This window comes from Squalius cephalus, assembly GCF_949319135.1.
Source record: "Squalius cephalus genome assembly, chromosome: 9".
Taxonomy (NCBI): domain Eukaryota; kingdom Metazoa; phylum Chordata; class Actinopteri; order Cypriniformes; family Leuciscidae; genus Squalius; species Squalius cephalus.
In genome coordinates this window covers 1,342,537-1,414,625 of record NC_137130.1, presented here as the reverse complement: position 1 = coordinate 1,414,625, position 72,089 = coordinate 1,342,537, and the positions used below count along the sequence as shown (strand labels likewise).

Below are 72,089 nucleotides of genomic sequence, written 5' to 3'. Positions count from 1 at the left end.
GCACAGCAACACACAAACATGGCAAAAATTAAAATGAAAAGGATTACAATGTAAAAGATTTGACCTCGCGCACGAGCAGGTCCGCTTGCGCTCTGGAGACGCGTTCTGTCTTTCCACTATCAAATTCCGTCATGTAAATAGCGAATCCCCCATGGCGCGCAACTGGCATTTAAAGGGAATGGGAGATGAGACTCTGATTGGTTTAACGCACGTAAACCCCAAAACACACGCATTACTCATTAAGAGAACAGAGACGACCCTTTTAGACCAGCGCCGGGAGCACCGACCATTTATCCCGTCGTTAAACTAGCAAAAGTGGATTCGGACTGCGCTTTAAACCATGCACTTTGATCGTTAAAATAGGGCCCTATATCTAATCAAGTTTAAATTTAATATTTATATATATAATATCTAATCAAATATGCCATTTATATTTGCAAAAGAATTGAGGTATTGCAAAGTTTTACAAAAGAAAAAATAAGTATTGAAAACTTTTTTTTGCAGAAAAAATGAAGTATCGCAAAGAATAAATAAAATATTTAAGATTTAAGAATGAATTGTGAAAATCAACGACTACTGTAAAAAAAGGTTTGTTGTGCTATATGAAAAGTGTCAAATAAATACACATTGCTAAGGGGATGTTCAGTTATTGAGCTCTCATGATCTCGGCCCAGACAGGAACAGTGTCGGCCCAGATGCGGCCCACATCTGGTACACGTGGATTATTTCGTGGTTGCTAGGGTGTTCCAACTGGTTGCTATGGCTTCGTTAGAATGTTGCAAGGGTGGTGGTTGCTAGGGCATTGCTACAGAAGACTGTTGCTAGGGTGTTCTGACATCTAAACAGAAAAGTGAAGTCTGATGTTGTAAGGGTGGATTTCCTGCAGGGCTTCAGGCTGCAACTCTGCCGAATGACTAAAGAAACGCTGTCAGCAAGATGGTAGAAAACTGTACATTTCTTGTCTATTACCACTGCTACTTATACCAAAGACAGAAATAAGCACAGTTACAATAGCTTAATATGTGGGAGAGCGTTGCTATGGAGAGTGACAATATTGTATTGCAATATGTTGCACTTCAAAGTCAATACCAAATCAAAACTAGTTAGCAAATTAGTTGTAATTAAAAAGGTTTAATGACAAAATATGGTTATGGTTACACTTAAAATAGTTACAAAATAGATGTATGAGATGATAACTTATACCATTAGATAGAGATAGATAGAGAGGGGGGAGGGATATATATATATATAGAGAGAGAGAGAGAGAGAGAGAGAGATGGGGGGGGAGGGGGGAGGGATAGATAGATAGAGAGAGAGAGAGAGAGAGAGAGAGAGAGAGAGAGGGGGGAGGGGGGAGGGGGGAGGGGGGAGGGGGGAGGGGCCCAGAGAATAAAAGAACCAGAGCAACAGTTACAATCTTGTTTTATCCTTTCCCTGACCATGTGACTAAAACCCAAATGTGAGACGTTCAAACTGACCAATCAGATCATGACAACTTTCCCCCATTATACTAAAGGTGTGACAATTCATGACCCCCAAAGTAGGCCTACACACATCTTGGCCTACAGGCCTTGCTCACTATCAGCCCCTCGGTGCCTTTGGGAACTCCAAATGGTCCTTGTGGAGGAAAGAGAAGATGGAAAGCAATAAAAACAAATGTCTTTGTTCATTTTGGATAAACATCTTGGATTATTTTCAACCCTACAATGCTGTCACTGGTCTGCATTAACATGCATGTGTCTGCAACTGTATCCAGATCAGCCATTAATAATGGATCACTATATTAACAGAACTAGAGCTTTATTATTTCATTTTCATACATTATTTCAGTCTTTAGCAGAAAGTGTCTGACTTCAGTTTAGTGTTAATGTGTGTGTTTCATGACACTGAAGACTGGAGTAATGATGCTGGAAATTCAGCTTTGATCACAGGAATAAATTACACTTTACTATATATTCACATAGAAAACAGCTGTTTTACATAATAATAACATTTCACAATTTTTACTGTATTTATGATCCAATAAATGCAGTGTTGGTGTGCAGAAGAGACTTTTACACAAAAATAAAAAAGATGTGAACAGTTTTGACAATGAAACCCAATTCTTGACCCCCTGAACATACTTTGAATTTGCATCTTAACGTTGACAGGAATCAAATCTCGATAATAGCATAGCACATAGAATAAAGGTGATTTCTTCTGTTTCACACACAGTTTGGCGAGTACAAGCACCTTTCGTCTCCGAACGCCCTGTTCCATACGACAAAATGTCAAGAATATTTCCAGGAAAGACAGAGTAATTCCTCAGGCTAAACGACTCTGGCAGGTTCTGAGTGTCCTCTGAATGAGGAGAACAGCAGAGCAGAGTCTCTCAAAGGTCAATCACACACACACACACACACACACACACACACGCGCGCGCGTCGGTGAACGTAAACGCTGAGACTGTAATCGAACAGGTGAACACAGTGACAGAATGATGGCCTGATCGTGACGTCCAGTGCGGTGATTCACATCGATCTGTTTGATTCTCCGTTCTGCAGAAAAACAGTTGATGTGGAGGAGTATTTTCCTCAGACATTTACATTCCCAAAATAGGATCTCTCGACATGTGCTCGGACGCTCTCAGCTCGTGTTTGTCTTCCTGAGACGCAAGTTAGAGGTTAGGTAAGATAATGGCCATGTCTACCTCTCTCTGGTTCTCTAAAGCTCCCTCACACACACACACACACACACACACACACACACACACTAATAACAGCTCAGCACCGGATGCGTGTTAATTATAGAAGCCCTCATCTGTCATTTTAGTGCTCACTAATGAGTGTTGGTCTGCTGAAGACTGGAGAGGAGTGAAGCGCAGACCTGTGTCGCACACAGGAGAAACAGCTGTCAGGTGTGTGTCCGGGTGACTACATTTGGAAGAGTAACTGGTCAACATGACGTAAAACATCTGCTATAAGTGTAATGTGTAAATGTTCATGAACAACAAATAAAATAATGCATGCAGTTTGGAATTATTCAGATTGTTTTGTGGAAAACAATGAATTTGAATGGCTGAATGAATGGCTGAATTTATTTTATAAAAAAAAAAAAAAAAAAAAAAAAACAGTAAAAATTTTGAAATATTATTACAATTTAAAATAAATGTTTTCTGTGGAAGCTTGTTTCCGCCACAGAATAAAATAAATTAAAGGTTATTGCGACTTTTTATCTCACAATTGTGAGATATAAAGTCGAAATTGCGTGTTATAAAATCAGAATTGTGAAATATGAACATGCAATTCTGAAAAACTGATAAACTCGCAATTGTGAGATAAAAAGTCGCAATTCCCTTTAAAAAAAATTCTGTGAATATATAGTAAAGTGTAATTTATTCCTGTGATCGAAGCTGAATGTTCAGCATCATTACTCCAGTCTTCAGTGTCACATGATCCTTCAGAAATCACTCTAATATGATGATTTGATGATCAAGAAACATTTATGATTATTATCAGTGTTGAAAACAGTTGAGCTGTTTCAGATTTTTGTGAAAGTCCTGATATACTTATTCAAAGGTTTTGGCTAAGTAAGATTTTAAAGAAAGACAGAAATGAATACTTTTATTCAGCAAATAAATGCTGTTCTTTTGAACTTTCTATTCATCAGAGAATCCTGAAAAATAAAATGTATCACAGTTTCCTCAAAAAAATATGACAACAATCATAAATGTTTCTTGAGCATCAAATCCTCATATTAGAATGATTTCTAAAGGATCATGTGACATTGAAGACTGGAGTAATGATGCTGAAAATTCAGCTTTGTTTTAAATTGTAATAACATTTCAGAATTGTTACTGTATTTTGGATCAAATAAATGCAGCCTATTAATATACACTCACCTAAAGGATTATTAGGAACACCATACTAATACTGTGTTTGACCCCCTTTCGCCTTCAGAACTGCCTTAATTCTACGTGGCATTGATTCAACAAGGTGCTGAAAGCATTCTTTAGAAATGTTGGCCCATATTGATAGGATAGCATCTTGCAGTTGATGGAGATTTGTGGGATGCACATCCAGGGCACGAAGCTCCCGTTCCACCACATCCCAAAGATGCTCTATTGGGTTGAGATCTGGTGACTGTGGGGGCCATTTTAGTACAGTGAACTCATTGTCATGTTCAAGAAACCAATTTGAAATGATTCGAGCTTTGTGACATGGTGCATTATCCTGCTGGAATTAGCCATCAGAGGATGGGTACATGGTGGTCATAAAGGGATGGACATGGTCAGAAACAATGCTCAGGTAGGCCGTGGCATTTAAACGATGCCCAACTAAGGGGCCTAAAGTGTGCCAAGAAAACATCCCCCACACCATTACACCACCACCACCAGCCTGCACAGTGGTAACAAGGCATGATGGATCCATGTTCTCATTCTGTTTACGCCAAATTCTGACTCTACCATCTGAATGTCTCAACAGAAATCGAGACTCATCAGACCAGGCAACATTTTTCCAGTCTTCAACTGTCCAATTTTGGTGAGCTCGTGCAAATTGTAGCCTCTTTTTCCTATTTGTAGTGGAGATGAGTGGTACCCGGTGGGGTCTTCTGCTGTTGTAGCCCATCCGCCTCAAGGTTGTGCGTGTTGTGGCTTCACAAATGCTTTGCTGCATACCTCGGTTGTAACGAGTGGTTATTTCAGTCAAAGTTGCTCTTCTATCAGCTTGAATCAGTCGGCCCATTCTCCTCTGACCTCTAGCATCAACAAGGCATTTTCGCCCACAGGACTGCCGCATACTGGATGTTTTTCCCTTTTCACACCATTCTTTGTAAACCCTAGAAATGGTTGTGCGTGAAAATCCCAGTAACTGAGCAGATTGTGAAGTATACTCAGACCGGCCCGTCTGGCACCAACAACCATGCCACGCTCAAAATTGCTTAAATCACCTTTCTTTCCCATTCTGACATTCAGTTTGGAGTTCAGGAGATTGTCTTGACCAGGACCACACCCCTAAATGCATTGAAGCAACTGCCATGTGATTGGTTGATTAGATAATTGCATTAATGAGAAATTGAACAGGTGTTCCTAATAATCCTTTAGGTGAGTGTATATTAATGTACTCCGCTTCTAAAATGACTCTTCACCGCCATCACTTCCTCATATTTTAATGTTTATTTTGCATCATAATATGCAGTGTTGAAAGAAGTGCCTCGATCTCTGCTTCGAGACCCCGTGGGTGTGCAGAGAGCCCAGATAATGATGGCTGGATGACAGATGATCAGTGTGTGTGTGTGTGTGTGCAAGGATTCAACCCCGTGAACTCTGACAGATAATGATGGCTGGATGACAGATGATCAGTGTGTGTGTGTGTGTGTGTGTGCAAGGATTCAACCCCGTGAACTCTGACAGATAATGATGGCTGGATGACAGATGATCAGTGTGTGTGTGTGTGTGTGTGTGTGTGACAGGATTCAACCCCGTGAACTCTGACAGATAATCGATGAGAAGTGCTGATCGCTTCTGTTCAGGACTCACGGTGAGGTGAAGCGCTGCATGATGCATTAAAACACACAAAAACACAGAGGATTTAAAGGACCAAAGAGGACCAAAAATTACAATTCCCTCATTATTCCCTCATTACTATATTTCTGAAGAATCTGAAACCCTTTCCATTCAACAACAGTTAAGTGACCGCATTATTTACACTGCATTTCTCTAAACCTTTAAACCTTAAAGTCTGAAGACCCCTCGTTTAAGTATAAATGAGTAATGTTGAGTCTTATCATGTAGTTTAATGAAGGATGATTCACACTGTCACGATGGCTGAACTTCCTCTGAATCATGATTGTGTGGACAGTGAGATATGTGTATCGAATCGTCACATGTTGTGTTCCCAGCATCCTCTTCTCTCAAGGTCCAAACGCTTTGTAAGGCTATTATTCACAGAAAACTAATTAAATTGCTTTTGCCAGTGTTTTCAGCCACAGAAAATCATGCATATTTAATCAGGGACGCTCTAATCGTGACGGGAATGAGAAAAACGACAAGATTCTGACGTATCACGCTTACCGTTTCTGCCGTATATCTTTATATGAAGCATTGTGATATTCGTCTGAATTCAGAGACTCGCTTGTTTCCTTCCTCAATGAATCAGTTGTTTCTGAGCAAATCGGTTGAATGAATGAATGTTGCATGCTTTCATTCAGTTACTCATGATTCAATTACTCACTCATCGAACGGACCAGCATTTTAAATAAATCAGTTCAATGTGTCACTCATAAAGACAGACACATGTGATCAGCATTTTTGAACCAATCGGTTAAATAAATTATGAACAGTTTAAATTATGTAACCTGCATTAGTCTATGCATCTTATTTTTCAATGCGGAAGCTTGATCCGATTCTCAAGTCACTTTAGGTATATATCTAAGAATAACAAAGTAAGGTAAGCAGAAAACTATTTATACTGCAAACCAGTTAGTTTATGATTATGATAATGAATTAAAATAATATAATAACAAACACCAGTTTACAATACAAGACTATTTTTGTACAGGAAGTGAAAGACATCGGAAAACAATATACAGCTGATATTGGGAATAGAAATCCAACACATATCATCATGGCAAAGCTTTCATCTACATCTCATTTTTTCAGTAATATTTCAAATATAACTTGTCTATGAATGCTATTAAATATTAAAGGTCATGATAACACACTCATTGCTGGACCAGCCAATAATAATAACTGCAGCTCCAGTAATAAGCAGAGATTGTCAGCATGACCTTCCTCGCTGGAGCTTCAGTTTGGGTAAATTGGCCAAAGGGGAAACGGTCACTATTTTAAAACCTGCAGCGAGATCAGCATCTCACATTAAAAGTCTTGCTTTGCTGAATTCGGAGGCTCGACAAAAGTCAGACCGAGAGATGGATGCATGTGCTGTATCTTCTTTATCATGAGCATGCAAACGCTGTCCTGGATAGTTCAGGAGAACATGCATCTCTAATGCTCATTTGACAGTGTTTGAACTCTCCAACTGGTGTTTGATTTGGGTGTATAACCTAACAAATGCTCATATTGACGTACTATAGCAGGAATAAACAAAGTCAGGCCTATCACTATCGCAAAATTATCATTGAGACTCTCACCAGATAACAGGGAATGTTCTGGCAAAGTTATGAACAAACAACATAGCATTTCTGAAACATTTAAGTTGGACGTTTGTCTAACATTTTTTAAAATGTTCCTACTTCTGTTCAGAGAGCATTCAAAAGTAACTCATAAGTAATTCTCATAATGTTTGCAAAATGAAAAAAAAAAAGGAATGTTCCTTTAATATTTAAAGTGCCCTAGTCAATCATTTATTAATCCCTTAAAACTCATCTTTGATCCCCAAAATTACATATTTAAAGTTTTTTCCTTTAAAAAAATATGTCTTCATGCATTAAAATAGCTTGAATGTAACTCGACACCCTTGCCTCATTTAGTATGCGTGGTTCTATGAATATGCAAATGAGCCCCGCCTCCACTCACTCACTCAGCTCAGAGATCCACTGGTTGACGATCACACGTTGATCTGATTGGTTACAAGGTAGTTTGTGACGTCAGAAACACCAGCGATTTCAAAGCGTGTTTTTGAGACTGTCTTTGGTTCACTGCAGTTTTAAGGAGGAAATACTCAGCAATGCTGTCGACTTATGAACTTACACATGCTTTGTCTTAAAGTACATTAAAAACACCACATAGACATAAACAACATTAAAAGCTGGATTTTCACCATAGGGGGACAAAAAAACAACAAAAAAACGAATTCACAAATAATCTTTAACCTGACCTTCTAATCATCAAATAGAAAAATTTTTTAGCTTAATTTTAATTAACGTGAAGCAAAGCATCCAAATAACGGCTATATGACACTTGCTGCATGATGAGATAAATGCAAATGCTGATAGCTTAAATTATATTTGTTTGCTTGAATATGAAGTATATAGATATGCATGTGAAGACAACAGTTGAGAATTTAACATATACCGAATATGATTCTTTTAAAGAATCAATTTGTGTGCATGTTTAAATTCACTGTTCTGAAAATCGAGCAGCAGTTTCTGTTGTAAACATGAGCTGGTGAAACACATCAAGTCTGACAGGGAAACACACGAGCTGAAGAGAGACTGACTCAGTCCGTGTAGGCGGACGTGATCAGAACAACTTCAGTCACAAAACAAGGATGAATCAACCGACGCACATCAAGCTGAACCAGCAATATGTTTTTACCATCAGTGTTCACGAACAAACTAACAGCACAAACACTCATGAATTCGTCAGATCAGATAATGATACTCACTGATGTTTGCCTGCCAATGATGATGTCACTTCCTGCAAGATGATGTCATTCAGGAACTGGCTTTTATTAACGTAAAGGGGTTTTACACAAGACTAACAGGGAAGGGAATATTAAAAAAAAACTATAGTTGTTTCAAATACCTTTGTGTATTTCTTAATTTTGTTTTGTTTAACTTGTAGTGAAATAATCTAAATAAACTCAAACTAATAAAAATGACAACAAAATTTGTGAAAATAAAGAAAATCTAAAACATTTAAGTCCCCCTGTGGTGAAAATCCAGCGTTTAATGTTGTTTATGTGTCTATGTGGTGTGTTTAATCTGCTTTAAGACAAAGCATGTGTAAGTTCATAAGTCGACAGCATTGCAGAGTATTTCCTCCTTAAAACTGCAGTGAACCAAAGACAGTCTCAAAAACACGCTTTGAAATCGCTGGTGTTTCTGACGTCACAAACTACCTTGTAACCAATCAGATCAACGTGTGATCGTCAACCAGTGGATCTCTGAGTGAGTGAGTGAGTGGAGGCGGGGCTCATTTGCATATTCATAGAACCACGCATATTAAATGAGGCGAGGGTGTCGAGTTACATTCAAGATATTTTAGGACATGAAAAAAAATCTACGAAAAAACGTTTAAATGTGTAATTTTGGGGATCAAATATGAGTTTTAAGGGGAAAATTATTGACTTCAGGGGGACTTTGTTTTCTTTTCAAATTCTCCTTTTGTGGTCCATAAAAGAAAGAAGGGTGTACGGCATTACAACAACAGCAGGATGAATAAATTATGACTTAATTTTCATTTTAGTATGAACTATCCCTTTAAAATCTTTCCCCGCCATTGACGGAATTTTCCGGCAATCCGTGTTTTCACTGTTAAACGGTAGGGGGCGCTATTACACATCTTCTGAAAGAGTACTGAAACTACAGATCAAAACACAGACGAAGAAGAAGCTGAAACAAGCCATAGAAGCATTGCTGACGCACATGTTAAATAACACAATCATCAAACAGCATATAAATCAAAACTGCGTAACGTTACTGAATGAAATGTTGAACCCATGAAGAGGAAACGACTGTGAAGCTTTGAGGTGTTGATGGAAGCGATCAACTTAAAGGCCCCCTGAAATCAAAATGTACGTTTTTTAGCTTTTAGTATAAATATGTGAATATGTAAGCCTTAAGATTATGAATAAGCTTCCACAACAATGTCAAAAGTCTCATTTAGGAGATATAAGCATTCAAAACTTAGTCTCTCACTTCTGCTATAAGGATCAGAGATCTTTATGACATCACCGCGACTCATCACATCTTCTGTCCAATCAAATGCTCTCTAGAATCTAAAGCTCCGCCCCCTATGCTATAAAATACCACCTGGCTGAAGCGACCAATGACACGTCCCGGAGCAAGATGTGTTGGAAAGTGTGTGTTCGATTGCTCAAACGCTCGAGTTTTATTACGTTTTCCAACTGGTTAACTTGGTTAAGAATGAAATGGCTAGAGAATTTATTCACCTCTACTATTGAATCCAACGTATCATCAGCGCTCGGATTCGCTTCAGTCTGTGAGGTAACCTAAACGCTATTGGCTATTTGAAAAAGGGGGAGGAGTCATTTAATATGTCCCGCCTTAGCTTCCTGTTTCAGTGGAAATTACGTCAATGAATCAAACATAGCTGTGCAATCCAAGACACTTCAGTGGGACTTAAAGAAAAAACACTGGCGGGGAAAGAGTTAAATGCATTGAATAGCAAGAGCTGAATCCTCCATACATTCAGCCTGTATGCTTTCATGCTCCATTTGCAAAGCTTCAGAAGTATTTGTGTGTCTGTGGTCCATGAGTGACCACAGATGGTTCAGTGCCACAGACTGAGCGAGATCATGCAGTTAATGCTCCTGTCACTGGAGAAGCTGAAGATCCACCATCTGTCGTCAGGAGCCGTCCAATGTGATGAGGACATCAACATGTACCTGCACAACACACACTTACACTGACCTGGTTATACTCTCCCCTGAAAACAGCTGCTGTGTTTAATCATAAATACTGAAAAACACGCTTGCATTCTTTCTCGGTTTTACAGGACTTCATGTAATCTCCACATGAAAAGTGTTGGAGGATCACAGATCAGCGATTTCACAATGTACAGTGTAAACATGTATAAACAGAAGAATAAAACTACTATTTATACACTAGAGCTGCATTAACTAAAATATCACATGTATACACACATGAAAAGTGAGTGAGCAAATGAGTAAAATCTAAGTTTATTTAATTTTAGAAAAAGCAGCAAAAAGTCTCTTACATATACAAGCCTTTCAATGAGGCGAAACCAAATCATATTCACGTGTTTCATACAGCGTAAAGTATGAGGAAAGATTTAAAGAAGCAACATGACTGAAACATGTACATGTCCATCAGTACCCTGTTACGCAGATGAATGAGTAATATGATTCATATATTTACAGACCAATGATAATTCATAGTGTTGTTTATGGATCATCTGGTGAAGTTTCACTGGAGCTTTTTGCTACAGGAAAAGTAAAAAATAATGTCTGTGTACATTAATAATTTTCAAAACCATTTTTTTTTTTCATAAATCATTATGCAAATGAAATTTACAGTAACAGACAAGTATTCAAACTTCCTGTTTACAAATTACAATCACAGGAAGATGAACATTGAAATTTCGAACAATGAACAAGAAAACATTTAAATCTGTAACTCATCTTTCTGGAAAACACCAAAATCACTTTAAAGTTGAAGTGTGTCATTTCTTAACGACCTGACATCAACTTCTGACTCGACCAATGGCGTGGTTTGGGGGCGGGACTATATGTTTGACTGACCAATGGCAGGTGTTCAGGAAAGCACTCATTACTTTTGCTGTTCCATTTGATGCAGTTTCAAGCAGAAGGACATGATGGATCTACAGAACTATTTGTTTATGGTTTTTATCAAATCTGTTTCATGTTGTGGAATAAGTGACTGAAATGGAGGACTAGACAATCCACTGTCACATAAATAATGTTTTGTAATGGTCAAACACACACAGAGGGATGGAGATGGCAAACGTACATTCAGAACTGTACAAGAGCCAATGAAAAAAATGTATTGAAAGCAATATTACAAGCTGCAGATGTTATTTTTACTATTTATTCTATATGCTATATACACTAAAATAACACTATTTAGGCTGAGAGGAAGAAAACTGTCAGATGAAGGCCATCGCCAGACTGATACAAGCTCTTAAAGGTGCTGTAAGCAAGAGTTTAAATGGAATAATACATAGATAATCTCACATCAGCCCAGTAGCATAGCCACGATTCCTGATTGCTTAAAGGAGTAGTTCATTTCAGAATTAAAATGACCAGATCATTTACTCTCCCCCACATCATCCAAGATGTTCATGTCTTTCTTTCTTCAGTTGAAAAGAAATTAAGGTTATGGAGGAAAACGTTCCAGGATTTTCCTTCATATAGTGACTTCAATGGGGTCCAACGTGTCGAAGGTCCAAATGTGAGTTTCAGTGCAGCTTCAAAGTCTCGACACGATCCAGCCGAGGAATAAGAGTCTCATCTAGACAAACCAGCGGACATTTTACAACAAAATAAACATTTATAAACTTTTTAACCACTAATGCTCATCTTGCACTCGCTGTGATGCGACACACATTACGTAATCACGTTGAAAGGTCAAGCGTGACATAGGCGTAAGAACAGACCCAGTGTTTACAAATCGAACATGCAAAGACTGAGACAAACGCCATTTACAATAAAAGGTAAAACAACGATATCGAATGATTTTGAAGTTGGAGGAGAAAATGAGATGGAGTTTTTCGCCCAACTGTGTGACCTTTCAACGTGATCACGTAATGCGTGAAGTCGTGGACATGCAAGATGAGCATTAGTGGTTAAAAAGTAAATAAATGTTTATTTTGTTCTAAAATGTCCGCTGGTTTGTCTAGATGAGACTCTTATTCCTCGGCTGGATCGTGTCGAGACTTTGAAGCTGCACTGAAACTCACATCTGGACCTTCGACCCATTGGACCCCATTGAAGACACTATATGGAGGAAAACCCTGGAACGTTTTCCTCAAAAACCTTCCGACTGAAGAAAGAAAGACATGAACATCTTGGATGATGTGGGGGAGAGTAAATTATCAGGAAATTGTGAACTAATCCTTTAAAATGGAAAAAATTTTGCGCACAAGAGTTCATTAGCATGCGGTGACAATGGCGGATGCACAAAGTTCAATATTACGCTTTTTACTGTCATTTATGGTCATACAGATAAGAGTAAGACATCATTCGAAACTGTAATTTGTGTAATTTGTACACTCACAATAAAAACAAAACATTGTGCTTTTGTAAAATAAAGAACACACACAGCCGCTTTCTGCCGTCTCGGTTTCCTTTCCGCAAAGTTTTGTGGAACGCGTCACAAAAATCAATCGAATCTCAGCGTATAGGCTACTACTTGTCGCGCAGTTTTTAAGTGAAATATATTTCATGTATATTTATTCATTTTATATATATATATTTTTTTTTTTTTACATTTTTTTTTAATTCTGTTTATCTCCATTCACAGAAGTGCTGCATGTGATGATGTGTGAATCCTCATGTTATGTTGTTTATTTGCACATGTAAAACTGAACAAAACACATTTTGGTATTTTGAATGGGTCACAAACACATCCAATTTCTAATTTAACATAATATTAATTTTATATATAGCCTATATATATTGTGTCTCCCTCATTTTAAGCCCCACCACCAGAACATGTATTTCACTGCTACAGCCTGACAGATATCAAAGAAACATGAGCTGTAAGAAATCAGAAGAAAAGAGTATAGCCAATCAGAACACTCGTCTCCACCTGTCAATCATTTAGCGTGTTGTGTTATTGTTCTGTTATCGAGTTTGCAGACTGGCTGAAAGCACCTTTAAGATCTGACAGAAGATCCTCTCAGAGTTTCACACTGCAACCTGATCTCAGGATTAACATGTGAGATGTGACACGTGTGGCTCCTCACACAAGGTTTTTCTTTTCTTTTCAAGCACTTTTTGAGTCACACTTAGAAAAACACTGGGAATGTGGTTAATTAAAGTTTAATTTGGCACAGAGACTAAATCTTTTTAATAAATCCTCTTAAATCACCACACAATGCTCCCATAATGACAGACAGAACTCACTCTAGAACATTAGAGGGAAATTCAGTCTATCCATCTCTGTTTGTCCGTCTGAAAGACTGCAGGCTCTTAAAGCCTTCAAATCTCAAACTTTATGGTCTTTCTACAGCCTACATAATTATGACTATCAGGTAACAGTGGAAAAAACACCCTCAAAACTGAGTGAGCAAATCCCTGTCCCGTCGGCCGGTTCTGAGCGGCGTTCGGTGTGTTACTATGATCTGAGTTTACCAGGATTTACCACCGCTGCGATTCACACACCTAAATCTGCATATACGCCTGATCTTCTCCATCACTCGTGAATTACGGCTGTCACGATCAATAACATGTTCACACATTCACCTGCTGCTTTCACAGGCAGTTACATGAGTTAAGGCCCGTTCAATCCAGGCGCAATCACTGCTAGGTTGCTAGGCGGTTGCTGGGCTGTTTTGGGTGGTTGCTAGGCGGTTGCTGGGGTGTTCTGGGTGGTTGCTAGGCGGTTGCTGGGGAATTCTGGGTGGTTGCTAGGTGGTTGCTGGGGTGTTCTGGGTGGTTGCTGGGGTGTTCTGGGTGGTTGCTAGGCAGTTGCTGGGGCATTCTGGGTGTTTGCAAGGTGATTGCTGGGGTGTTCTGGGTGGTTGCTAGGCGGTTGCTGGGGAATTCTGGGTGGTTGCTAGGTGGTTGCTGGGGTGTTCTGGGTGGTTGCTAGGCGGTTGCTGGGGAATTCTGGGTGATTGATGGGTGGTTGCTGGGGCGTTCTGGGTGGTTGCTAGGCAGTTGCTAGGGCATTCTGGGTGTTTGCAAGGTGATTGATGGGGTGTTCTGGGTGGTTGCTAGGCAGTTGCTGGGGTGTTTTGGGTGGTTGCTGGGGGATTCTGGGTGGTTGCTAGGCGGTTGCTGAAGCGCTTTTGGTGGTTGCTGAGGCGTTCTGGGTGGTTGCTAGGCGGTTGCTGGGGTGTTCTTTGTGATTGCTGGGGGATTCTAGGTGGTTGCTATGCAGTTGCTGGCGTGTTCTGGGTGGTTGCTGGGGAATTCTGGGTGGTTGCTAGGCGGTTGCTGAAGCGTTCTTGGTGGTTGCTGGGGTATTCTGGGTGGTTGCTAGGCGGTTTCTGGGGTGTTCTGGGTGGTTGCTAGGTGGTTGCTGGGGTTTTCTGGGTGGTTGCTAGGCAGTTGCTGAGGTGTTCTGGGTGGTTGCTAGGCGGTTGCTGGGGCGTTCTGGGTGGTTAAAAATCTGACATGTCTGAATATGAGATCTGTGCATCAGGCCGGAGGTGCTGATATCAAAACTATCAAAACGCACAATTCTATTATAAGAGCTCCAGTTTTGTTGTCTGTCGCCTTAAATGTTCACGCTCTTTAAAGCAGGATGGATTCTGATTGGCTGTCAATGTTTTTATCATTCATCAGCTGGAAAAAAGTCGTTCTGAAAGTGATTCCATTGATATTGTTCCTCTATGCCATTACTGTTCATTTACATTTAAAATGATCTATATTTTTATCGTTATCATGCTTGGTGTGAACGGGCCTTGAGATGCAGGTATTTGTGCTGCAATGCCACGATAAATCGATAAATCGTCTCACACGTTAATCAGGAAATCAGGATGCAAATAATATTCCTTAATTTACGCAGTCATATTTTTTGAGTGCTTCGGTCGCTGTACCATGAATGCGAAAAATGATTACATTCACTGATCACATTATACAGGTTAATAAGTGTAACGTTACTTAATTCATAAAAGAGTCCGTAGCAAAATAACACCCTCAGCGTTTGGGTGTGCATCGAAGAGTCCGTTATACTCGCGTGGTGGAGTGTCCGTGAGGGAGACCCGTGCTGCTCGGAGTGCTGTTCCCGAACGCGTTAAACGGGTTGTGATACGACGGCTGCATTCCCGCGAAAGAGCTGGGAATCATCGTGATGGTGTTCGGCGCCATTAGCGGCACGTCGTCGGGCGACCGGCGCAATGTGGGGTGCTGGGGTGTTCGGGTGGTTGCTTGGGTGTTTGCTAGGAGGTTGCTGGGACATTCTGGGTGATTGCTAGGTTGTTCTGGGACATTCTGGGTGGTTGCTAGGCGGTTGCTAGGGGTGTTCTGGGTGGTTGCTGGGGCGTTCTGAGTGGTTGCTGGGGTGTTCTGGGTGTTTGCTAGGCGTTTGCTGGGGCTTCTGGGTGGTTGATAGGCGGTTGCTGGGACGTTCTGGGTGATTGCTGGGGTGTTCTGGGTGTTTGCTAGGCGGTTGCTGGGGCGTTCTGGGTGATTGCTGGGGTGTTCTGGGTGGTTGCTAGGCGGTTGCTGGGGCGTTCTGGGTGATTGCTGGGGTGTTCTGGGTGGTTGCTAGGCGTTTGCTGGGGCGTTCTGGGTGATTGCTGGGGTGTTCTGGGTGTTTGCTGGGCGGTTGCTGGGACGTTCTGGGTGGTTGCTAAGCGTTTGCTGGGGGCATTCTAGGTGGTTGCTGGGGCATGCTGGGTGGTTGCTAGGCGGTTGCTGGGGCGGTTAAAAATCCGACATGTGTCTGAACATGATATCTATGCATAAGGCCTGAAGGTTTGACATCAAAAGTATAACGATAACTATATTAAGATCCACACAAACGCACAATTCTATTATAAGAGCTGCAGTTTTGTGTTCTGTCGCTTTAAATGTTCACGCTCTTTAAAGAAGGATGGATTCCGATTAGCTGTCAATGTTTTTATCATTCATCAGCTGGAAAAAAAAGTCGTTCTGAAAAGTCGGACTTTTACATTTAAAACGATCTATATTTTTATCGTTATCATGCTTGGTGTGAACGGGCCTTGAGATGCAGGTATTTGTGCTGCAATGCCACGATAAATCGATAAATCGTCTCACACGTTAATCAGGAAATCAGGATGCAAATAATATTCCTTAATTTACGCAATCATATTTTTTGAGTGCTTCGGTCGCTGTACCATGAATGCGAAAAATGATTACATTCACTGATCACATTATACAGGTTAATAAGTGTAACGTTACTTAATTCATAAAAGAGTCCGTAGCAAAATAACACCCTCAGCGTTTGGGTGTGCATCGAAGAGTCCGTTATACTCGCGTGGTGGAGTGTCCGTGAGGGAGACCCGTGCTGCTCGGAGTGCTGTTCCCGAACGCGTTAAACGGGTTGTGATACGACGGCTGCATTCCCGCGAAAGAGCTGGGAATCATCGTGATGGTGTTCGGCGCAATTAGCGGCACATTGTCGGGCGACCGGCGCAATGTGGGGTGCTGGGGTGTTCGGGGTGGTTGCTTGGGTGTTTGCTAGGAGGTTGCTGGGACATTCTGGGTGGTTGCTAGGTTGTTCTGGGACATTCTGGGTGGTTGCTAGGCGGTTGCTAGGGGTGTTCTGGGTGGTTGCTGGGGCGTTCTGAGTGGTTGCTGGGGTGTTCTGGGTGTTTGCTAGGCGTTTGCTGGGGCTTCTGGGTGGTTGCTAGGCGGTTGCTGGGGTGTTCTGGGTGTTTGCTAGGCGGTTGCTGGGGCTTCTGGGTGGTTGATAGGCGGTTGCTGGGACGTTCTGGGTGGTTGCTAGGCGGTTGCTGGGGTGTTCTGGGTGTTTGCTAGGCGGTTGCTGGGGCGTTCTGGGTGTTTGCTAGGCAGTTGCTGGGGCGTTCTGGGTGATTGCTGGGGAATTCTGGGTGGTTGATAGGCGGTTGCTGGGACGTTCTGGGTGGTTGCTAGGCGGTTGCTGGGGTGTTCTGGGTGTTTGCTAGACGGTTGCTGGGGCGTTCTGAGTGGTTGCTGGGGTGTTCTGGGTGTTTGCTAGACGGTTGCTGGGGCTTCTGGGTGGTTGATAGGCGGTTGCTGGGACGTTCTGGGTGGTTGCTAGGCGGTTGCTGGGGTGTTCTGGGTGTTTGCTAGGCGGTTGCTGGGGCGTTCTGGGTGTTTGCTAGGCAGTTGCTGGGGCGTTCTGGGTGATTGCTGGGGTGTTCTGGGTGTTTGCTAGGCGGTTGCTGGGGCGTTCTGGGTGATTGCTAGGCGGTTGCTGGGGCGTTCTGGGTGATTGCTGGGGTGTTCTGGGTGTTTGCTAGGCGGTTGCTGGGGCGTTCTGGGTGGTTGCTAGGCGGTTGCTGGGGCGTTCTGGGTGATTGCTAGGCGGTTGCTGGGGCGTTCTGGGTGATTGCTGGGGTGTTCTGGGTGTTTGCTAGGCGGTTGCTGGGGCGTTCTGGGTGATTGCTAAGCGTTTGCTGGGGGCATTCTAGGTGGTTGCTGGGGCATGCTGGGTGGTTGCTAGGCTGTTGCTGGGGCGGTTAAAAATCCGACATGTGTCTGAACATGATATCTATGCGTAAGGCCTGAAGGTTTGACATCAAAAGTATAACGATAACTATATTAAGATCCACACAAACGCACAATTCTATTATAAGAGCTGCAGTTTTGTGTTCTGTCGCTTTAAATGTTCACGCTCTTTAAAGAAGGATGGATTCCGATTAGCTGTCAATGTATTTATCATTCATCAGCTGGAAAAAAAGTCGTTCTGAAAAGTCGGACTTTTACATTTAAAACGATCTATATTTTTATCGTTATCATGCTTGGTGTGAACGGGCCTTGAGATGCAAGGTTTAGTGCTGCAATGCCACGATAAATCGATAAATCGTCTCACACGTTAATCAGGAAATCAGGATGCAAATAATATTCCTTAATTTACGCAATCATATTTTTTGAGTGCTTCGGTCGCTGTACCATGAATGCGAAAAATGATTACATTCACTGATCACATTATACAGGTTAATAAGTGTAACGTTACTTAATTCATAAAAGAGTCCGTAGCAAAATAACACCCTCAGCGTTTGGGTGTGCATCGAAGAGTCCGTTATACTCGCGTGGTGGAGTGTCCGTGAGGGAGACCCGTGCTGCTCGGAGTGCTGTTCCCGAACGCGTTAAACGGGTTGTGATACGACGGCTGCATTCCCGCGAAAGAGCTGGGAATCATCGTGATGGTGTTCGGCGCCATTAGCGGCACGTCGTCGGGCGACCGGCGCAGCGTGAGCGCGTAATCGGGCGGACAGCTCAGGTGGATCATGTCGTGGCCGTGCAGCGAATCGCAGTCGTGATCGTGATCGTGGTCGTGGTCGAGTTGTTTCATCTGCAGGGACATCAACTCTTCGCTCGGCACGCGGGGAATGTCGTTCGCTAGGTTTCTCGGAGGACTGAGTCTGCGACTCGACTCTAGCCGGTGTTTGTCCTTTTTGTAGTAAAGCGCCGCGAACGCGAGGATGTTTAAGAAGAGAAGCGAAGCACCGACGGCGATCGTCACGCTCAGTTCGGTGGAATAATCCCGCGCTTCGATGATGACCGTCCCGTCGTGCTCCGATGTTTTCTGCTGATCCGACATCTGTTTGGTGTTTGCTGGAGGAGCGGGAGGATGGCGAGTGGTCGAAGGCCAGAGTTTATTGGACAAGCGTTTGGTGTAGGAGAAAGGCGTCGTGTCTTGCGGTGGGATTTTAGTCGTCGATGAGACGTACTGGAAGAGTTCGTTGATGTTGTGCAAGTGTGGCACTAACTCCAACCAGAAGGCGATTTTGGTGGCTCTGTAGTGGTCGCGAACACGAGGCTTCAGGCCGATGTGAAGGTACAGCTGGTCTTTAGGGTTGTACTTCGACCAGGCCACCTCCTCAAAGCGGTTCGGTTTAGTGTGGATGAACTTTGTGTCTTGAGGAACTGGTTGATTTGGGTCTCTGTGAAGTAGAGCAATACAATATGCCTTTAATGTGCAATACACACTACCAGTCAAAAGTTTTGGATCGGTAATATTTTGTGTGTTTTTGAAAGGCTCTTTTGCTCAGCAAGGCTGTGTATATTAGGGGTGTAACGAGACCCTCATGTCACGATTCGATACATATCACGATACGATATTATTGCGATACTCCAAGACATATGATAAAAGGTTAACAAAAAATGAAATGTTGATTAAAATGCTAAATTTGGTTTTACATTGTGTGTGTGTAGATGAATAGGCTTGGACTTGGTGCTGGAAACCCAAAGCACAGGACAATAGAGACACCAGAATAACAATATTCATGATTCTGAAGCTGAAAATACAGAATTATTTTAGACTAATGCTTGAACTCTGTCACTGACTAGATATATTTAAAATAATGTAGGCCACTTTTTACTGTAACATCAGACATTTGGCATTATCAGGACACTCAAATATTCCCCCATTGCATTATTATACATTATATTCAACATTATATATAGTAGTTTAATGTAGAACTGACACTAAAAAATGTTAATTTTGGGTGAACTATACACAATACATATTGTGTATAGCAATATGACTACAAAATATTTAATAATATCTGAATAAAGGGTGAAGATGTACATTTTTCCTAGGCCGGACGTCACTTTAGGCCACAACTGTACATCTCAATATGCATTTTATTAATCAAGGCAATGCTGTATATTGTAAAATACATATTTTACTACTCAAAATTTTGTCTTGTTTTCCAGCACAAATATCTTCTTAAAATCATAATATTAATTTTTTTTCTTCCAATATCATACTTTTTATGTGAAGCCAAAATGAACTTTGCCTATGAAATACTATAAGCATTTAAGCATAGTTAAAATAGACAGGTCACAGGTTTAATTTATGTATTAATATTTTATTTGATTCGTGTCAGTGTACTGCACTAAAATAAGTCAAACTTTGACTAAAATTCACTTCAGCAATGTCTATTATTTCTTCTTATTATTTCTAAAATAATAAAATAAAATAAAATAAAGGTATGTGGTAAAATAATTTAATATATTAAATATGATTAAAAATAAATATTTATTTATTAAATATATTCCATGAAATAACCATGAATCATTTTTTGATTCTAGAAGTTATGCATGTTCTTTAATAAAAACAAGTAAATTTTTTTACATTTTAATATAGAATTAGGTTATTTTAATATATTAATAATAATTTATTCATACTTTTAAAATCAATTTTAATCAAATTTAAATTCCTGCGACAAGTAAATGTATCTTGATTTACGAATATTTAGATATTTGTATAGAGTAAGACGATATTTTTTGCAGTGAGGTGCTTATGTATTTTCTCTACTAATTAATTTAGTTCATATAAACGCATGCGTCACGTACTCACCCAGTTTTGGCAAAGTTAGTCCAGTACGTCATGACCACGGCGCTCAGCATAATGTCATTCTTGGAGAAGTTGCAGTTGAACAGATCCGTGGGTCCGATCATGGGAATGCCGAAAACATAGGGAAGTTCGTCTCCGTGCGCAGAATCGGCCCAGGCCGGTTTCATATCGCTCTGGCAATGGTGGTAAAACGCGTAAAAATACGTGGGCGACCCGTACTGAGCATGCAGATCCGCTGTGGCCACGGCCGGCGCCACCCACTGGTGATCTGTGAAAAGCGCAACCAACGTTTTCCTGCGCATCTCCGGGTTTTCCCTGTCCGCCCAATCCGTGTACATGAACTTTATGGTTTCCCGCAGGGTGTCTTTTCCTTCCGGATAGCCGTACAAGTGGTCGACGAATTCTGAAATTGCGAACTCAAAGTCGTTTCCGGTTATTCTGTCCTCGCTGTCTAAGATCCCGTCCACGAACTTGTATCCCTCGCCCTGGTTGACTCCCAGCATGATGTCGTAGTTGAGGAACTCTCCTTGCTCCATGAGGATCTGCGGGTCGTCGGGAATGACGTCTCCGTCGATCACGGGTCCGAATGCGATGTGGTATTTGGCAGGGGTGATGTTTTGTTCGATGAGCTCCTTGTAGTTTTTGTTTTGGAGGCATTGGACCAGCTCCACCGTGTCGTCCTCGTTGCAGCCGACCTTCTCGGCCAGCATGCGTGTGTATTTGGCCGGCTGGTAGTTGACGGCCCAGCTGGAGAGAGCCGTGCCACTCTGAATGATTGCTTTCTGAAACAGATCTGAGACACAAACACTCAGTGTTAGAGAGTCATGAAACACTTCATTTAAGGATTTTTCTGATGACTCTTTTTTGAAAGCCAAAATGTTTAAAATCCCCCTGTGGTGAAAATCCAGCTTTTACTATTGTATATGTGTCTATTTGGTGTTTTTAATACGCTTTAAGACAAACCATGTGTAAATTCATAAGTCGATTCAGTATTTTCTCCTTTAAACTGCAGTGAACCAAAGACAGTCTCAAAAACACGCTTTGAAATCGCTGGTGTTTCTGACGTCACAAACTACCTTGTAACCAATCAGATCAACGTGTGATCGTCAACCAGTGGATCTCTGAGCTGAGTGAGTGAGTGGAGGCGGGGCTCATTTGCATATTCATAGAACTGTGTATACTAAATGAGGCAAGGGTGTCGAGTTACAGACATTTTGGTGATCAAAGATGAGTTTTAAGGGATAAAACGATTGATTACGGGGGACTTTAAACATTTACTGGAGAAGCAAAATGACTTGTTTTCTGAAAAATGTGTAAAAATAAAGTGAGTTTATGCTTAAATCAAGAACAAACATCTGCCAATGGGGTCAGAAAAATCGAATTAATTCAAAGGGAAAACAAGATTATTAACTCACTTTAGGACCCAGTGGAACAGCTCATTTGCTCCATATAGAGATATAAGGCCATCTAGTGGCTACAGTCAAATATCAAGTTATATATATAATTGTTCCACCAGAGGTCGGCAAAGACACTTAATGTAAGATGTTTGAGCTGTATTAAAAGGTTTATGCATGAAATTTTGAGTTATTTTGAATTTAAGTTGTTAAATAATGTGAGAAATGTGCTTAAATTACTATTTATTTATTATTTATTGATCAAATCTAGACATTTAAAAGTAAATTAAATTAAAAATAAAATAAAAATCTCCCAAAAAAATTGCATTAAAAAATAGAAAAAATATGATCAAAATTAAATAAAATAAGCTTTCAGGACAAAAAAAAAAAAAAAAAAAAATATATAATTTTAGGGCTTCGGGTCATTTTGACCCGCGAGCGAAGGATGAAGGTTATAATGCCTCAATCTTCAACAGACCTTCAGAATAGTGTGAGAGGGTCAGCAGACTGACACACGAGGCTCCTGCTCCCGAGCCGAATATCGTCACTCGCTCGGGATCCCCGTTGAAGGCCTGGATGTTCTCCTTCACCCAGCGCAGAGCCTGGATCTGGTCCAGCAGACCGTAGTTGCCTTTCGCTGCCTGATCTCCAGTGCTGAGGAAACCTGCAACACAACAACATCTGGAAGATCAAGAACTGGAGAACTGGACACTAGAGGATGGATACCCGACCCGAACCCGACGGGACCCGTCGGTACCCGACGGGCCGGGCCGGGTTCGGACAGATATTTAGAAATTATGTTCGGGTTCGGGTCGGGTTCGGTCACATCAGCACGATAAGGCATTGAACATTTTTAAAGCTTATTATGTAGGTAACGTTAGCCAATGAGCCTGATGCTTTCACTTGATGCAAACGTTCGTTTTTGTGATTAAAATACATGTAAAATTTTACCATAAAATCTGTCTTCCTGCGTGCGGAAATTTGTTTATGTAGCCGTGACAACGAAACACGTGCATGCGCGCCTGTGTTAAGTGCGCTTGTTTCTCCGTGCGCGCTGATGCACTCATCCTGTTGACATTTCCGAATGCCTTCCTACAGTTGCTTAATAAAAGCGGGCTTTCCACACAAACAAACGTACATGTGTCAGTAGTATGAGAAAAAAATGGGATTTTAACTGTCGGTCTCGGGTCGGGCTCGGACATAAATATCTGTGTGCCTGTCGGGCTCGGGTCGGGTTCGGTTACTGCTCTGTCGGACGCGGGCCGGGCTCGGATAGAAAAATTCGGCCCGATCCGCACTCTACTGGACACACGCTCGGATGTTCAGAGGCACGTACACACATTCATAAGAGATTTTATTTGGGATGCTGCATATTTCACTACAGACACAGCCATCTTCTAACCGTATACATACTGGGAACTATATTCTCAGAAGGCGAAGCACTGCTACTTGGGCAGAGTGATTTGCTCGCAGCACTGAGAAGCCCCGTGGTGAGGAGCAGAGAGTTCGCTCAGAGCTGGAGTAAATCACTCAATCGCAGAAGTAGCAGTGCTTCGCCTTCTGAGAATATAGTTCCCAGTGTGTATACGGTTAGAAGATGGCTGTGTCTCATGTGACCTTGTTATTCGTACACGCTGTGACTATACAAATCACAACATGTAAATAGGAAAATGTTGGCGTTATTTTGTCACTTATTGGGAGCGGTTTGCTAGCTGGACCCATTTACCTCCAGTCTTTGTGCTAAGCTAGGCTAACGGTGGGAGCGTCAGACAGAGTTACGGCACACACGGAGATGAGAAGGGTGTGTGTGGACTTATCTAACTCTGGGGGATACGGTGAAGAAGTCCCAAAAAGTCGGCGTGTTCCTTTAATCTAAAATAACAGTTCTTTATTGTCATCAATGAACCATAAAGGTTCCTTATAGTAGAAAAAGGTTCTTTTAAATTATTAAAATGTTTTAAGAAAATGAAAATGGTTATTTTAAGAACTGATCTCTGAAAAGTGGTTCTTTTATGGTATTTCTAGGGGAAAAAAACGTTATTTTTTAAAAGTTTCAGGTCCTCACACTGTATATAATGAATTCACACGGCAAAAAATGATGTCCTTCCTCAGTGTTTCTGTCTTGTTTTCCAGCACAAATATCTAAACATTCTTATATCAAGACACATTTACTGGAGATATTAAAGATATTAAGACTTGTTAACTGAAAAAATGTATCAAAACCTTCAGGTATTTCTTCAAACAAAACATGTAGGTAAACATTAGCACTTTATTTATGTTCATTTCGCTAGTCTTCAGTGGTTATGTCACGTCCAGCAGAACCTTTAAAGCGTTTTCAATCGTTCTCAATGTACGTATCAGGATCAGCTCAAGATATGAAACGGCAAACTCAATTTCCCTTGAATCTGCCCTTGAGGATCAACACTATCATCTATCATAAACGCGCGTGTCGAAGCATTAGCGCAGCATTAAACACCTGTTAATGCTTCTTCACCGGCGTTTAGGCTTCCTTTCGCTCGCATTAAAAAATAAACGTGCAATGGATATACAAAAGGTGGATTTTGTGTGTGTTATTTATTGATGAGCTTTCTGAAACGTATGCAAGCATCTCTGGCCGTTGCATTATTAATTCCAGCGGTGCACAAATAAAAAACGCTTTGGCTGACCTTCACTCATGATGCATATATCTCCTGACTCCAGGCCAGCGCTTGATAAAGGTTAATTGAAGTCCTCTTCAGTGATGTAGGACTTTCAACTGGGCAATTTATTCCTGAGCAATAAACACTTCGCCTCGTCCTTCAATGAGCCGTGCAAACATTAAGACAAAGCTTTGGCTGTTACACACCTAGAGAAGAGCCTGGTTATCTGTGACGGCGAGGAGCTAAACGAGCTCTTTAGCATCTGATGTCTAACGAGAGGGTTCTGATGTCATCGGTTCATTTTGTGGCAAAATGCCGAGAGGGAATCAGCATTTATCACACGCTAAACGTGCCTCGTTTTCCCGTCACAGGGTCTATCCGGGCCGTTTGCTTCAGTTATTTACACTGTAAACATTATATTGTGCAGAAGACTTTTATCAGACTATCATCGATGACTAAAACTAAAACCATAAAAAATGTGTTGCATGAAAGAAAATAAACACATATAACAATATATTAAAATACAATATAAATACATTTTATTTCAGCAAGCTTCTAAGGATTGAATTTGAAATTCTAAAAAAAAAACTAAAACTAATAAATAAAAATGAACAAAACCTATAAAGACATGAACTAAAATTAAAGTGAAAACAGAAAATATATAAATATAATAACAGTTTTCCTCAAAGAAGCAAGAGATGTTCAGAAAAATGATTTACACTATAAAATGTGAAAACATTACAGGCTCTAAAGATGAACTTTAGTGCTTTGAATTAATATGTCAAACATTTACAGACAGAGTTCATTACAAACAATGGACAGACACTCTAAACTGAATACAACAAACACGGTTTTATTCACTGACAACAACAAACATCTGCACAAAACATATGATGTTCTTCCTCAGTGTTTCTGTCTCGTTTTCCAGCACAAATATCTAAACATTCTTAAATCAAGACACATTTACTGGAGAAGAAAAATGACTGAAGATATTAAGTCTTGTTCAATGAAAAATGAAGTGAGTTTCTGCTTAAAACTAAAACAAATATCTGCCAATCTGGTCAGAAAAATAAACTTATTTTCACTTTGAATTATGTTTATTTTTCTGACCCGATTGACAGATATTTGTTCTTGTTTTAAGTAGAAACTCACTTCATTTTGATACAATTTTCAGAAAATAAGACTTTATATGTAATTTTGCTTCGGCCTTCTTGATTTAAGAATGTTTCAGCTAAATTTGATAAAGACATCCCAATATTTACTTAAATTGTGGCCTATTTTACCGCCTAAGAGATATTATATACACTACCATTCAAAAGTGTAGGATTTTTTTAAACACTTTTATTTATTCAGCAAGGACGCATTAAATTTATCAAAAATATCAGTAAAGACATTTATTTAAAAAATCATCACAGAGACCTGAAAACAGACACTAAATCACACAAATATGAACTGTTTTTAACATTAATAATAACCATAAATGTTTCTTGATCATCAGATCCTCATATTAGAGTGATTTCTGAAGGATCATGAAGGTGACACTGAAGACTGGAGTAATGATGCTGAACATTCAGCTTTGATCACAGGAATAAATTACACTTTACTATATATTCACATAGACAACAGCTGATTTACATTATAATAACATCTCACCATTTTTACTGTATTTTTGATCATATAAATGCCGCCTTGCAGAGCAGAAGAGCCTTTCAAAACATTAAAAAATCTTCCCAACCCCAAACTTTTGAATGACAATGTATTTCAAATCAATTAAGTTGTTACTATGTGGTTTTGTTCCAAAACAGCATTACAGAAATAGAAAGTAAAGAATATAAAAAAGAAAAGCTTTAATTGAGCTCTGTTATCTGCAGACGACAACATCTTCCACATAGATCAGTGAATTATGCCCCCATCTTTTTTGACATAAATATTTTGACTTGCGATGACATAAAGTGTCAGAAGGATTTCTCTGTGAGAGGATGAGACGCTGCAGAAGGAACATGAGACACAGCTTGTTCAAACACACTGTCAGATGAAGACGGGTCTTTAGCTTGCTGTGTCGATTCTCCTTGGACCTCGAGTCTTGATCTGCTGCAGCATCAGTCAATCTGTCCCTGCTGGAAAACACTCCGAGTCTCTGAAGTACTGAACACTCAGAAACATCTTGGGTTATTTTTTCTACCCAAATCCTGAGCCTTTAGGGTCAATTTTTGTGTACATTTTTTCAGTGTTTGGGTAGTTTTTGTGTTACCCAGATCCTGGGTCAGACATAACAACCCAGTGTTTGGGTAGTGTTTGTGTAACCCAGATCCTGAGTCAGACGTAACAACCCAGTGTTTGGGTAGATTTTGTGTTACCCAGATCCTGGGTCAGACGTAACAGGGCCATTCTACAGAATTGGTGCAAACTGCTGTCCCTCATCCAAAAAACACATTTGAAAAGCATTTAATTATTAAAATCTTAGATGTTTACTAAGATCCTTCAATTATCTATTGAAACCCACAATAATATTTAAGATATCAGTAAGCTTTATATATATAAAATCATAATTTATGGGCTACTTTCAATTAGGAGGTGGCTGTCCCAAACCCTAACCCCTAAATTTCAACTTGTGAAAATGATATTGAATAATTTTTTGCAAATTTTTCCATTCTTGTTTTAAAAAAAATATATATATATATATTTTTTTTAAATGAAGTTAAAAAAATATTTATTTTATATTTTATTTTTAAATCATGAAACTTTATCTAAAAAAACATGTCCCGCATTTTCATGTCACTACCAAAACAGTGAATGTTGTAGTCCATTGGCTGAGACTGATTTTAACCACACTCCTACATTTTTGATCAGGAAATATTCCTGTGTCCCTCTCTCTCATGTGCTATATGGTGAGTAGATTGATCCCATCATTTTGAGGTAAATGTGTTCTAAAGTCTAAAAATCTGTGTTGTAACTTTAAGGAATGTCACTACCAAACTCATTTTTTCTGCTATTGAGAAATTTTTTTGGGATGTTATTCCATAAAATTTAGTTGTTATATGTGTTCAACTGTTCTGACCAGTGATGGCTAACCATGTGCTGATTAGCATCTTCGAGCTAGGCTCAAAAGTTATCTAAAATTGTCACTACCAAAACAGTCACAACCGAAACATTTTCTTGAAGTTTCGGTTGTGACATTGTTTTGGTAGTGACAAAAGGGAACACATAATCCTTTATTTGGAGGAATAAACTACATTTTAGTACAGTTATGCAAATAATTACTACTGTAGTATGTTTTAGTAGTGTTTTAGTATGCAATATTCTGTTAAAATTCTGTAATGTGATGAGGTTACAATTACTTAAGGTTGCAGTCCATGATACTAGCTTAGGTGTAAGGTTGTTGTCAGTAATGTTAATTTCTATGATTAACTTGGCAAGGAGAATGACATAAAACACCAACATGCCTAAAAAAAATAGAAAAACTACAACAGAGAGACAGAGAGAATACAAACAAAGGTTGAGGGAAGACCCAGTGAAGTACGAGGAATACTTAAGGAAAGAAAATGAAAGAAATAAGAAACGAAGGGAAGAAGGAAAGTTGAAGAGTATCAGTGAATTATCTGACAGGGAGCAAAGACATGTCAGAAAAGCATGGAGGAAAAGACAGAAAAGACACAGGATGATGGTGAAAAGACAAAAAGAGATGGAGACATTTTGCAGGGCTTCCACACCACCTAGCACTTCCAGTGAGGGTGATCAGACACCAGTACACACACACACACACACACACACACACACACACACACACACACACAGACAGAGAGTTCAGTGGTTCTGGAGATTTATCTGAATGACTCATAAACAAAATGTTGAAAATGTGAAAATAAAACAAAGTGGTTCTGAGTCTACATTGTAAGTTGTTGTTTTTTTAGGAAGAAAAATCTATGAGCATACCTCTTCTCACTTGCACCTCAAGACCCAAAATATAGAATAGCTCTAGGTGTTCTTATAAGATATTTACTGTCAGATGTGTGTCTGCTATATGTACTGACTGCATATGTGCATCATAGTTATTTATTTATATTAACATAAAATGTGGACAGTCTGATTCAGCCATGGCAAACTAATTTTCACTACCAAAACATTACTGTCACTACCAAAAATGTGCAGTCACTACCGTAACATGGGATGTTTTGTCAAAAATAAAGTATATTGAATTATCAACTAAGATGTTATGATAGTGTTTGGTTCAATGCATATTAATACTAATGAATCCTTAACTTTGAAATCAGTACGATAAACTTTATGCCTTCTACAAAGAAAGATTGGGTTCAAAATACAACAAATCTCATAAATCACACTTAAAATATTATTAAAATTATAATCTTTATTGATTTAACCAGTAAAAATATTTTTTAAAAATAGAAAAAATATATATTTATAAGGTAGATGTAAACAAAATCTTAATAGGTCATTATAAGCCTTCTTAATAAATTATTTAATATTGTGTTTCGGTAGTGACAAATTTGGGGAGAAGGAAAATATTCCAGCATTTTCTGAAAATACAATATGAGAATTAACTGCACAATTACTAGAAAAGCATACCTTGGATATTATACAATTTGCATACATGCAAAATTTGTGGGAAAAAACAAAAAAATTTCAAGATGTTTCCAACTCTGACTTTGCACCAATTCTGTAGAATGGCCCAACAACCCAGTGTTTGGGTAGTTTTTGTGTAACCCAGATCCTGGGTCAGACGTAACAACCCAGTGTTTGGGTAGTTTTTGTGTTACCCAGATCCTGGGTCAGACGTAACAACCCAGTGTTTGGGTAGTTTTTGTGTAACCCAGATCCTGGGTCAGACGTAACAACCCAGTGTTTGGGTAGTTTTTGTGTAACCCAGATCCTGGGTCAGACGTAACAACCCAGTGTTTGGGTAGTTTTTGTGTTACCCAGATCCTGGGTCAGACATAACAACCCAGTGTTTGGGTAGTTTTTGTGTTACCCAGATCCTGGGTCAGACGTAACAACCCAGTGTTTGGGTAGTTTTTGTGTTACCCAGATCCTGGGTCAGACGTAACAACCCAGTGTTTGTGTTACCCAGATCCTGGGTCAGACGTAACAACCCAGTGTTTGGGTAGTTTTTGTGTTACCCAGATCCTGGGTCAGACGTAACAACCCATGGTTTTGGTAGTTTTGTGTTACACAGATCCTGGGTCAGATGTAAAAACCCAGTGTTTGGGTAGCTTTTGTGTAACCCAGATCCTGGGTCAGACGTAACAACCCAGTGTTTGAGTAGTTTTTGTGTTACCCAGATCCTGGGTCAGACGTAACAACCCAGTGTTTGGGTAGTTTTTGTGTGACCCAGATCCTGGGTCAGACTAACAACCCAGTGTTTGGGTAGTGTTTGTGTTACCCATATCCTGGGTCAGACGTAACAACCCAGTGTTTGGGTAGTTTTTGTGTTACTCATTTCTAATCCTCACTGTGTTCTTTTGTTCAAGGACAATGAGTTTAAGGAATGAAATGTTTATTTTCAGTGAGGAATCTATTTTTGGCAGAACATTTAATGCCACCTTCATGACGCAAATAAATAAAAGATCCTTTAATGAAGGATCTGAAGGTTTTCTCTTTCTAACTTCATGTATTTATGCACTGTGAGTAAAAGAAAAGCTAGAGCTTAAACAGGTTTCATAATCTAAAGTTTTAATGAGCACATATGCAAAAATATTTGTCCGTTCATATTTCATGTACACTACCATTCAAAAATTTGGTGTAAGATTTTTAAAATGTTACACCAGAAGTCTCTTCTGCTCAGCAAAGCTGCATTTATTTGATGAAAAATACAGTAAAAACAGTGAAATATTACTCCAGTGTAAATCATCTGTTTTCTATGTGAAAAAGTGTTTGTAAATTTAAGAATTTGTATAAGAAAAAAATACAGGAATGTTACAAGAAAAATGATGACTAAACACGCTTAAAATGATGATAATTAAGTGTAAAGATAGGTATTACTGAAAATACTTGGTGTTTGGGGTGAGGATTGGGGTTGATTCATTTATAAAGTAGCTGTTTTTTGTTTTATTTTTGATGTGCACAAATAAGCGACAGGTACTATAAGATTTTCTTCTTCCTGTTCCTTTTCTTTTTTCTTTTATTCGTTCATGCATGTAATGAATGAATGAATGAATGAATGAATGAAGTTATGTATGACTTGTGCAATAAATAAATAAATATATAGTAAAGTGTAATTTATTCTTGTGATCAAAGCTGAATGTTCAGCATCATTACTCCAGTCTTCAGTGTCACATGATCCTTCAGAAATCATTTTAATATGATGATTTGATGCTCGAGAAACATTTATGATTATTATCTGAGAACAGTTCTGCTGCTTCATATCTGTGAGGAAACCATCATACATTTGGTATACATTATTGTTCAGGATTCTTTGATGAATAGAAAGTTTAAAAGAAACAGCTTGAAATAGAATCTTTTATCACATCATAAATGTCTTTACTGTCACTTTTGACACATTTAATGCATCCTTGATGAATAAAAGTATTAATTTCTGATGCTCTTCATGTGGCGGTCATAAATTAATACATAAATGCTGAAGAGAAAAAAGTTCCAAAATGAAAAAAAAAAAATTTGTTTATTGTTATGAAAAATGCATAAAAAAATACTGTTTTAAATTTGTATTACCCCCCCCCCCCCCCCTTTACCAAGTTTTGTTCCATTCCGGTAAAAAAAAAAGAGTGTTAAAACAAATCACACTGACCCCAAACTTCTGAAAATCAATGTCAAATAAGAACTTGTGGAATTCAAGGACTCACCTAAAACTCCTAACCTGTAGTTGACAGTGACGACGATCACGTTGCCGTAGCTGGCGAGGACACTGCCATCGATCATGTTCCCGGTTCCCTCCACGTACGACCCGCCGTGAATATAAACCATGACCGGCTTCAAACCCGAGTCATCGTGTGTATCTGAAAGAAGACAATCACTTCATACAAACAACTGATACAGTCTTTAAACTCTCTCTCTCTTTCTCTCTCTCTCTCTTTCTCTCTCTCTCTCTCTATCTCTCTATCTATCTATCTATATCTCTCTCTCTTTTCTCTCTCTCTCTCTCGTACAAGGGAATACAGTACTGTAAAAATAATGATGTTATTCCTTGTTGTATAGTCTTGTTTTCCAGCACAAATATCTAAACATTCTTAAATCAAGACACATTTACTGGAGAAGCAAAATTACTTTAAATGTTAAGTCTTGTTTTTTTATTAAATATATCAAAATTAAGTGAGTTTGAGCCTAAAACAAGAAGAAAAAAATCAGAAAAATAACCTTGTTTTGCCTTTGAATGTAGTTTTCTGCCCCCACCGGCATGGTTTTTGTTCTTGTTTTAAGCATAATATTTTCCAGAACTCAATATCTTCAGTCATTTTGCTTAAATGTATCTTGAATTAGGAATGGAAAACGGGACAAAAATACAGAATACGTTTCTTTGTGGTGCAAATATTGAGGGAATCTTTGGTGAATTATTCCATTAATTGAACAGTCTGTGATCCTTCTGTGCATTTAGAGGAAATGTTTTGAAGATGTTGCACTTAATCGAAGACGACTGAGGACATTACTGTGCTTTTAGCTGCCAGTGTTTTATATTACATCCATTAAGTCATTATGGTCTCCATTAGGCAGAAGATTTAGGCCGAAACAAACTGGAACTCTGTAAAACGGGATTTTTGCTGGACAATTATGAAAAACCGCTGACTGTTTCCATTAAGCATAAAATATGAACTAGTGTTTAATGAGAGGATGTTTACCGTTATAAGTTACCAGGTTTCCCAAGAGCATTATTGAGTTGTTGTTTTAAAGAGCTTCAGTTTCATAAAGCCATGCAGCCGCTCGTTCTCATGTTAATTTAAATAAACTGATCTTCATATAAACACAGTATGAAATATTTATATAACTGCTGGTGAGAGTGTGCAGTTGTACTGTATATGATCGTAGAAAGCTCATTCTCATCATTTTTGATCTCATAAAGCCTACTGTATCATATTTGATGTGCATAAATGATCAACATGATCAAAACTTTGTTTGCACTCAATCTCTGCATTCCTCCTGTGTCTGACTGATAGTTTACACTGTTTTATCAGGTAAAAGTCTTTAATTGTACAAGCGTCCTCCTTCAGCTCCTGCTTCACGTGTCTTTAAATCTGTATTTTTATCAAGTAAACATGAAGAACTCTGATATTGTTAGTAATATTTCAACTGTACTGAGGTTAACTTGATTATCCATCATCATTTATTATAAAAATCATGAGCATCAAATATGATCATCAGGCTTTGAGGAAGGTTTATTTGTCATTATTGTATTGCATTGCATTATATGTTTTAAAACTACAGAGCTTTGATCATAAAACTAAGCATTGAATATCATCAAGACATATTATTGGTAGATATTGCTATTTATATGCATTTTATGTCAGTATCTGCTGTACTGTTAAAGATCTCATTGATTTACATTACAAGCATCAGAATTTCTAATATCAGTATCTGCAGCAAATTGCATATTTTTGCTCAGTTTGAGGCTATGAATAAAATTGAGCTGTTTTTTCATCCATATTCTCACTATATGAGCCATAAACTCCAGACGGATCAAATATGATACTCAAAAAAAAAAAAAAAAAAAAAAAACATGCAAACTTTGTTTTAGATTTTGTCTAAAAGTTCAATAAACTTTTCCATTTAAAAAAAATATATAGAGATTTACTTGGAAGCAAAATGACTTAAAATATTAAGTCTTGTTTTTTTTTTTGTTTTTTTTTTATGTATCAAAATGAATTGAGTTTGTGCTTAAGAAAATAACAGATATCTGCTACTGGAGACAGTTTTGCTTTTGAATTAATTTTTCTGACCCCACCGGCATGATTTTTATTCTTGTTTTAAGCATAATATTTTCCAGAACTTAATATCTTCAGTCATATTACTTAAATGTATCTTGAATTAGGAATGTTTAGATAGATAGATAGATAGATAGATAGATAGATAGATAGATAGATAGATAGATAGATAGATAGATAGATAGATAGATAGATAGATAGATTTTGAGCTTTGTTAATGATGCTAAAAAAATGTTTGTGGATTTGGAGTATATATTATACATAATTATATTATATATATAATATATATATATATATAATTATGTATAATATAGTGCGTTATATGGGTCAAAATCCATAAATCAAATACTATTACATGAACTCTGAGAAAACCCTAAAAACATAAATGCATTTTTAATTTACATCCTTTGTAAAGTCAGCAAACAAGCGATTAATGTGAACTCTTAAAGCAAACGTAAAATATTTAACATTTTATATTTTTTTATTAAACATTTTAGACATTCTGCTAACCATAAGTCACTTTGCATGTCAACTAACTTCTTAATCTATAATAATAACCTTTAGAATAGATATGGGCTGGTAGAAAAAGTAAAGTGGACTATTGAAATAGTGTAACTCTAAACACTGAGAGAGAGAGAGAGTCACTGAGAACAATATTTGCATGACTAACACTCTCGAGCTTTAGATTTAATGTTTTCTGGCATCACAGTATTTCATCATGTGATTCATTATGTTCTGCTCCTCGAGGCCATGAATCTATAACTAAAACCTCACCGCAAATCCAACAAACAGCATATTTTGTTTTGCTCTATGTGATAAATAAGAAACAACATCCACTGGATACGCACACATAAGATCACGGCAATCCCACGAATACACGGATATAATGATGAGCGTGTTAAGGTTTCACACACACACTTCTGGGTCACTCCCTTATTGAGAAATAATCAATCCAAGGAGAAAGCATGAGAACTGGTGATTATAAATATAAGTTCTTCAATACCAAGAAATATGAATAAATTTACTATTTGATCCAATATTTAAAAGAATCTTCTTCCTCAGTGTTTCTGTCATGTTTTCCAGCACAAATATCTAATGCTGATTTCATTTGATTGGTACCAACTCTATTGTGTCTTATTATTCTAATTTGATTTATTGATTAAATATCAATGTGTATACGTATATATATTACACTTGAATTACTTCTAAATGTTTCATTTTTACTTCTCATATTTGTTAAACGAGCTTAAATGTATGCAATATGTATTCAAAACTATATAAAATATGCTATACTGTAAAATGATAGAAATTATCATGCAAACCAGTGGTTGTGTGGAGTATTATTATTTTTTAAGTTCATGAGTCAAAGCAGTGTGCTGGGTTAAATGAACAACCCAATTTGCTGGGTAAAATGAACTCAACACGCGTTCTGTCCTATATATTTATATACAGTCAAACCAGAAATGTTTCAGTAATTTGTTTTGATATTTATTCACTGCAGGACACTATAGTTCATTTCTGTAAGTGAGGAGAGCAAAATAAAGTAAACTGTGACATATTACACCCAATAATTCTTCATTCAGTGACTACCTGTGACATTTATAACAAATTGGGACTAAAAATGATTGGGACACTTTGAGCTGATCATGTTTTGCTGAAGTGTGTTTTCTTTAATTGCTAATGCTCTTTTCACACACAGACTGAACACAATGAAGTATTGCTTGGTGATTGGTTGAGCTAAACTGGTATTATCTAATTGTGTAGTTAAATTTAACAGCTGACAGATATTCAACATAATTCATGTGTGAGACAGTCTAACAGAAGGACGGACAAAACCAGTCAAATATCCACTGAGTTCTGCTCATATTTCATTACCGTTTTCTAAACTATAGCGAATAAACTGTGATAATGTTGAAGGTGTCTGAATAATTTTTGGTTTGACTATATATGTATATATGTGTGTATAAGTAATATACTATAATACCTTCCTCTGTGGGCACGTAGATATTGAGGTACAGACAGTCTTCGCTCTGGTCGTGCACGTACGTCGCTACCGTGTCCAGGTTTGCGGTAAACCACACCGGGAGCATGTCCGTGAGCAGGAGCCGGTCCTCCAGGAACTGTGGACACACCGGAGCGAAGTGTGTGGCGTTCCTGATCCCGGGCCACGACGAGGGCGGATCCGGGGCCTGAAACCGGCGTTCTCCAGTAGGGGGCGTCGCGTACGGGACCCCCAGATACTGCTCCACGGGGCCCAGGATCTCACTGGCCAGCGACACCCGCAACCCGCGCAGCTTACCGTAATTCGTGGTCACCGTCGTGTATTGTGCTTGCTGGCAGACGACGAGCGTAACTCCACAAATCAAAGCGAGGATCTGAAGGATCATTCTTGAGGAGAGCGAATGTGCAAACATGCTGAAAGAAGTAGTCGTAATCCTCACAACCGCAAATCTGTTAATCCGAATGTGTCACGGATCCTCAGGCGAGCTCTTCCCGTGCCTCCTGATGGTCTGTGGGAGCTTCGGCTCTCGTGTTTACCGTATCTTCCATGTTTACCGTTTTCCTGATGTAATTCCGGTCGGATTGATCGGCCTGTGGGAGAGAGAAATCATGATTTACTGTACGTACACCAGAAGCCCTTTTTACAGTAGTTTTTATTAAATAAATGCAGCCTTGGAGAGCAAATATCTTCAAGATGTTAGGATGTTATTAAGATCACAAAATTAAGTTTATTTACTTAGCTAGTCTAGACCAACTCAGCTTTATTTCTTTTAAATATATTGGTAACAACTGAGAATGAACAATATTCTACAGCATTTATTAATCGTAGTTAACATTAATTTCAATATTTACTAATACGTTATTAAAATCAAAGGTTGCATAGAAAACAGCTCTTTTAAATTGTTTAAATAATATTTCACAATTTTTACTGTATTTTTGATAAAATAAATCCAGCTTTGATCACAGGAATAAATTACACGTTACTATATATTCACATAGAAAACAGCTGGTTTAAATTGTAATAATATTTCACAATTTTACTGTATTTTTGATCAAATAAATTCAGCTTTGATCACAGGAATAAATTACATTTGACTATATATATTCGCATAGAAAACAGCTTTTTTACATTGTAATAATATTTCACAATTTTACTGTATTTTTGATCAAATAAATTCAGCTTTGATCACAGGAATAAATTACACTTTACTATATCGAAAACAGCTTTTTTTACATTGGAATAATATTTCACAATTTTTCCTGTATTTTTGATCATAAATAAATGCAGCCTTTGGTTAAAAACTTCTTACAGATATCTTCAAGATATTAGGCTATTATTAAGATTACAAGTTTATTTACTCTGAGAATGCATTTAGAAAGCCTGATAACCATCATCTCATCTCTGGCTGATCAAAATGTCTTTTTGGTTCAACAAATCAAAAGCTGGATTTGAATGTCTCTGTCATTAATAAACACCAACCAGATGTTTTAGTATCCTGTGAAAGAAAAACCACAGATGCAATCTCTTTAATATCTCAAACAGACCAAAACCGAGGTATGGTTATCCGTGTGTCCGCTAATATTCACGAGTGTCTGTGGATCTCAGTGGATTCACTCCTGCGTTTGTACAGTAATGCCAAATCATAGTACTGTAATTTCAGAGGTGTTTGTGTGCCGATGAACGGCAGTGACGACGCCGTGAGAAACACAACAGGCTTTGTGTTTTCCTTCCATTAAAATGAATGAAATGTTCAGAGTCTCGGCTGGCAGGAGAAAGTCCAGGCTGTCGTATAACACGATAAATCTGGCTCACTCATTCAGCATTCGTCTCTGAACACTCAAAGCCATTAACAGAGCTGTCACACACACACACACACACACACTTCTGCAGGGTTAGCAAGATCTCATCTGTGGGCGGCCACTCGCCGAATGTTGAGCAACATGGCAAAGGCGCTCAATATATTCTTCATGAAGATCTTTCAGTGAAACATCCTTAAAAGCAAGAGACATGTACAGGAGAAGACGGATATTAAGGCTTGTTTTCAGGGAACGCATCTTGAATATTAAGAGAAAACTAGTGAAATAATTTAATAAAAATTCAATGCAATAACAAAAACTATTTTTCAGAAAACCCATCTTGAGCATAAAGATATTAAACAAACAACAAGAGAAAGAAAATTAAATGCAAAGAGAAAATGCATTTTTCATCAAATGTATCTTGAATATAAAGATATTAAGAGAAAACAAGTGTAATGTATCTTGAATATAAAGATATTAAGAGAAAACAAGTGAAATTAAATTAAATAAAAATTAAATGCAATAACAAAACACTTGTTTCAGAAACTAAACCTTGAATATAAAGATATTAAACAAACAAGAGAAATAAAAATTTCAGAAAATATATCTTAAATATAAAGATATTGAGAGAAAACAGGTAAAAATGTAATTAGATAAATATTAAACGCAATAACAAAACAAACAAAAGAAAACAAGTGAAATAAAATTAAATGCAATAACAAAATACACTTTTTCAGAAATTCCATCTTGAATATAAAGATATTAAACATAAACAACAAGTGAAATAAAATTAAATAAAAAATAAATGCAAATAAAAAGTACACTTTTTCAAAAGATATATATATATAGGCCTATTGAATATAAAGATATTAAACATAAACGAGAGAAAAAAGTGAAAAAAAATTAATAAAAAAATGCATTTATTTAAAATAAATTCAATGCAATAACAAAATACACTTTTTCAGAAAAAAAAATCATCTTGAATATAAAGATATCAAACATTTAAAAACAAGTAATATAAAATGAAACAGAGACTAAATACACTTCAATTCCAGATAGATTCTCTTCTAAGCATTAATATCAAATGCGCTTCTCTGGGAAACGTCTTGCTTTAAGGATGTTTGCACAGGACAAGAAGACAAGAAACAAGAGAGAGAAAAGTCTTGAGAATTTGACTTTTTGCAGTGTAAACAAACTGAAGCAAAACCTCAGCAGAGTAACTCATTTGTTCACTTTTGAATTGAGCATTAGCCTTAAGCTTTTAATAGGAAAAAAAACAAAAATCATTAAATAAACTGAGCTTAAATGATCCGAATCAAGGCAGAATTAAAGAAGATGCCGTACAGAACATCGTGTCTCAGTTAGCTAGTGTTAGAACACATCAAACTCTAATTTCATTTTCAGGAAAGTACTATTCTCCCCTTCACTTCATCATCAGTAGAGGATTCAGGCCCAACAAACACAAAACTTTAATTAGTTTTCACACAAAACCTTGACAATCACAAGCACATTGTTCTTGGCGAGTTGGAACGTGTCGCAGTTTTCACATTCACAGCTAATTCCTTTCAAAACCCACAACGTTGCTTATTTGCAGTGAATCTGCAGCACGTCACAGTCGACCGAGCGAAACCAGGAACAAACCTGTCCGGCTTTAACTACAAATGTTTGATCAGGCCGTTTCTGTAGCTCAAACAACAAGCGCTCGCAACACCGCAGTCAAGGGTTCCATTCCCAGGGTGTGCATTAACTGATAACATGCAAACCTTGAATGCATCGGATAAAACCAAATGTGTAAATGTAAATGCATTCCAGTTGAGATGAACTTTTCCAGTTGTGTGTGATTAAGGGATTTACTGTACATTTATACAGTCCATCACCTGATCCATAAGTCTTACAGCATCTACCAGCAGGAGACTTCTGCTCTCCACAACCACACTAACCCTTAGAAATCAATAACTACATGCAAAAACTTCATATGATCCTACCTGGCATGCAACACTGATTAATATGCATTTGCTCAAGAACCATATATTAAAAACCAAACCTATTCTGCATATTGTTGCTGTTTGAGCATTAAAAAGTGAGTTATTCTCTATATCAGTGTTTCTGAACTCCTGAAACGCCTCCATTGTAGTCTTGAGTTTCTTCCGGGAACGAACACGTCACAATATTCCTCATTATAATAATTCATACGCAGAATAAAGGGGCGGGGCCTGGTTGAGTTAGTTAGTAGTGTGTTAAACTGGCGGTTATGGTAAGGGGCGGGACATTTCCCAAACACACTCGAAGCGCTCGACCAATCACAACACACTGCTCCAGCCAACCAATCAGAGCACAGTGTGCTTTTCAGAAGGAGGAGCTTCATAGAGACAGGAAGTAAACAGAGCGTTACTGACAGACTGGGAAGAGAGGAGCCGCAACAATGGAGAATATGAGGAGAATAATCAACATTCAAGTTCTAGTAGAGCCTGAAAACTACATCAAGACTGAAGCAATAATAGATGCTCTTTATAAATGTCCAGACCTGCTTTGTGAACCTTAGAATAGACATTCAGTATTTTTTTTCTTTGATTATTATTATTTATTTATTTTTCTGTGGAAAAAAGAGAAATTCTGAAGACTATTTTCTCATAAGTCATTTTGTGGTTGACTGTGGCAGCATGTGGTTTAGAATGACATTATGAAGACAGAATAATGACAGATCTTTCATTTTTTAAGGTGAACTTTCCTTTTAAGCCTTGTGGTTGTTCTTTTATGATGCTTTTAGAAGTGACTCCCGCCAGGTGACTTTTAAACTCTATTCTCGTCTGCTGAAGCTATTTGTCCATGATTTTTGAGGCTGTTTCTCTCCACACATTTAATAATGATGCACATGTCATTCAGACACTGACTACAGCGTCATCATCACCTCATGTTGCAATGCAAATCATCAGACCTCATTTACTGCTGACAAATGCTGCTGATTTCCAATCAAACTAATGCATCTCAGCTAGTTTAAATGATATTTAGTCCTCTTTCATATATCATTTCTATTGCTTTGTGCACCATACTATCACCTGGTGGTTCACTGATGAAAAAAATTAATAATACTCACATTAATGGCAATGCATGCAACCCATGCCATGACAATGTATTTAATCAGCTGAATATGTTAATAGTGTTCACTCAAATTCTCAAACCTTCAAAAGCCATTTTAATCATCTAAACCACCCTGGGCGATTGATTACCTATGACTCTTTCGCATAATTCTATACGACTGCCTTCTTTTAATGACAATGTCTTTCATTTTTCTTGAAAACAGCTGAAAAAGTGGTGATGCACCAACAAGCATCTTGTTTTCTATTGCAGGATAGATGTGCAACTCTCTCAAACATCATTAATGATTCTATTCTTATAATATATTAGACATTCATGCATCAGAAGGTTGATATAATTGGGTCTCTTTGCATTAAAGCACAGGCCGTTCCATACAATCACCACTGACAGTTATTATTGGGGTTCTCAAGCATTATTAATGCATGAAATGAGCTGAAGATTCTAATACTTAAGATTTCTGCCGAAAACCCAAATGCATTCAGACATTAAATCTGTGCAATCGGTGTGAACGTGTAAAGTAGGTTATTAAATCCCCCACAGATCTTACCTGCTTCACCCGGTTACTGTCCTGCGACTAACAGCCTGAATAAACCCAATCACTTCTTTACGAATGACAGAAACATAGCCATGTTTTCGACTAGATCGCTATATTTTCCATCTATCATGCAGTTTTCGTGACGATCGTCCAACATCTATGATGATATATAGAAAGTCGAGAAAAATCTGATAGGGAAAAAAAAAAAGACCATCTTCCTCATACAGACATAGCCTATGCAACCTGCGGGTACATTTAATATGCATAATCAGGCACAGCTGCTTACCTTCACAACAGCTCAACCTGAGGTAAAAGAAATCTTAAATCCGAGAGATCAAGAAAAGAGACCGAGCGAAAGATGCGGACACTGACGCCAGCGCGGAAAATCTCCAGAAAACAGCGCGCATATTCATCGATTCTTTAAAAGGCAGGGAAGAAACGTCCTTGCATCAGAGAAAACCGCACAGATAATCCCGCACACAATAATCTCAATGCTCCGGTCGATCCCAGCGTCTTCATGTGTGTGTGTCCCTCGATTCAGCTCTGCTGGGGTTGTGTCGAAGGAGAATCTCAGTGGCTGCGGACTGACTGCATTAAACCTCAACGAGAGATTTACATGAGAAAAATGGAGAAGTTCAGAAATGACAGGACACTCTGTCAAACGGAGCCTTCAGAGAACTGCGAGACACACCTAATATCAGGCTGTGCACCATTCACGATATAGGATGACTTCATCTAAGAACGTTTTGCGTACGTTCCCATTAACACGTTATTTCTTAATGTTCTCTGCACGTCCAGTTTTGAAGGAACACTCCATTTTAGAATTTTGCAGACGTTATCGCAACGTTACTTTTGAACGTTCTCTGAACGTTCTAAATTCCATGAACAACGTGTAAATAAAGTTTTTGTGTTAAGTAAAACGTTGTGAGAACATTACTAAAGAACAGATAACTGACTGTTTTCATTACTGGAAATACATTTAATTATAACTTTTATTAGCGTAAATTCTGTGGACGTTCCCTGTATATACATCGCAACTAGCCAAACTGAATTGGAATTCAGTTTGCAATTTGCATTAGTAGCCTATTACCATGAAATGAATGTCCCCGTGAAGTTTTTTTTGGTTTTTAGTATGAATATGCTCGCCTTACTGTTTTCTATAAGATAGTGCGCTCCAATACAATGAAAAAACTCGCATTTAAGATATAAGCGTTCAAAACTCACAGTCTCTCACTTCTGGCAATATGGATCAATGATTTTGATGACATCACTCTGCACTTCAGCTTCTCATCAGATTTCCTGTCCAATCAAATGCTCTCTAGAATCTGAAGCTCCGCCCCCTACTCTATAAACAGACGCTGAATCTGTGGCTGAAATCAGTCACTTGTTCACACTATTACTATTCTCTACATGCTGAAGGCACATAGTGCACTATATAGGGGATAGGGAACGATTCAGAGAAACGTTTTTTAAACGGAAATGGTAGTGCGTTGAACACCCTGTTCTGTTGACGCAAGAGTTGCAACTACGGCAGCTGAGAAGGCCATTCTTTGTGTTCTTTTTGAAGAATTTTCAGAGCCTGATGAAATCGGTATAAATATGTGTTTAATACAGCAAAATACGCTCGATGTTTCAGTCACTGCCCTTGCCGTCCATAATAAAAGAGAACATCCCAATCGAGTGAAGGGATTTGTGGAAACTGTGGTTCCTAATTATTGTGATCCAACATTTGCCTCGCATTTCAGGATGGAAAGACAAACATTTCATGTGAAGGATAATCCACTTCTCACCTCCGAGACTGTGTTATGATCTATATGACCTTATTATTTTTATTGTGAGTATTAGGCTTATCATTATTGCTGATCACTGTTGATATGCTACATTTTTACTGTAAAACTCGACACACAAAGCGGATCATACGATTGATTCGCCGCAGATCAGAAAACATATCGTATCATTTGAATTCTGCACAGAATGCTGTATTTTAAAGTGATATGGAGGAGATTAGGAGACTGAGCTGTGATATAAACTAAACGCTATTGGCTATTTTAAAAAGGGGAGGAGCTTCTCCATATGCCCCGCCCTCTCTTCCTGTTTCAGTGGAAATTACATCAACACACTGAATAACACTGCGTGTTTCAAGGCACTTCAGTGGGACTTTAAATTTAAATAAGTTATTTAACTGCTGTAAGTGTACCATTTAAGGCATAATTCACCCAAAAATGTCTCTCTTTTTTACATTTTTTTTTCAATGTCATTTCTATGTCATTCAGAACCTGTACGAATTTCTTTGTTCTGTGCGCACAAAAGAAAGGGCTTTTTGCCCATACAAAGAAGGTAAATGGGACTCAAACTACTGCTCTAATAATACATTTTATTTTCAATAAGAATTAGCCATTATCCTGATCTCAGACACACAACATATTAAGGCAATAGATGGATAGTTGAAATGCCACCTATACAAATGTGTAACCACTCGTCTCAACCCAGGTTGAAGATTGGAAAAGCATTGCTGGTCTGATGAGTCTGGATCTGTGCCCCTGATCTAGGGTCAGAATTTGGCTTAAACAACATGAAAGCATGGATCATCCTGCCCTGTATCAGTGGTTAGGCTGATGGTGGTGGAAGGGATTCTTCTTTGGGCCTCTAGTATCAATTAAAAGTATTGTTGCTGACCTTGTCCATCTCTTTACGACCACAGTGGACCATCTTCTGATGGATACTTCCAGTAACGCACATGACACAAAGCTCAGATCATTTCAAACTGGTTTCTTGATCATGACAATGGGTTCACTTAATTAAAACAGCCTCACAGTCACCAGATCTCAGTCCTTTTGGAACGAGAGATTGACTTCATGGATGCAGCAACTGTGTGACGCTTTCATGACAATATGGACTAAAGTGTTTCCAGCATTGAAACATGCTTGTTGAATCTCTGCCATATATATATTAAACTTACACAGCAACTGCAGAAGAACCGTCGGTCTGCCGTTTTATGAGATTTGCTGAGATGACCATTGGGACAAAACCAAGTATAGTCGAGCACTTCCATTAAACCCTGCAGCGTCATTCTCTTTCTTCTTTTATTAATGGTCTATATGCAGGAGATTCAGGAAGAGTTTCTTCTCTTTCACAGGCTGATGCAGATTGAGCTGTCAAGAAGACTAGAACACCAGATGCTTGAGGTTCACGACATTTGTGTGCAGATATTATTTAATTCAATTCACATTTATTTGTATAGCGCCTTTCCCAACACACATCGTTTCAAAGCAGCTTTACAGAAAATGCATGAGTCCACATTACAGTTTACAGTGATCTGTTATCAGAGGAAACTGTCTAAGTTATGTATTTCAGAAATGTACATTTACAAATCACAGTTAGATAAAAAATATATTAATTTAAACAATGTAATAATTAAGGCATAAACAATGAGCTCATTGAAGTAATGAATACTTGTTTGTTAACAAATGATTATGACATTTAGATATTATGACCTACACCCTTAAAAAAAGGTATTTATCTGGTTTTTAATAAAAACTTAATTTGGTATCCAAATTTAGTTGGATGTTCGTCTAATTTTTTTTAAAGGTCCCATATTGTCAAAACTGAAATTTCCTGGCTTTTTTCATGATAACTTTTTTTCATAAGTTTCAAAACAGTCGATCCACAGACAAGTGCACACAGCCTGCATAAAGTAAAGTAGCTGTACCTTTTCACGAGCCGTTGTGACTTCCGTATAAATGTGATGTCAGAACTACTCAGTCACCGCCTTCAGTCACTCAGAAAACAACAGGCCAATCAGAAGAGAGGCTCATGAATATTAAGTAGACAGGCCAAAATCTTGGCAGAGCTCCTGAGAAAGGGTCTGTAAAATATATATTGAGATGTTTTTTTGGTGCTTATACAGCAAATATATATTCAAAACCTAAAATAAAACTTCAGAAAGATGTACAATATGTGTTACTACTTGCTTCGGAATGTTCAGAGAAAATTTAAAAGTAACGTTTCCAAAAAAAATTCCACATGGAACGTTCCCTTAACGTTCGCATAATAAAAAATAACAATAAACGAATGGATGTTTTGAACGTTCAGACAACGTTTTTATAACTTAGCAAAATGTTTTAAAACATATTTTTGTTAGCTGGGAAGAACCGTTTTTGGTTCCCCAAAGAACCTTTCAGTGGTCAGAACCATTTTATTTTTAGTGTAAAGAATGTTTAATTAACTATTGGAACCACTGATGTTCTCTAAGGAACCATCAATGCCATTAAAGAACCTTTATTTTTTTAAGAGTGTACATTGACCAAAAAGCCTCATTTTATCATTTTCTCAGTCATCTCAAAGGCAAAAAGTGTCCCAATTTACCCGAATTCACCCGATATGATTACTGTATATTATAGAAAATGTGGACGGGCAAACCCACTCGTGCTGAGATGAGATGAGATGATCTCCAAATGACCCCGAGTGGGACATGAGGACAGAAAGCGGGCCGGCTGATATGCCATCCCTGACATTAGGAGGTTAAATTAGTTATTGAACAGCTTCCGGCTGATATCATCTGTTCATCAGTCTGGACAACCAGACAGAGATCATACGACCATCCTGAAACATCCTTTTACATTGTGTGTGTAAATGAATAGGCTTGGACTTGGTGCTGAAACCCAAAGCACAGGACAATAGAGACACCAGAATAACAATATTCATGATTCTGAAGATGAAAATACAGAATTATTTTAGATATGCTTGCACTCTTTCACTGACTAGATATATTTAAAATAATATAAGCCACTTTTTACTGTAACATCAGACATTTGGCATTATCAGGACACACAAATATTCCCCCATTGCATTATTATACATTATATTCAACATTATATATAGTAGTTTAATGTAGAACTGACACTAAAAGTCTGTGAACTTGTAATTGTAATTTTTACTATGGGTGAATTATACACAATACAGACATTATACAAGATATATAGTTACACCCCTAGTGGATAGACACCTGTGTTTTAGAGCATGTAGAAGCGTGACTGTCTCTTTAAATGTGAGTGTGAAACCCATAAACCACTGCTGTGATTCTGAGCACACACACACACACAACACAGATTTAACATCCCTAAGGAATACACTGCAAAAAAATGATTTTCTTGTGTAGAGTTTCTGTCTAGTTTTCCAGTACAAATATCTAAATATTCTTAAATCAAGAGCTAAAGAATGTCTGTCTGTGAGGTGCAGAACTCTCTTCACAGGTCTGGTGTTTGCTCTTTTATCTTGACATCTAGATTATTTTGCAGCAGTGACAGGTAAGCATGAGAGATGTTGGCTGTATTATCGACATGCACTTGCGTTCCCTCAGAACTATGGAAGCTTGTTTCTGCCACGGAACAAAGAATAAAACTGGTAATTGCTGCTTTTTATCTTGCAATTCTGGGGGGGGGGGGGGGGGGGAGTCATATTTGTGATTTATAAACACAACTGCTAGAAATAAAGTCTGAACTGCGAGTTTATATCTTGCAATTCCGAGTTGATATCTCCTAATTATGACTTTATTTCTCACAATTCTGAGTTTATAACTCACAATTATGACTTTTTTCTCTGGTTTGCCAGATATTGGGCCATATTTACTAACAGCACAAACCCTCTTTTGGCTTTAAAAAACTACCGTCAGGATTTACTAACGACATGCAGTGAGAAATTAGCGATGAAAAGGCATGGATAGTTATTTTTGCGACTGACCTTGTTGACCAATCAGAATTAGGGGGCATATCCACTCACGATGGGGGAGGAGAGAGTGAGCCAATCAGCATTAGGGGGTGTATCCACTCACAATGGGGGAGGAGAGAGTGAGCCAATCAGCATTAGGGGGTGTATCCACTCACGATGGGGGAGGAGAGAGAGTGAGCCAATCAGAATTAGGGGGCGTATCCCCTCAAGATGGGGGAGGAGAGTGAGCCAATCAGCATTAGGGGCTGTGTCCACTTGTGATGGGGGAGGAGAAAGAATGATCCAATCAGTATTGGGGGGTGTGTCCACTAAAGTTGGGGAGAAGAGAGTGATCCAATCAGCATTAGGGGGCGTGTCCACTCATGAAGCGGGAGAAGAGAGAGTGAGCCAATCAGCATTAGGGGCGTGTCCACTAATGATAGGGGAGGTGAGAGTGAGCCAATCAGCATTAGGGGGCGTGTCCACTCATGATGGGGGAGAAGAGAGAGTGAGCCAATCAGCATTAGGGGGTGTGTCCACTCATGATGGGGGAGAAGAGAGAGTGAGCCTGAGCCAATCAGCATTAGGGGGGGTGTCCACTCATGATGGGGGAGGAGAGAGAGAGAGTGAGCAAGCGGGAGATTTGAAGAAAGACTGTAGAAAGAGAGATGGCTGAGAGACATTAAAAAAGAGGAATATTAGAATAGGTTACGATCAGGCAAGAGCTTTAGGACCCGCGTTAATATCAGAAAAGCTTTCCAGCGCTGAGCAGAAAGGCCTGAACACGAACGCAGAGGTCGAGTTGTTTCCGCTCCATACATGAGTAACACTGGTTTCGCTGTTTCACAGAACCGAGATATGCTGTGGTTGTAATGTGAGCTCTAGCAACAGCACAGTTTTGAGCGTCTGGCTGTTTTAACAGAGACAAACATCCCAAATCTTCAAAGACGATCCTGTCTGCAGAGAATCAAAAGCTGTTATTTATAAAGCGCTACAAAACATATGGCAAAGCAACTTTTTAAATTCTTAAACATAGTGACTCTTTCTTCCTTTGGACGCCATGTTTGTGTCTCTGATCAGTAGTCTGAACACACGGCGTGTCCAAGGTGCCTTTCCTGAACACACACACACACTGATCTCGCTCCACACACTGAAGCACCTCTGCAGGAACACACACTGGCTGCTTTTAAACATCTCAACAGCTTCGTCACATCACATCATATCATGCTCTTCAGATAAAGATGATATTCTTCTGCACTTCACTGCAACGGCAGAGGATTTGCGCACAGAGACGTGAGGTCTTTCCTAGCACGAGCAGAACAGATCAACATTGTATTACAGCGTTGGGAAACACAGACATGTTTTACTTTGCTAGAGTTAAAGCTTAGCTTATATTGTGGGACTCTGTTGTTCTGGAATAAACGAAGCCAGTAAAGACACAACACGCCTCGAGTTATTATTAGCCGTATTCATGTTATTTTCACACACAGAGTCGGTGACACTGTGAACAAACGGTTTCATTAAGAAACAATATTTCCCCCTGGAACTGCTTTTCTGGGGCATTTTCTGAGCATCATATACCAAACTAGCTGTAAATAATGCACAAGATTTCAGAACACAATAAATGCTCTGCAAGAACACTTGTTTACAGAAGCACTAAACCACCACTATAGAGGCTTAAAATAGAGCATATTAATATATGTGTTAAATATTGTGTCAGAGAGTTTATTCCTAACCTTTGAGTGTGTGTGTGTGTGTGTGTGTGTGTGTGTGTGTGTGTGTGTGTGTGTGTGTGTGTGTGTGTGTGTGTGTGTGTGTGTGTACTTGTACAACTATCTTTGTGAGGACCAGTTTGAGATTTAGACCATTGGAGTGAGGACATAGAGAGTAAAGTGAGGACATGTTGGCCGGTCCTCAGTCTCTGAGAGCCTTTAAAAGCCTGTTTGAGGGTCAAGACTTGGTTTTAGGGATAAGGTTATACTGAGGTTAAGGGTCGGTTTAGGGTCAGGGGTCGGGTTAGGCACTTAGTTGTGATGGGTAAGGTTAGGGTAAGCGGATAGAGATTGCATTGTGTCAATGAATGTCCTCATAAAGAGATGTACAAGAGTGTGTGTGTGTGTGTGTGTGTGTGTGTGTGTGTGTGTGTGTGTGTGTGTGTGTGTGTGTGTGTGTGTGCGTGTGTGTGTGTGTGTGTGTGTGCGCGTGTGTATATACAGTAAATATATAGATATAGATATGATACAGTATAGTATATGATAATATCAAATCCTCATATTAGAGTGATTTCTGAAGGATCATGTGACACTGAAGACTGGAGTAATGATGCTGAACATTCAGCTTTGATCACAGGAATAAATTACACTTTACTGTAAAACAGTTATTTCAAATTCTAAAATAATATTTTACAATATTACTGTTTTTACTTTATTTTTGATCAAACAAATGCAGCCTTGGTGAGCAGAAGAGACTCTTTCAAAAACATTTAAAAAACTTACAGACCCCAAACTCAATAGAACTGGTATTTTTAATCATAAGGTAATTTAATCAGAAAATTACTATTGTTTTGCATTAATAAGTGCAGTTATAGTACATGTTTATTTTTGGAAATGCACATTTGACAGTAAAGCACTGAGCTTAATAAAAGGAAAGTTTATGCAAAAAAAAAAAAAAAAATTTTTTTGGGAAAATTGTAATATTCTGTGATATTCTAAATATTGTTATTTTATAGTATCCCACTGAACTGACCATCCGCTTCAGTGGTTATTAAAGGACAGCTCTTTACTTGCACTCGATGTAATTCAGGCGCAATTTGAAGAAAAGTTTTTGTTTTTCATAAGACCTATTCTTCATAGTGCTAAAAAGTGCCAAACTTTGACAAAAATCGACTTCTTCTTCCACTATTGACCATATCCTGAGACAATCTTCTTACTAAACAGATTAAATTGGATGCAAAGCCTTATGATTTACTTCATTAAGTTTTCTATTCACACGTATAATGACTGAAAACGCTCTTTCTGAAGACGCTGCTGTACTTTCTTCATGTCTTTTGTAATGCGCTGAAAACTGGAATGGTTTCCATTTGATTTTTATCTTGATTATTTCAAACTACTGAGCAACTAAATCTCATTCAGGTAATTGGAAAACAGCGCTCATGTAGTCTCTCCTATTCAGAGCGTTGACTTGATTTTATCAATGTGGAATTAATTGGATGATGAAATTGGATGGTCTCTAAATGACAGGTGGTTATAAAACAACACAAAATACTATAGTTTTCTTCAAAATAACCACAATAACACCATGACTGTGCATTTGAGTAAACAGCATTGATTTTAATACCGTGTTAATTTTAAACAAATCCTGCATCTTCCCAGTTTATATTTCACTGGCACTATAAGCCAGTAATTGGCCTTTAACTAGTGCTTCCACACAAATGTTCATCAACAGTGGAATTTAGAGGATTAGAGGAATAATGTTACATTTGCAGGGAATCTAATTTTAAATAGTCGAGGCTTTAAAGCCTTTCGAGCCTGAAGGGAGATGACGTGTGCTGACTTGAAACTGAATTTTTTCTTTCGGGATCAGTTCACATTAAAGAAAAAGCCTTTATTTTATCGTCCAATACATGCAAGAAGATTACAGATGCTTTAATGTGTTTGAATCCACACGATTGCTCATTAAAAGACCTAAATAGGAAACGCCTCAGGGACGAATGAATATAAAGGACTCGGGGAGAGTTTATTCATTCTCTCACATTCACTCTCGACTGAGGCTTTAAATCCAGGCGTTGCAATAATGGCACTTTATGCATGTTTCCATCCTTACTGTGAACGATCTGATGCAGGTTATAGACAAGAGAGGGAAAGAACATGTTATGTTCCAAACCTGTATGAGTTTCTTGTGTTCTGTTGAGCACAAAAGAAGATATTTTGAAGAATGTTGGTAATTAAACAGTTTCTGCTCTCTATTGACTTCCATGGAATTGTTTTTTCCAAGTCAATGCGGAGCAGAAACTGTAAAGGCCGGTGTAAGTGGAGATTTCTAACTCACATTCATCACCTTTAAACACAGGTGTTGGAGTTTAATATAGATAAAGGTGAATAAACACTTAAAAGTTTATTTTGCATGGATTATTTCCACTAGTCAGAAACAACACATTGACAAAGGAAAATATTCAAAAATCTGAAACTATCATTCATATCGTTTTCAGAATTACATTTTTTTTTTGCGTAAACTAATTTGTATCATTCATATCACTTTCAGAATTATCATTTCTGCACAAACTATCATTTTTATCATTCATATCACTTTCAGAATTATCAGGTTTTCACAAACTATCATTTTTATTATTCATATCACTTTCAGAATTATAATTTTTGCAAATTTCTTTCTGATTCTGTGTAATGCTGATGATTTGATATCAGCGTACAAATCTTTAAACAAATTTAAATTCCCTTTCTTAATTTAAATAACATTACTTTTTGGAAAACACAAAATACGTCATAATCCATTGTCAAGACTGTAGATTTAGCAACTGACACACTTCTGTTAATTGATGAATAAAGGCTCAGATATCGCTGATATCGATAACCTCATACTATTCAAATACTGCAGATTAATTATTCAGCTTGGCCAATATATATTGGTGTGTCACTAGTGCAAACATAAATATTCCTCTTGCGTGTGCGCGCGCGTGTGTGTGTGTGTGAGTGTGCGATAGTGTGTGTGTCTGTGTGTGTGCGTGCGTGTGTGTGTGTGTGTGTGTGTGTGTGTGTTCATGCTCTGCTGCCTCAGTGGGACACACTGTGTGTATCAATTAGACGCCGGCCCGGTCTGGCCTTGTAAAGCCTGAGGAAAACGTGTTTGACATTCATAAAGCATCCTCTGCCATATGAATCATTCATAGTTACCTCAATGTCACCTTCACAACAGACCCAAGCAAAACACAACATGAAGACACAAAGAGTTTTCCGGCAACAGCTCAAGTGCATATAAACCTGTAAATAAGAATTGAATGCACTAGAATGAGCGAGACAGAGTGAAGCTGATGCTTATACTGAAGCTGATGCTGATACTGATACTGATACTGATGTTGATGCTGATGTTGATGCTGATACTGATGTTGATGCTGATGTTGATGCTGATACTGATGTTGATGCTGATGTTGATGCTGATGTTGATGCTGATGTTGATGCTGATGCTGATGCTGATGTTGATACTGATGTTGATGCTGATGTTGATGCTTATACTGAAGCTGATGCTGATGCTGATACTGATGTTGATGCTGATGTTGATGCTGATGTTGATGCTTATACTGAAGCTGATGCTGATGCTGATACTGATGCTGATGTTGATACTGATGTTGATGCTGATGTTGATGCTGATGTTGATGCTTATACTGAAGCTGATGCTGATACTGATACTGATGTTGATGCTTATACTGAAGCTGATGCTGATGCTGATACTGATGTTGATGTTGATGCTGATGTTGATGCTGATGTTGATGCTGATGTTGATGCTGCTGTTGATGCTGATGCTGATACTGAAGCTGATGTTGATGCTGATGTTGATGCTTATACTGATGCTGATGCTGATGCTGATACTGATGTTGATGCTGATGTTGATACTGATGTTGATGCTGATGTTGATGCTGATGTTGATGCTGATGTTGATGCTGATGCTGATGTTGATGTTGATGCTGATGTTGATGCTGATGCTGATACTGATGTTGATGCTGATGTTGATGTTGATGCTTATACTGAAGCTGATGCTGATACTGATGCTTATACTGAAGCTGATGCTGATACTGATGCTGATGTTGATACTGATGTTGATGCTGATGTTGATGCTGATGTTGATGCTGATGTTGATGCTGATGTTGATACTGATGTTGATGCTGATGTTGATGCTGATGTTGATGCTTATACTGATGCTTATACTGAAGCTGATGCTGATACTGATACTGATGCTGATGTTGATACTGATGTTGATGCTGATGTTGATGTTGATGCTGATACTGATGTTGATGCTGATGTTGATGCTGATGCTGATACTGATACTGAAGCTGATGTTGATGTTGATGCTGATGTTGATGCTTATACTGATGCTGATACCGAAGCTGATGTTGATGCTTATACTGAAGCTGATGTTGATGCTGATACTGAAGCTGATGCTGAAGCTGATACCGAAGCTGATGTTGATGCTTATACTGAAGCTGATGCTGATGTTGATGCTGAAGCTGATGCTGATGCTGAAGCTGATGCTGATACCGAAGCTGATGTTGATGCTTATACTGAAGCTGATGTTGATGCTGATGTTGATGCTGATACTGAAGCTGATGCTGAAGCTGATGCTGATACCGAAGCTGATGTTGATGCTAATACTGAAGCTGATGCTGATGTTGATGCTTTTTGGTGAGTTACCGGTGCATCTTTTGTCCATGCATTAACCGCCACTTCAACCATACAGTCAAAAAAAACTTGAAAAGAAATCTCTCTTGCCATTTGTTGGTTTTTCGCGGGGAAGTTCACTACTGTAAATGAATTTACAGTTAAGAAGAATTACAGTAGTGACCATATATTTCCCATAATCCTTTGCTGTTTACAGTAACATACTGTATACACATTTTACAGTATCTTACTGTACATATTACAGTAAAACCTATTTTAGTAGAATAGAACTACCTATTCTCAGTAGAGTCTGTTTTACACTCTTGCTGGTTTAGAGTTTAACCCATTCATTGCTGTCTGCATTTGAGACATTTCTTAAGCCTTATCGTTTAAAGGTCCCGTATTATGCCCCTTTTCACAAGATGTAAAATAAGTCTCTGATGTCCCCAGAGTGTGTATGTGAAGTTTCAGCTCAAAATACCCAACAGATCATTTTTTACAGCATGTTTAAATTGTCATTTTTTGGGGCTCAGAAAAACGCGCTGTTTTAGTGTGTGCCGTTTAAATGCAAATAAGCTGCTGCTGGACGGCACAGGGGGCGGAGCTTCATAAGCTCGCGCTCAGTCTCTCAGGACAATTTCAGCTCACGGAATGATGATAATATCAGAAACTCTCAGTAACGGTGTTCATTTCGAGTCGGACAATAATGCCTACAGAGTCAGAGTGCTGTATAGAGATGAAACAGGTATAGTTTAGTAGTTTAATTACGGTTATTATAACATATTTGTCATCTGCTTGTATGTATCCATTATTTATTAATAGCCTACAAGTCTGCTGTCTGAATGATGATCAAGCATATACTGATGAGTTTAATAAAGTTTATTGTACATCACACAAAAGATGAAGCATCAGTTTTACTTCAGAAAATCACCGTAAGAGCTGAGTAAACACAGTAAGTTATAAGAAGTGCGCAAGTACATAAACGAATTTCGGTAGAGTTGAGGGAGTATTCCTGTGGGCGGAGGTTAGTCAAAAAACGGTTTTAATGACGTCATTAAAGCAGGATGTAGAGGGATGTAGTCCAAACGGGCCGTTCGATGTAGTCAACTTCTGTTAAATAAAATATCTCGCTTGGCATTGAACTTTGAGCTTTATAATTTTACAGATATTATTTATACTCTAACAACAACATTACACACTAACTAAAGTTTGAAACATGGGATCACGAAAAACGGGACCTTTAATATCAATTCGAATAGCTAAATAAAGGCATATAACCAGTTCATTTGTAGTGCCCTGACAATATAGTTTTATATAATTAGTTTATTTATTCGGTTAGCAAAAATATAAAATGACCTTAACAAATACCTCTGGAAGTGCACAATTTCGAGATGCAAACGATACATTCATAATCACTTGAAACTGTACTATGACATCCTGTCACATGCAGTTTATTTATATGATCTCATGGATGAGGCTGTTGTCGTTCAATAGTGGCACCAGCTGACTACAGTAAATGTAGCGTATACAAATGACTTTTTACATTTACTGGCTTTAAATGAATTGCCCGTTGTGCACCCTGAAGTTATACTGAGGTGACGGTGGCATCGGGGCTTGGGCCCGTCATCGCTGCTCGCGGCTATATTTATTATTGTTGTTGTTATTGTTGTTGTTATTATACAGTCATTCTGATATATAACAAAACTTTGGCTGAATTCTGCAGTCCTGCAAACAAACACAGCAAACCTGGATTTTTAAAATCATATTTTATGTGCAATTGCCATTTTTAACAGAAAATAAAAATAAATAAAAATCGCAATTAGATTTCTTCCCCCAGATTGTATTTATTCCAATTTTCAACTTTTTGATTTTGATCTTAAGTTGTGAAAGTTGCTGTTAATGAAGAAGCGTGTTCAAGCTTGCCATAAAACTCTGTATTTAACTGATTTATGAGGTGACAGACGTGTGCAACAAACTACATTTCCCATCATTCTCTGCATCTGCACATGAGCAATAAAAAAGGTTAAATCACACACCCATTGCTCCTTGTTCATAAATGAAAAGCGAGAGAGATAAAACTGTCCATCAAGTATAAACAAGGAAAATGGGAAAGGTTTACAGATCGCTAGTCCACTAAAACCAGATTATTAGTGTGTTATCCTGTTAGACAACTCTTGAAGACGAGTAAACGTGTTAAAAGCTCAAGTGCAGTCTGTAGTGGCTAAAACTGAACAAAACAGTATAATGTACAGAAAGCTCTCGGCTCACTCAGCAAACAAACACAGTCGTGGGCTGGTAATATTTTTAGCAACTTTTCCCGACAAATGGCTGAAAAGCAGAGCTGTTAATTGACTGCTATCATAACCTCTCAGGGCTGCTCACGTTAACTCCAAAATCTAATTAAATGTGAGGAAACTAGCGCCTTGACATCTCGCAAATGAATCTGAGTATGTTCTCATTTGCATGATTATAATAATAGCAATCTCTGACACTAATGCATGTGTGGAATATTTCAAGGCAGTCATTAGTCATTATTTGAAGAATAGAGCAAATTAATTTTAAAGGAGGTAAAGGATTGGAGAATAAGACGACGACGACTGTGAGTGTTTTTATGATCACGTTTCTGTCAGCATAAAGTCACATTTTATTAAATGGAAACAAGGCCCAAAGAATTAGTGCATAAAACATGAGTGAACCTGCTGATTTACAATAAAATAGTTAATGCGTTAATAAACATTAATATTGATGGACTTTCTTTTAATATTCTTCATTAAAAGACTTTAAACCCCACAATTTGTATTTTACCAGAATGACGAGTAAAGCAAAAAGACAATAAAGCAATAAAGCTAAAGCAATCTCTCTCCATCCAGCCCTCGTTCAGACCCAAACTCAATAAACATGCTGGAATTGCACACTGTAAAACATTATCGTCATTTTAACAGTAAATCATAGCCTGTTAATTGGTTAGGGGGTTATTAAGCTAATTGTAGTGGTGTAGTTTTCTCTTTACCATCTGTTTTAAGGTTGTTAGTATTGTAAAGGTAAAAAAACAGATTAGTAATTTGGTATTTTAACATTATTCTAATTGATGAAAAGTTTCTTGTACTGTACATTCAAAGGGACAGTTCACCCAAAAAGGACAATTCTGTAATTAATTACTCACGCTCATGTCGTTCCAAACCTATAAGACTTTTCGTTCATCTTCGGAAAACAAACGAAGATATTTTTAATGAAATCTGAGTGATTTCTGTCCCTCCATTGACTCCACATAACTCCACCAGTTTGAGCTTCAGCAAGAACCAATGAGATTCATTCTCATTCTCACATTTCATAAAAAAATATCTTAATTTGTGTTCCGAAGATGAATGAAAGTATTATGGGTTTGGAACAGCATGAGCATGAGTAAATGATGACAGAATTTGTGTGGTTTTTTTGGCGAACTATCACTCAATCTGTAAAACCTAAAACTTTCCGGCAACCGCAGCTCCCTACCGTATTTTTTTTCACAGTGCATTTAATCATTCAGCTGTGCTTCATCACCATCATCATCTTCATAATTCCACTCATAAACATTCTGAACAGCCTCTGCGGTCTGATGTGAATCGAGCTTCGGCTCCTTTAGAAAGCAGCGGTGATTGACTTGTTTGTCAATGAAACACGCTCATAAATATTTAATCAATATATATCTATGGTAGGATTTGGATTTTCTTCAATGTCAGACAATGTAAATCTATCATATGAGTATTTGTATGATTTTTCCATGTCTGTTGTTTCATCATCTGTCAATGAAATGCTGTATGCACTTAAAACTAATTATGGCCCAGAGCACTTTAAACACGACTGCGCCCCAAATACCACTTACACTGCTTGGTCAAAGAGTAGAAATGAGATTAAGAGGAAATGGGTTGTTCAATTCTGGGTTTCCAGGATGTTCCACAGCTATTAGTTTGATCAGAGCTTTACCAGTGTGCATGTGCTTCATAAGAATACAACAGTCTTGACCTGTGTCATTACAACATAACATAACATTCATGTCTAAATATACCCTGAAAAAACTGGTATACGATTTACTTTTTCCACTCAGAAATTGCAAGTTAATTTTACAAACAATTCCAAAGAAACTGCAAGTAACACGTTAAACTAAATGGGAAATTTTGAAGACTGAAAAAGTATTATTTACTTTATTGTAAAACATATTTCAATATTTTTTGTTTCATTGAAAAATAGAAAAATCATAGCAACACCCTAGCAACCACCCAGAACACCCTAGTATCAGCCAAGCAATGCCCTAGCAACCACCAAGAATACCCTATATCATCCTAGCAACACCATAACAACCACCCAGAACACCTTAGTATCATCCTATCAACCCCCAGAACAAAAACCACCCAGAACTCCCCAGTATCACCCTAGCAACCACCCAAAACACCCTAGAATCATCATAGCAACACCCTAGCAACCACCCAGAACAGTATCACCCTAGCAACCACCCAGAACAGCCTAGTTTCATCCTAGCAACTACCCAAAACTAATACCACTCAGAACACCCTAGTATCTTCCTAGCAACCACCCAGAACTCACTGGCACCCTAGCAACCCAGAACACCCAGCAACACCCTAGCAACCACCAATAATACCCTATATCACTCTAGCAACCACCCAGAACACCCTAGTTTCATCCTAGCAACCACCCAAAACTAATACCACCCAGAACACCCCAGTATCACACTAGCAATACCCTAGCAACCATCCAGAACAACCCAGTATCACCCTAGTAATGACTTAGCAACCACCCAGAACTAAAAACCACCAGGAAAACCCCATTATCACCCTAGCAACCACCTAGAACACCCAGCAACACCCTAGCAACCACCAAGAATACCCTATACAACACCCTAGCACCCTAGTTTCATCCTAGCAACCACCCAGAACTCTCCAGTATCACCCTATAAATGCCCTAGCAACCACCCAGCAACCACATTTCAACTACCAAAAAAATCATTAATTTTTAAAAACTGGCTTTGCAAAAATATTTTTTTACATTTGTACACTGAAAAATTTTTAGAAACAATTTACACTCAGGAAGTGCTAGTAAATTTGACAAAGAATTACAAATAAACAGCAAGAAACACATTGAATTAGACGTGAAATTTGAAAGTAGAAAAACAGAAATAGTAGTTTCTCTTCAAACATACTCATATTATTTACAACTTCACAATTTTTATTTTATTTTATTTTTTTATAATGCACTGGATAAAATATTAAAACGTTAAAAAACTGCACAAGTTTTGTACCAATTTGAGCTCTTGCGGTGAAAAACATCCTCGTCATTCCCTCACAAACTAAATTTCCCATAACTCTCTGCCCGGACTCATCCCTGACTGCATCCACCTGTGTCTCATTACCTGGTCAGTCTCAGCCTATTTAAACCATGTACACTCATTCATTCCCAGCCAAGTGTTGAACGTGTAACACTGCATTTCCACTGTTTTCCATCTTCCTGGTTTTTGATTTCAGCCTGTGTCCTGATTTTCCCATTCCTGTCTCACCCTCTGGATTTGTTTGTTTGACTGGATTGACTGTGCTCTGACCTTTTACTACGATTGTAGATTTATCCTTTCATTAAAAAACTGCATTTGGATCCTCAACCTTCGTGTCTCGGAGCAGTTTGTTACATTAAAGGGCTGGTTGATTATGATTTGACTTTTCTAACTTTAGTTAGTGTGTAATGTTGCTGTTTGATCATAAACAACATCTGCAAAGTTACAACACTCAAAGTTCAAAGCAAAGGGAGATATTTGCTTTTAAAGAAATCACTTTTTAAGGACCTCAACAAACGGCTGGTAGAGACTACACCACATTCCTCCCGGGTTAGTGACATCACCAACCCTAAAATTTACATAAACCCCGCCCCCTGAACACGATTTATAGATTATCCAGGCAGAATATGCTAATGACCAGAAGATAACTACACATCAGCTACATAAACTCATCAACTAACCATTCAGAAATGTTGTATTCTACATGTTGTCACTTCTTCTTGAGTCTCTCCATCATTGTCTGACTCCGGTTTGAACATAAAACGCTAAAAGTTTTTGAAATGTTCAGTGCATGTGTGTGTGAGGTAAAAGGACACAAGCTGTTGAAGCTCCGCCCCCTGTGCCGGGAGCAGCAGCTCATTTGCATTTAAAGGAACAGACACAAAACGGTGTGTTTTTGCTCACCCTCAAAAAGTGACAACTTTAACATGCTATATAAAAATATCTGTGGGGTATTTTGAGCTAAAACTTCACACACACTCTGGGGACATCAGAGACTTATTTTACATCTAGTGAAAAGGGCGTTATACCACCGCTTTATTATTGCAGAATTATTTCGTACTGTTACAGGGCTAAATGTTCTTCAGCACAGAAACGACCGTCTCATCTACTCTTCGAGTGAAACTCTTACTGGTCTGAACACTGAAGTTCAAACGGTTGGTTTATATCAAATCAATCCGAGCGCCAGACGTTTGATTAACACCCCAAACATGCTGCTTTATTTTGATCTCAGATTGATTAGAGGCCTTTGCTTGAGAGAAACAGACCCTTAAACCCACATCACTCACCACAAATCCAGGAGCGCTTAGACACGTATGATTGATTAAAAGGAACTATAGCTTAGACTGGAGGAAGGTTGATAAATCTCTCCTGTATGTGAAAAATATGCTGAAAATGTACAAATAGTCTTAAGCAATATTCAACACATCAATCAAAGCTCACCTGTGTTCAGGCTTTTTCATCCGAGCAAAAGCTGATCATCTCAAAAAGCGCTTCATAATCGTGAATTTAAAATAAATGAAGAGTTTTATTTCTCCAGGAAGAAATAATACAACCACGATACACTGCAAAAAAATATGTATTTCTGTCTTGTTTTCCAGCACAAATATCTAAACATTCTTAAATCAAGATACACTTACTGGAGATGCTAAATGACTGAAGATAAAAGAAGTGAGTTTGTGCTTAGAACAAGGACAAATATCTTCCAATGGGGTCAGAAAGATAATCTTTATTAAAAGTGAAAACAAGATTTTTTTCTGACTCCACTGGCAGATATTTGTTATTGTTTTGAGCAGAAACATTTCATTTTAATAAATTTTTCTTCAGTTTTGCTTCTCCAGTAAATGTATCTTGATTTAAGTATTACTAAATGCTGTAAAAACATATTACTCATCGGTAGTTCATGTTAGTTAATGCATTAAACAATGTTAATGAATGAGACTTTACTGTAAAGTGTTATCATAATAATACATTTAAAGATTGATGAAATATTTACTGTTCACCAGCAAAAAATATTAATTTAAAAGTCTCAGAGTAAATATTTGACCTCTAAGTGGTTCGGCTGACATCATTACGGGAATCTTTGTGTTAGAGAATGCAATGTTCTTTGTCATTTGGAATGGAATTGCAAGAATGGCATGAAATGGTGACAGTTATGATAACAAGTCATGAAATGACTAAATTGAAGACATAAATGCAGCTCGCCCCTTGTTCGTCTCTAAAATGCCATCAAAAGTACTGATGTTAATGTAAAGTTAATTTATCACCCAAGCAATGCCCTAGCAACCACCCAGAACACACCAGCATCACCCTAGCAACCACCCAAAACACCCTACTACCACGCAAGCAATGCCCTAGCAACCACCAAGAATACCCTATATCATCCTAACAACACCCTAGCAACCACAATCAGCAATCATCCTAGCAACCACCCAAAACAACCTAGTATCATCCTAACAACAAATACCACCCAGAACACCCCAGTATCACCCCAGTATCACCCTAGCAACCACCCAGAACACCCTAGTATCAACCTAGCAATCACCAAGAACACCCTAGTTTCATCCTAGCAACCACCCAGAACTAAAACCACCCAGAACACCCTAGTTTCATCCTAGCAACCACCCAGAACTAAAACCACACAGAACACCCCAGTATCACTCTCGAAACCACTCAGAACACCATCGTTTCACCCTAGCAACACCATAGTAACCACCCAGAACTAAAACCACACAGAACACCCCAGTATCACTCTCGAAACCACTCAGAACACCATCGTTTCACCCTAGCAACACCCTAGTAACCACCCAGAACTAAAACCACCCAGAGAACTCCATTATCACCCTAGCAACCACCCAGAACACCATCGTTTCACCCTAGCAATGCCTTAGCAATCACCAAGAAAGCCCCATTATCACCCTAGCAACCATCCAGAACACCCCAGTATCACCCTAGAAATGCCCTAGAAACCACCCAGAAAACCCTAGTATCACCCAGAAGTGGCGTTATATTATTAAAAAAATATTAAGAGGTGAGATCAAGTAAATATTTGACCTCTAAGTGGTTCGGCTGACATAATTTTAGGAATCTTTGTGTTAGAGAATGCAATGTTCTTTTTCACAAAATGCATTTGAAAATATTTGTTTCAAATTAGTTTGGAATTGCAAGAATGGCATGAAATGATGACAGTTATGATAACCAGTCATGAAATGTAGATATAATGCATCTGGCCCTTTGTCGGTCTCTAAAACGCCACCTGAAGCACGGCTGTTTGCTGGACGTCGGACACGGACACGCGTGTCTCTGAGCTTTGAGCGAGTTCTCTGAGGAAAGTGGCAGCGAACTCAGCAAAAACACCACGGCAGAGAGAACGATTTATCGACTGCACAATTCCCATCTGCACAGCTTTCAGGCTTTAACAACTGAACGTCAGGAAAAGGTAAAAGGCTCATCACATGTGGAGAACTGTTAAAGCACCAGACACATTCATCACGTCAGCAGTTCAATACGTTTGCATTTAAATCTAGAGCACTGCCAAAAACTGTTTCAGTGAAGGTTATTGACACATTTTTTCTTGCCATTTTTAGTTTATATCTCACAATTCTGAGAAATAAAGTCAGAATTGTGATAAAAAGTAGCAATTGAGTTATTTTATTTATTACAAGCTTCCATAGGTTTTAGTCTTTAGTTCTGTGTAAATTCTTACAGTAATTGCAGTGTAAAAACTATGGAAGCTTGTATAGAATAAAAACACAGAATAAAACAATTTAAAAGATAATTGCGACTTTTTATCCCACAATTGCGGGATTGCTTTGCTTTACTTCTCAGAATTGAGAGAAATAGTCAGAATTGTGAGATATAAACACAAATGCGTGTTATAAGTCAGAATTGAGAGATATAAACTCACAATTGCGAGAAATAAACAAATTTTTCGCAGAATTGCACATTTATCTCACAATTATGACTTTATAACACGCAATTGCGAGTTTATATCACACAATTCTAACATTATAACTTTACGACTTTATATCACCCAATTCTGAGATAAAAAGTCGAATTACCTTTTTATTTACATGAGCACTACAAGTGATGATTGGTTTTAACAGAAGCAATAAAACTGGAAGATTTGAGGAATATTAATAAAGAGCTGCCACATGCACTGTAATGATCTCAAACGAGCGAGTGTGTTTCTGTGGAGTGTTTGCAGCTGTGGGTTTCAGAAAATCATTTGTAATTCATAGTTTTCAGTCACGTGACTGAATAACATCCATAAAACCGCAGCACAGGCCTGTCAATTTTACATCTCAGAAGCCGAAAAACAAAACATAAGTTCCGTGTTCATCTTGTATGCATTATCAATAAGGTGTATATTGAATTTGGTATTTTAATATCACTGTTTTACTGCATCAGTACTTAGTACAAACCTGGAGGAAAGTCTTGTTTTGCCCATTAAACTTTAAATGTTTATTTCAGTGTTTTACTGGGAGTCTGTAGAGATTCAGCATCCTCTGCTGGCCAGAGAAAGATTGCAGTGTTTATTATAAATGCTTTAATGTTGAATCAGAATAAGTTCCTCTTGCAGCATCTCTTCTCTTCTCTGATGAAGTGGGCGGAGCAACCTGTCACTCACATGAGATCAGCCAATAGCAAACCACAACCATCCAATCAATTCCCCACAGACACATCAAGCCCCGCCCACATCTGATCTTGTTCCAGAAGCGTTTGGGATATACGGACCAATAGAGGAGAGAAGATGATCGCAACTAACTTTTCATGCTGACTTTAATGTCGGAGCAAATTAATTTACCACCGTCACAAACACGACTGATAACAATATAAAAAGACCATCAATAAACAACGTGTTGAAGAAAAACGAGACATCAGGAATATTCTCACAGTTTGATCCGTTCATATTCTGCAGGAATCAAGTTGATTTTCCTCAGAAAATCTGATTATTCAAATATTTTTCTATAAGAATGATATGGTTGGCGTGTCAATTCATTTTTCTATCATCAACAAAGATTTTAGGTAAAAATATACTGTATTTGAATGCATTAAAGCAACTGTATGTTTTTACACACTTATTTGGCTCACTAGTTCATTTTAAATGGCGTTGCAGGGTGATGATGAATTCATTTTTATTCCATGTAGCTGCTAGGCCTATATATATATATCATATTTTGAGATGCAGTACAGCTTGTAAAATGCCAGGATTTGTCAACTTGTGTACAACTGTGTATGTATGTGTTTACTTATGAAATTAACAAATGATAAATAAACTAATCGTACAATATTTTGATGATCATTTGAAAATGTGAATGATTCAGTCAAAAATTAACCTATTCTAACTGATGTCAGAACAGCAAACACCAGTCGATTTCAAGTCTCAGAGAGACAGTCGTTTACAGGGTTTACAATCTCATTTCTCAATACTTTGGTCACTTTTTCAAGAAAGCACAGAATCGGTGATCATGTTAAACTGTGGATCGTGCTAGCAGTGTTTTAGGAGAGACAAAGTGTGTGTGTTTGCAATGTTCTGGAAGAATGAGTTGATTTGAAACATGCATGAAGTGTTTTGGTAGTTTTAGTGCATTTTGGACGTGAAATGAACTTCTGTGCTGAGCTGAAAGTTGCGAACCCTGTGAAGAGTTATGAAAAATAACCTAAGTATTGAGAAATATGAAAAAACAACAACTAGTTTCTGAATGAACCAAATGTGTTTGAACAAATCCATTGAGTCACTGATTCAATAAGTGACTCTTTCGGTCGAGTCAGTTGTTGAATCAGTGACTCAATAGAATTAATCTATGAATCTGGGACGCAGACAGTGTTTTAGAACGAACTGGTTCAGTGAAAGTTTCAATAAATCAGATAAAAAGACAGTCATGTGTTTCCTTTCTGAATGAATCATTTATAGAACAAATCGGTTAAGTGAATGATTCAATAACTAGTATATAAAGGCAGTCACGTGTTTCCTTTTTAAATAAATCAATGTTTTAGAACAAATTGGTTCGGTGAATGATTCAATAAATCATATATAAAGACAGTGACTCGGCGCCTCCTACTGGTGTAACAATGAAACTCACAGAAAGAGTCACTGCCAAATCCACACCACTAATGTCTTGTTTTTATATGCATCTCATGTATACATAGAAATGAAATATGCTACAATATAAGTACATTTTGTGCAAAAAACAACCAAAAAAAACATACAAATAAAGAAATGGAGGAAGGAAAATGAAATGTCAAGCAACACACTCCTGCAGGTCAAGAAACAAGCCGAGATTATATTGCAGAGAGTATTTTCTCTCTATTATGCATCAATATTCAGACTTTGACATAATGCATACCAAATTCAGCTTGTCACAAACAAAAATCAGCAAAGAAGACAATATAAATACAGAGTTATATAAGCAGCAAATACAAACTGCTGCAGACATGCTCCATCAAGACTGTGAAAGAAATAATTCACACATTCTGTCATTATTTACTCAACCGTGTGGTAAATGAATAAATGAATCATAAGAGAGAAGCTCAGACATTCTGCCAAACATCATCTTCTGTGTTTGATGAAATAATCATTATGAAAACATATAATATAAACACAGGAGGGGGAGTAAATGGAAATGGAGTAAAATATATATATATATATATATATTTTTTTTTTTTATTTTTTTTTTTACTTTTTATCTTAATTATGATATAAAAAATTAAAATTATGACAGCTTTGACATTTGGTCAATTATTAGATAAAAGCTGAAATTATAAAAAAAAATATATATATATGATTTGACATACTAAAATAGTATGTAAAATTATGACATGAGAGTCTAAATATTACATAGTCATTATGTGGTTAAAAAGTCATAATTTTGACTAAGTATGCCATAATTATGACCTTAATAATTTTGACTTTTTGTCATAATTATAACATAAAAAGTCAAGATTTTGACTATGTAATATTTAGACTTTTATGTCATAATTTTTAAATACTATTTTTAGCATGTCAATCACAATTTGTTTTATTAATTATTTTAGCTTTTATCTCATAATTGACCAAATGTCAAAATTATGCAATATTGACTTTTATGTCATAATTTCAACTTTTTATCTCATAATGACTTGGTATGTAAATTATGATTTTTCAATGTAATAATTGATACTTTTATCTCATAATAAACTCAAATTATCTTGTCATAATTAACAATATTTTACCAAAGCATTATTTTTTGGTTGCATTTGTTGGTGAATTGTTCGTTTAAAGCCTGTGAACGCGGGAGAACAGAAGGAGAGAGACCTGAGAGGAGAAGAACCGAGTTCTCCGATCAATCCTTCACATCTGTGCCGGTTCTGTGTGCCTTTCTGTGCCACAACCGAACCCGTATGAGCCAGATATGAGAGATATGATCACTCACGTCGACTTCAGAAGACTGTCTGACCTTCAACACAAACTGGCCTGGTAAACAATATCCACTGATCCATTCAGAGCTGAAACTTTCCCAACTCAAATCTGAGAACATGTGCAGTACCAGTCTAAACTCTGGAATAATTAAGATTGAAAGAGGCTGATTTGATGATCAAGAAATATTTCTTATCATAATAAATGTTTAAAACAGTTGTGCTGATGCATATTTTTGTGGAAACTGTGATACAGTACCATTCAGACTTTATTATTATTATTATTATTCATCAAAGAATCCTGAAAAATAAAATGCATGACGGTTTCCACAAAAATATGAAATCGTTTTCAACATTGATAATAATCATAAATGCTTCTTGATCATCAAATCCTCATATTAGAGTGATTTCTGAAGGATCATGTGACACTGAAGACTGGAGTAATGATGCTGAACATTCAGCTTTGATCACAGGAATAAATTACACTTTACTATATATTCACATAGACAACAGATGATTTACATTATTATAATATTTCATAATTTTTATTTTTGTGTTTTTCATCCAATAAATGCAGCTTTGTTGAGCAGAAGAGACTTTAAAAAAAAAAAAAATTTTAAATGGTAATTATTTTAAACTTGAGCGGTAGTGTTCTGTGGGATTTCATCAGCGTTTGAATCATAATCACAAGGAATTATTCATCATCTGGGGTTTGTAAGAATCAATCGTGAACAGTAACAGTGACTCGGGTCTCAGTAAACACTACTTAGGCTCCATGTTTTATCGGCCGCTGTTCAAAACACACAATCTTCAGGGAATCGTCCACATACAACAGATTAGACTAAACTAACACTGGCATGGATTTCTCTCCAGCTTGTGTATTATTTATTGAAATCATGAAAGGATAGACATGAACTTTAACAAGACTATAAAAACGTCACTCAGTGAACATTCATCACCGGTTTACTTGGCAGTCGGTTCGACGTTCTCCTCGCTTTAACCTTTCAGATTTATAGACACACTTCATGAAGCCAGCGACACTTTAGCATCAGAACTCCTTAAAACCCCAAACCATAAAATATACATGTTTTAAAAACACAGTACTAGAGTAAATGAGGCCCAGTGTGGTATTTACAGTTCAGTGTCAGACCACCCAAGAGCCAGATGCGAATCTCAGGGATTTAGGACAGCACTTCTCCTTCTGATCACCACAAAACAATGGATGGAAGGCCCTTTCTGCCACATAAGAATCAGAAAATTATGAATCATAATTATGACATAGTATAATTGAAACTGACATACTAACTCATAATTATGAGATAAAAAGTCTAAATTATGACATAAAAAGTTAAAATATTACATAGCCAGGCATTAGTTTAGTCAAAATTATGACATACATTTTAAATAATGACTCATATTTTGACTTTTATGTAAGTTCTACTTTTTAATACCAAAATTACTGTCATAATGTTGACTTTTTAATCTTAATTATGACATAAAAAGTTAAAATTATGACTATGTAATATTTGGACTTTTATGTCATAATTTCGACTTTTTTAGTGTCAATCACTATTTATTTTTTTTATAATTTCAGCTTTTATCTCATAATTGACCGAATTTCTAAATTATGCAATATTTTCACTTCTATGTCATAATTTCGACTTTTTTAGTGTCAATCACTATTTTGTTTTTTTTATAATTTCAGCTTTTATCTCATAATTGACCGAATTTCTAAATTATGCAATATTTTCACTTCTATGTCATAATTTCGACTTTTTTAGTGTCAATCACTATTTTGTTTTTTTATAATTTCAGCTTTTATCTCATAATTGACCGAATTTCTAAATTATGCAATATTTTCACTTCTATGTCATAATTTTGACTTTTTTAGTGTCAATCACTATTTTGTTTTTTTATAATTTCAGCTTTTATCTCATAATTGACCGAATTTCTAAATTATGCAATATTTTCACTTCTATGTCATAATTTCGACTTTTTTAGTGTCAATCACTATTTTGTTTTTTTATAATTTCAGCTTTTATCTCATAATTGACCGAATTTCTAAATTATGCAATATTTTCACTTCTATGTCATAATTTTGACTTTTTTAGTGTCAATCACTATTTTGTTTTTTTATAATTTCAGCTTTTATCTCATAATTGACCGAATTTCTAAATTATGCAATATTTTCACTTCTATGTCATAATTTTGACTTTTTATCTCATAATTATGACTTAGTATATGTAAATGATAATTGATCAATGTAATCATTATACTTTTTATCTCATAATTACGAGAAAAGCACAAATTATGACTTATAACTGTGATTTTTTTATGTCATAATTAACAAAAGCATTATTTTTTTCTTATGATGCAGAAACGCTTCTGATCCATATATTTGAGACGACAACAACATAGAAAAACACTGTAGGGAAAAACAGGCACAATGTTTTCCTCAATTGAATATTTTTTTAGGATAGTTTCATCTTTTTAAGCCAATTTCTTACACAGACACAAACCATAAGACTACAAACACATATCTAAACACTTCCAATGTTACTGAGCTGATAAAAGATATGGTAATCACATTGACACAATACACGGGGGCATGTTGTCACACAGTGGTAAATTAAAGCAGTTGAAATTAATTAATTATATTAAAAAAAGTTTGAAGGACATAATTCACTAAACTAACCAAAAGACAGACAATCTTAAACCATCTAAAATGATGATCTTACAGATTGACCGGCTGAAAAGTGCCCAAAAGTCTTCTAAAACCATCCAAACAAGTCAGTGAACACACTTAGGCTGGGTTAAGTGGACAAAAGTAATTAAACAAAGCATATTTAACTAAATATTTACCTTCAAATAGGGAGCTGCGCTTGGACTTCTGGGAGCACTTTTGAGTGAATCAAACAAATCGCTGAATCGGTTTTATTGATCCGGTTCATTGTCCGAAACGATTCATTAAGAAGAATCAGACTTGGATCAAAGCAGGCATGAGAAGAGTCACTGTTCTCTCCTGATCACTAGAGGTCAGTGTTCGCGTGTCTAACACACTTCAGACACTAACACTCACACACACACACACACACACACACACACATTCAGACTGAGAGGAAGATCTGCCAACACTGAATACGTATTTGAAAGTCTTTTGAATTTGCTGACAGTGATTACCCAACTATTTTAATTGTTTGTTTTTGGATGTGTTCTATTATAGCTTCATGCTCACACAACTGTGCATTTAAAATAAAAACATTTGAATCAATATTGAGACTTTGATTGCAGATAATTGTGTATTAGCAATAATAAGCTCAGTTTTAGACCTTGTTGAGACGCATATGTGAGATAACTGGGTTTTTATTCAGGAGAAACATCAGAGAAACGTGAGATTTCAAAGTTCGAAGCTCCATTTAATGTCATAAGAGAAACAGTTGAGAGATTTTTGCAAAGTGATGAAACATTCCTGTGATGTTTTCTCTAATGTTCACATAACCAAGAATTAAAAAAAAAAAAATTAAAAAAATAATAATAATAATTAAAAACTGGATGTTTTGAACATTCTGAGAACATTCCAGAATAACATTTTGGGAATGGAAATGCAAGCAAAATGTTATTTTTGTTATCTGGGAAACCAAATTAAATGTTCATTATACAAACATTAGAAGTTAATCATGCATTTTTTTTCCATTCAAAAGTAAGAGTAGATGAGAATAAAAAAGCACTCAAGCAACTTTTTTCACACGAGGAAGCAGAAATGCCTCTCATGTTCCACAAGACAAAATATACTCTGGATAAAGCCTATCAGATTTCCCTGGAGAGAGACTACTGGAATATTCCTATATTGAGTTATCTGCAGGAGTCTGAGAAGGTGAGCAATAACACAGGCTACTTCTTGACCTCGTGAAGTGGTTAATGTCACGCCACTGAAACGCTGAGATGTTTCTCCTCAGCTGGAGATCCTGGAGACACACAGATCTCGTCTTCATCTGATCCCAGAAACTGTGAAAACACACCGACGAGTGTTGGATGAGCTGCGTCGCTCTTTCTTTTCCCCCTGAGCTCTAATGGTGGAAATGTTCAGCTTTTTGTAGTCTAGAATTTAAGGTTTGTGTCTGTGCAGAAATTTATGGAAGCTTGTTTCTGACACGGAATAAAATAAATAAAAATAAAGGTAATTGCAACTTTTTTTCTCACAATTCAGAATTTTTTTCTAGCCATTCTGAATCTTTTCTTGTAATTCTGAATTTGCATCTTGCAATTCTGTATTTTGTCTTGTAATTCTGAGATTACATATTGCCATTCTGAATTTTTCCCGGAATTCTGAATTTAGTTTTGGAATTCTGAATTTACATCTCGCCATTCTGTATTTTGTCTTGTAATTCTGACTTTACATCTTGCAATTATGTATTTTGTTTTGGAATTCTGAATTTACATCTTGCAATTCTGCATTTTGTCTTGTAATTCTGAGTTTACATCTTGCAATTCTGCATTTTGTCTTGTAATTCTGAGTTTACATCTTGCAATTCTGCATTTTGTCTTGTAATTCTGAGTTTACATCTTGCAATTCTGCATTTTGTCTTGTAATTCTGAGTTTACATCTTGCAATTCTGTATTTTGTCTTGTAATTCTGAGTTTACATCTTGCAATTCTGAATTTTGTCTTGTAATTCTGAGTTTACATATAGCCATTCTGAATTTTGTCTTGTAATTCTGAGTTTACATCTTGCAATTCTGTATTTTGTCTTGTAATTCTGAGTTTACATCTTGCAATTCTGTATTTTGTCTTGTAATTCTGAGTTTACATCTTGCAATTCTGTATTTTGTCTTGTAATTCTGAGTTTACATCTTGCAATTCTGAATTGTGTCTTGTAATTCTGAGTTTACATCTTGCAATTCTGAATTGTGTCTTGTAATTCTGAGTTTACATATAGCCATTCTGAATTTTGTCTTGTAATTTTGAGTTTACATCTTGAAATTCTGTATTTTGTCTTGTAATTCTGAGTTTACATCTTGCAATTCTGCATTTTGTCTTGTAATTCTGAGTTTACATCTTGCAATTCTGCATTTTGTCTTGTAATTCTGAGTTTACATCTTGCAATTCTGAATTTTGTCTTGTAATTCTGAGTTTACATCTCGCCATTCTGCATTTTGTCTTGTAATTCTGAGTTTACATCTTGCAATTCTGTATTTTGTCTTGTAATTCTGAGTTTTCATCTTGCAATTCTGTATTTTGTCTTGTAATTCTGAATTTACATCTCGCCATTCTGTATTTTGTCTTGTAATTCTGAGTTTACATCTTGCAATTCTGTATTTTGTCTTGTAATTTTGAGTTTTATATAGCCATTCTGTGTTTTGTCTTGTAATTCTGAGTTTACATCTTGCAATTCTGAATTTTGTCTTGTAATTCTGAGTTTACATCTTGCAATTCTGTATTTTGTCTTGTAATTCTGAGTTTACATCTTGCAATTCTGTATTTTGTCTTGTAATTCTGAGTTTACATCTTGCAATTCTGAATTGTGTCTTGTAATTCTGAGTTTACATCTTGCAATTCTGCATTTTGTCTTGTAATTCTGAGTTTACATCTTGAAATTCTGCATTTTGTCTTGTAATTCTGTTTACATCTTGCAATTCTAAATTTTGTCTTGTAATTCTGAGTTTACATCTTGCAATTCTGTATTTTGTCTTGTAATTCTGAGTTTACATCTTGCAATTCTATATTTTGTCTTGAAATTCTGAATTTACATCTCGCCATTCTGTATTTTGTCTTGTAATTCTGAGTTTACATCTTGCAATTCTGTATTTTGTCTTGTAATTCTGAGTTTACATCTTTCAATTCAGAATCTTTTCTTGTAATTCTGAGTTTACATCTTGAAATTCTGTATTTTGTCTTGTAATTCTGAGTTTACATCTTGCAATTCTGAATTTTGTCTTGTAATTCTGAGTTTACATCTTGCAATTCTGTATTTTGTCTTGTAATTCTGAGTTTACATCTTGCAATTCTGTATTTTGTCTTGTAATTCTGAGTTTACATCTTGCAATTCTGAATTTTGTCTTGTAATTCTGAATTTACATCTCGCCATTCTGTATTTTGTCTTGTAATTCTGAGTTTACATCTTGCAATTCTGTATTTTGTCTTGTAATTTTGAGTTTTATATAGCCATTCTGTGTTTTGTCTTGTAATTCTGAGTTTACATCTTGCAATTCTGAATTTTGTCTTGTAATTCTGAGTTTACATCTTGCAATTCTGTATTTTGTCTTGTAATTCTGAGTTTACATCTTGCAATTCTGTATTTTGTCTTGTAATTCTGAGTTTACATCTTGCAATTCTGAATTGTGTC

The 72,089-nt window shown here is 37.4% G+C and overlaps 1 protein-coding gene and 1 long non-coding RNA gene across 6 annotated transcripts; one reads left to right on the top strand and one right to left on the bottom strand.

The window, feature by feature from the left end:
- Positions 1 to 15,502: 15,502 nt before the first annotated feature.
- Positions 15,503 to 17,666, top strand: LOC307164367. 5 transcript variants are annotated; one of them, XR_013822267.1, is made up of 4 exons: positions 15,503 to 15,895; positions 17,394 to 17,431; positions 17,475 to 17,548; positions 17,592 to 17,666. It is a non-coding gene; the product is annotated as an uncharacterized lncRNA (long non-coding RNA). The 5 variants fall into 5 exon arrangements; XR_013822271.1 differs by having other exon boundaries at positions 17,475 to 17,495; positions 17,592 to 17,650; XR_013822268.1 differs by having other exon boundaries at positions 17,394 to 17,548.
- A 331-nt stretch (positions 17,667 to 17,997) lies between these two features.
- On the bottom strand, positions 17,998 to 41,736 carry nlgn4xb (neuroligin 4 X-linked b). Its single transcript, XM_079881159.1, has 6 exons — positions 41,226 to 41,736; positions 35,495 to 36,102; positions 31,441 to 31,593; positions 22,465 to 22,650; positions 20,596 to 21,385; positions 17,998 to 19,174 (listed from the first exon to the last, which is right to left on the bottom strand). The coding sequence occupies exons 2-6, from the start codon at positions 35,922 to 35,924 to the stop codon at positions 18,310 to 18,312; spliced, it is 2,424 nt and encodes an 807-aa protein (XP_079737285.1). The 5' UTR covers positions 35,925 to 36,102; positions 41,226 to 41,736; the 3' UTR covers positions 17,998 to 18,309.
- Positions 41,737 to 72,089: the final 30,353 nt, after the last annotated feature.

Coding starts and splice junctions, on each gene's coding strand:
- nlgn4xb (XM_079881159.1), bottom strand. CDS start 35,924: ATGTTTGCACATTCGCTCTCCTCAAGAATGATCCTTCAGATCCTCGCT. Junction 31,594..35,494: donor CTACGTGCCCACAGAGGAAG/GTATTATAGTAT, acceptor GTCTTCTTTCAG/ATACACACGATGACTCGGGT. Junction 21,386..22,464: donor CCTCTCACACTATTCTGAAG/GTCTGTTGAAGA, acceptor TTTGTGTCTCAG/ATCTGTTTCAGAAAGCAATC.